The sequence below is a fragment of the Lupinus angustifolius genome, chromosome LG12 (assembly GCF_001865875.1).
Source record: "Lupinus angustifolius cultivar Tanjil chromosome LG12, LupAngTanjil_v1.0, whole genome shotgun sequence".
Taxonomy (NCBI): domain Eukaryota; kingdom Viridiplantae; phylum Streptophyta; class Magnoliopsida; order Fabales; family Fabaceae; genus Lupinus; species Lupinus angustifolius.
In genome coordinates, this window is record NC_032020.1 from 4,500,303 (window position 1) to 4,572,391 (window position 72,089).

The 72,089-nt window shown below is 32.1% G+C and overlaps 4 protein-coding genes and 2 non-coding genes across 10 annotated transcripts in view; 3 read left to right on the forward strand and 3 right to left on the reverse strand.

Annotated features, from left to right (window-relative positions):
• The window catches only part of LOC109362425 (beta-glucosidase 11-like), a 7,450-nt gene extending 552 nt beyond the window's left edge, over nucleotides 1–6,898 (forward strand). The window contains exons 2-13 of the mRNA XM_019608209.1: nucleotides 1–29; nucleotides 1,225–1,280; nucleotides 1,492–1,567; nucleotides 1,753–1,824; nucleotides 1,938–2,025; nucleotides 2,153–2,420; nucleotides 2,899–3,014; nucleotides 3,183–3,403; nucleotides 4,035–4,066; nucleotides 4,151–4,238; nucleotides 5,329–5,419; nucleotides 6,360–6,898. The exon at nucleotides 1–29 is cut by the window's left edge and continues 41 nt beyond it. Of these exons, the coding sequence (XP_019463754.1) occupies nucleotides 1–29; nucleotides 1,225–1,280; nucleotides 1,492–1,567; nucleotides 1,753–1,824; nucleotides 1,938–2,025; nucleotides 2,153–2,420; nucleotides 2,899–3,014; nucleotides 3,183–3,403; nucleotides 4,035–4,066; nucleotides 4,151–4,238; nucleotides 5,329–5,419; nucleotides 6,360–6,654 (1,432 nt within the window). The 3' untranslated portion in view covers nucleotides 6,655–6,898. The remainder of the gene's footprint in view (nucleotides 30–1,224; nucleotides 1,281–1,491; nucleotides 1,568–1,752; nucleotides 1,825–1,937; nucleotides 2,026–2,152; nucleotides 2,421–2,898; nucleotides 3,015–3,182; nucleotides 3,404–4,034; nucleotides 4,067–4,150; nucleotides 4,239–5,328; nucleotides 5,420–6,359) is intronic.
• Nucleotides 7,791–7,863, reverse strand: TRNAA-AGC. The gene has a single exon. It is a non-coding gene; the product is annotated as a tRNA-Ala (tRNA).
• LOC109362424 (beta-glucosidase 11-like) lies at nucleotides 33,360–39,052 on the forward strand. The gene is made up of 13 exons (XM_019608208.1): nucleotides 33,360–33,538; nucleotides 33,802–33,871; nucleotides 35,110–35,165; nucleotides 35,377–35,452; nucleotides 35,667–35,738; nucleotides 35,852–35,939; nucleotides 36,069–36,336; nucleotides 36,658–36,773; nucleotides 36,858–37,078; nucleotides 37,863–37,894; nucleotides 37,979–38,066; nucleotides 38,235–38,325; nucleotides 38,653–39,052. Exons 1-13 carry the CDS (start codon nucleotides 33,422–33,424, stop codon nucleotides 38,945–38,947), a joined length of 1,590 nt encoding a protein of 529 aa, XP_019463753.1. The 5' UTR covers nucleotides 33,360–33,421; the 3' UTR covers nucleotides 38,948–39,052.
• Nucleotides 40,434–40,506, reverse strand: TRNAA-AGC. Its single transcript has one exon. It is a non-coding gene; the product is annotated as a tRNA-Ala (tRNA).
• Nucleotides 41,761–44,192, reverse strand: LOC109362426 (selT-like protein). Its single transcript, XM_019608210.1, has 4 exons — nucleotides 43,841–44,192; nucleotides 43,640–43,713; nucleotides 42,300–42,615; nucleotides 41,761–42,056 (listed from the first exon to the last, which is right to left on the reverse strand). The coding sequence occupies exons 1-4, from the start codon at nucleotides 44,018–44,020 to the stop codon at nucleotides 41,937–41,939; spliced, it is 690 nt and encodes a 229-aa protein (XP_019463755.1). The 5' UTR covers nucleotides 44,021–44,192; the 3' UTR covers nucleotides 41,761–41,936.
• On the forward strand, nucleotides 53,093–56,163 carry LOC109361525 (omega-3 fatty acid desaturase, chloroplastic-like). 5 transcript variants are annotated; one of them, XR_002109303.1, is made up of 11 exons: nucleotides 53,093–53,199; nucleotides 53,246–53,759; nucleotides 54,139–54,228; nucleotides 54,340–54,406; nucleotides 54,679–54,771; nucleotides 54,873–55,058; nucleotides 55,161–55,241; nucleotides 55,432–55,569; nucleotides 55,663–55,877; nucleotides 55,912–55,945; nucleotides 55,995–56,163. XR_002109303.1 is itself a non-coding variant. In XM_019607001.1 (10 exons), exons 2-9 carry the CDS (start codon nucleotides 53,254–53,256, stop codon nucleotides 55,846–55,848), a joined length of 1,347 nt encoding a protein of 448 aa, XP_019462546.1. In that variant the 5' UTR covers nucleotides 53,093–53,199; nucleotides 53,246–53,253; the 3' UTR covers nucleotides 55,849–55,877; nucleotides 55,912–56,163. The 5 variants fall into 5 exon arrangements, 3 of the variants coding, with proteins under 3 accessions (XP_019462546.1, XP_019462544.1, XP_019462545.1); XR_002109302.1 differs by having other exon boundaries at nucleotides 55,663–55,947; XM_019607001.1 differs by having other exon boundaries at nucleotides 55,912–56,163.

The following is a 72,089-nucleotide window of genomic DNA, read 5'->3' on the forward strand; positions in this document are numbered from 1 at the left end:
ATGGGATACCTTCGCCCATGCTGGCAATGGTGCTCTTTCCTAATTTATTTACTCTCATCTATACCTTACTTCTTTCAATTGTGGCATTTTTAATTTTTGGTTTCCTTAATCTCAACTTAAGGATAATGGTTAAATAGTTTTATCAATCAGATTTTTTATTGGATGTTAATTTATATTAATTAATTCAATTAAAATTATTTGTTTCTTAGTTTATATTTCTCTTAAACAATAAAAGTCTATTTGCAAGTTAGGGTTTAGAGGAGAATAAAAAGGAAGATTATAAAATCATATTAGAAGTATATTTTAGACTTTTGAACATTTCTTATCCACAACTCAACTTGTAAACAAATTGTAGTGTTTGTGTATGATAGGAAAATTTTGTCTTCCAAGCATAATGTTGGAAGCATTATTGTTGGGGGGCCAGGAGAGGGTATTCCCACTAGTAGAATGAAATATCTATAAACATAAACAAATAACCATTACCTTTTTCCTGTAATATGTAAAAAATAATCTTTTTACTTTACCCAATAAAACAAATTAATTTATATTCAGCTTTCAGCTAATGTATCTAAACATAAACAGATTATAATCTCACAGTTTATAAACTAAAACTAAAAACTTAAACTATACTAAATGCACACTTAGTTATATTTTATATTTATATTATATCAATTTTTATAACTTAAATTATATGTAAAACCTGAATATAAAAAAAGCAATCTCGAAGGACGAAGGTCCCTGTTTATAGTTTTGTTTGTCTTGTGAAGATTAACTAACTATTACAGTTTTCAAAATATGACATTTCATTTCACCATAATCAAACTGAAATACTGCAAAGATAGCCAACAAATAAAAGGTTTCTAGAAAAGTTAAATACTCTTTCACTTTCATGATGAGAAAATAAATGCTTAGATCATACTTCCTATTATTGCAAAATATTATTTTCAGTAAAAACTGTGTGTTACAATGTTAAATTCTTGCTTTCTTACAGAAAGTTGTTTTATTTACCATAGAAATTTTAGAATAAGTGGTAGCAACATAGTCACACTATGATAGAGATGAGGCTCACATAGGACTAAGCAAATCCCCAATAACCAAGAATGTTTTGAAACAAGTATGTTGCTAAAATTCCTCTAGCTTATTACAAAGTAAAATGGGCATATTGAAAATTCCTCTTAATTACAACCCACTACTGAATTTCCCCATTTCAATTAAATTTTGCAGCAAACAGGTACACAGGCAATGCAGATATTGCATGCGATCAATATCACAAGTACAAGGTTAGTAGATGTGGTATATACATTCACAAGAAGAGTCTTTATATATGTATATACCATGACCCTGTGAATAGCAACTGTCTCATATTTAACATATTTATGAGAGTGGTTTTAACTGATCTGTACCTAAAAATCTTTCTAACATAAAGGTCTTCCTTGTATTTATTTGTATATTATTATTATATAAATATGTATATACATTCATTTCTTGCAGGAAGATGTCCAACTCATGGCCAAAATGGGATTAGATGCATACAGATTTTCCATATCATGGTCAAGACTCATTCCAGGTACAATGCACAAATTTTACAAATGATAAATTCTTCTATGTGAGCATGGACATATAGGGAAATGATTATTCTAGGATAAGAACTAGTCTCTAAAATAATGCCATCATACACTATCTAAAACTTTAGTTTCATGTATAAACTGTCATGTTATTTTGTAGTTGACTTTGATTTGAATGTGTTTACAGATGGTAAAGGGTCAATCAACCCAAAGGGATTACAATATTATAACAAACTTATCAATGAACTAATAAGCCAAGGTTCTTTTGCAAGCTACATTTACCTTTTAACGTTTAATTAACACCTAAGAGAAATTCTTGCAAGTTTCATGCTGATACATATTTATTCTTGTCTATTTTTCTGCACCTTGTAGGAATCCAAGCTCATGTTACATTAGTACACTGGGACCTACCACAAGCACTTGAGGATGAATATGAAGGATGGATGAGCCGAAGAATTGTGTATGGTTCCTAAACTTCAAGTATTTGATTGCATCACCTTATTATGCTAGATATGAGTTCAAACAAATTGCGTCTACCACAAAAGAGAAAAACATTATTTATGTGATTAACATATTACATATTACAGAAAAGACTTCATAGCATATGCAGATGTATGCTTCAGAGAGTTTGGTGATAGAGTTAAATATTGGACCACAGTTAACGAAGGAAATGTGTTTGCAATTGGGGGCTATGATGCTGGATTCGTACCACCTCAACGGTGTTCTCCTTTCTCTACACAATCCTTAATATATAACTGCTCTGGGGGCAATTCCTCAACTGAGCCCTATTTGGTAGCCCATCATATGTTGCTAGCACATGCATCAACAACAAAATTGTATAGAAAAAAGTACCATGTAACACCATTTTTAATTATTAACAATGGAGATTTACAAATAATGTATCAATCAACACGTATGAACCCAATAATGTCCATCCACAAAAAAATGATACTAATTGTTGGGATTAGAGTCCACTATAGGACTGTTGGAGATTTACACATAACAATCTAATAAGCAAGCTTACCATAATATCTTGACTCAAAACCTTAACTCGTTAGACCTAATGGGTCCATCTACCGATAAGGTCTTCAAATTATCCATTCTTAAACGATGTAACAAATTCACACTTTCACTCCAAAACTAGTAAGTCTATCAACATAATTATGAGAATATTATATATGGTGATAATTATGATATTGACCACTTTCACTCCAAAACTAGTAAGTCTATCAACATAATTATGAGAATATTATATATGGTGATAATTATGATATTGACGAGGATAATAATCATTTTATTATTTTGTTTTGAAAACAATCTCTGGTACATGCAGGACAGGCAACATGGATTTATTGGGTTTAATCTCCTTACTTATGGCTTTTTTCCACTAACAAATACTAGTGAAGATATAAGTGCTGCTAAAAGGGCCCAAGACTTCTATCTTGGATGGTAAGTGAGATTTTGGTAGTGATACATGTCTCTAATACATATGTTATGATTATCCTAGTGAAGTATAACTAAACATCCAACATTATATTTTTATTTAATCAACTAAAAACCATATCTCTTTAGGCATTAACTTCTAGACATGATTTCATCTATGCTTTGCTGTTGCAGGTTTCTGAATCCCTTTACTTTTGGAGAGTACCCTGACATAATGAAAAAGAATGTTGGTTCAAGGCTTCCTTTATTTAGCAAAAGTGAATCCAATTTGGTTAAGGACTCAATTGACTTCCTAGGAATAAATTATTACGTCTCATTTTATGTTAAGGACAACCCTGGCAGCCTGCAGATAAAGGATAGAGATTACATGGTAGATATGGGTGTGGAACTTCAACGTATGTGTATGTTATAAGCCAACCATTTTTATTACATAATCAATTCTATATTGAGGTTTAACAAGTAACTTATATGTTAGTATCTCTTTATTCCATGAGATCTCCTCCTAAACACTATGAACTTGGCTTTTTTCTACATGGAATAATTTTCTCTTCATTTTATATGCTGCCATAGTAAGTTTCAGGGTTTTAGTTACACTTCACAACCTCAATATATTTCACAATATTATGGTTTCAGGTATCTCTGTAATGGCATTGAGAGCACACTTGTGGTCATATCAGTTGCTTTTTCTCTCAATTTTCAACAATTGTTGTAAACACAAGATAACCACAATTTATAATAGTGGTTTACTGAAATTTATTTTACATGAAAACATGTATAGACCCTACCCTAGTATACAAATGCAATATGCTCTTAATATTCAAATCCAAGATTGAGTTTCCTAAATGAGACAATCATTTTCATTTTCTTTCTTACGTCTATCTATTACATCTGTCTTTCCTAACATTATCAGTAGCGCTATTTGTTGATAACTCAAGTCTATACTTCTATCTTGACTCTTTTACACACTTGTTTTATCTTCAAGTTTTGAGGAACTGAGACAACTATTTATGTTGTTTCCGGTTGTAGCTGTCTTTGAAAATGGTACAACTACAGATCAGGTAAGAATAGAGTAGGAATATGGTGTTGTTCTTATTATTCTTTAAGGCATAGGGATGTTTACACTAACTACCTTGTTAGTTTAGTTTCCAATTGTACCCTGGACATTGCATGGCTTGCTTGACTCATTAAGGAACACTTACGGAAATATGCCAATTTACATTCATGAAAATGGTATGCATTTCTATCTCTCGTCTCCCTCAAAACAATATAATTTTACTTTTTTTTTTATTGATAACATATATCTATCTATCTTTGGATTTGGATATTAATAGATGGATGGAAAGTTATCCATCAATTCATATAAACTATTTAAACTATATTTTAAGTTATCAAATTCATCCATATTCAAACTTAATTGATGAATTTCAATCCATTCAATTCATCTATGACTTCATTTATATGGATTTGGATAGATGAATATCTAATCCATTTGATTGTTTTTATTGGAATTAAAAACACTATTAAAAAAAATCATTATTATAAAAACTAATATCTTGATAGAACATTTTTTTAAAAATTATCTTTTAAAAAAACACTTTTTATGAAAGCACTTTTAAGAATAATTTTTTTAAAAGTGATTTTTTTCATAAAAGGAAACCGATTTTTTGAATTTTTAAATATTTTTTTTTGCCATATTCTACAAGCATGCAACATTTAAAGTTCTATGTGTACATTTTAAAAAAAATACTTATAGAATTATGTATTGTTAATATAAAAATTTATATATAATTGCTATATTATCTACCATTCATTTGGATTACTTTTTTGAAAAATCAATGTTACTTAAATATAAATAGTGGACGATGCAGTGACAGTGTATAAAACTCATACACGGTTAGTGCCTACATCTTTTCTCATACTTATATATGTTGTGTAATTAAGAATAAACTTTTAATATTAACTATATACACATATCCTATAATTGATAATAATTTAATAAAATATTAAAAGTGAGAGTGACAATGATAAATGAATTTGCTTGAATTTAATTTTCTTGAATATTAAATGAAATTGAAAATTAAAGAATGTCATTTTTGAATTTTTGTTTTTTGGATGGACCGATATCTATTCAAATGAATATTATCTATGAGTGTCCATTGGATATAATAGATGGAAATGAATCCATCCATTACTATAGTTATCCGTCGAAATCATTCATTTAAATCCATAGCTCTAGTAGATGAATTTGAATGAATTTAATTTTCTTAGATTTAGATGAATTATAGATTGTGTTGGATATGATAATCCTTTAACTTCACAGGTCAACAAACACATTGGAATTCATCATTGGAAGATTGGTCAAGGGTGAAGTGCTTGCATGATTACATTGGGAGCATACCTAATATACTGAGGTACTTTTATTTTTCACTCTCAAGCACATTACATTGCAGTCATGGTTACATTGCGTTTAATGGAATTGTAGAAAATTGTGAATATATGCTGTTGATGGATCTATTATTTCAGTTGCAATGCCATTTTGGGAACTCCTAAACCACAATATTGTAACTATAATTGTGATATTGGGTGTAATTTAAAACACTGTTGTCTTAAAATGAGAGGGTGACACTTTAGATAGTAACTATGAGTTTATAATCAATTATGAGAAAATGTTTTTAAAATTTCATTAGATGCATGCATTTCATAACAAAGTATACATGTGTTCTAATGAGGGGAGGAGGCAAGATTTTTAAGCAAGACTAAGAAACATATAAGCTAATAGAAAATTGTAACTATCACATGTACATTGTATATATAATAAATCTGATATGCAACTTGTACAATATAGTAAATCATTAGCATTGTCATGGAGTAGAAATTGATGGAGTAGAAATCTGATATGCAAGTTCTATGTTGTGCTAATAATTTTTTTTAATGGAGTAGAAATTATAAATTATGATATTCATGGTAAAAATTTTACCAAACCTCCACTCAATAAATAATCATGTAATCAACTAGAAAATTGTTGTTTTTGTTATTTAAGTAAACAAATAATTGGCTAGATGAAGAGAAAGTCATGAAAAAAACAAGGGATAGTTTTTATGGGTTTTCTAATAGATAAAAGTTGGGTATTAAAATATAACTAGGTTAAAGATAAGATGTGAGCATAAACATTCTATACTTGCTACTATCACTCAATTTTCTCATCAATGGTTGTGATCCTGTACTTACATCAAAGGTGTACTCTCACTTTATTGAAGCCAAATACAACTTAACAAGATCTTCATTTTAGTATTTCCTTCTTCATATTTTCTATGCTGACCATCTTTTCCATTATTCTTGTCACATTGAAAGGAATGGAGTAAATGTAAGAGGTTATTTTGTATGGTCATTCTTGGATGTGTTCGAATTACTAGCAGGATATGAATCAAGTTTTGGGTTACATTACATAGATCTGAATGATCCAACATTGAGGAGACAACCTAAGCTCTCTGCTGTTTGGTACTCTAATTTTCTGAATGGAAGGATTATGGACCCAATGATCACCATGGAAGTTCAGAAGAAGAACCCATCTGTGGTTCTTTCAACTTTTGTTTCCAACAATCCCATACTGCAGAAGGTGCAACTTAAAGCAAACAATTCTTGTTAAAATTGATGTCTCTTTCAATATCTTTTATATCACCATTTGCTATTTTTATGTGCCAATATATGTTGTTTTCTATAGTTCATTCTTATAATGATAAAACATGTACAAGAAGACGTGTTTGATGAAATCTAGTGAAGTTAATTTAGAGTGCTCATTATTGCTCATTCTGCATCACTTTTGGTCTTCCTTGGTATGGCTTAGGACTTAAGAGGATATTAAAATAGAATAAAGATTGACTTTGTCGTGATATAACTAGTAGAGAAAAAAATGTATACAGTGTAGTATGAGTTTGGGGAATGTGAATCTAAGTAGCCTTGTCCAATATATACAAACATTGTTTCTATATTTTTTTTGGTACTACTAAGATTATCTCTCACTTTTTAGTTAAGAGATTAATCCATTTTGGGATTGTAACTATCTCTCCCAACAAATATTACTCATAGGAATCAACCTCCTCTCAATCTTGAGGATCTAGTGAGATCTTACAATTGTTTAAGTTAAATTAGTTTGGAGCTCAATTTTGCATTTATATTACAATTTGAAGACTAATTTGTTAATAACCTAAAATGGACTGAAACAATGGTTTATCCAATAGGAATATAATTCATATTTAAAAATGATATAGCATGATCTTATCATTAACTTCAATGAGCCTTTCCATTCAAAAGGTTTCAAAGACATAACCATTGATTCAGTTGCATAAAAGACAAAATGCAAGTGTCATTCAAGTCGATAATGGTATAAGTGTAATATGCGTGCCATTAGCAATAATAATTAAGGAATAGTAGTATCCTTCATTGAACTAATTTTTTCGTTTGCTAGCAGTATTGGAAATGGAAAATATATGTATTTATCCTTTAATTTATCTTTTATATATAGACTATCATGTTTAAAATACTACAGCTAAAATCAAACTAGAAATAAATCACTGTGAAATATAAATTAATCAAATGACGAAGCAAGAATTTCGAAGAAGAAGTGATAAGAAAGAAGAGGAAGAGAAGATGGCATGGATTTAGATTAGATTTATTATAGATATAGGTATTCTCTCATCTAATGCATGCATTTTGCCAAAATTTCTCTGCCCACTGTTTGGTTTATAAGGATATCATCAGAAAATGAAACAAAACTAAAAACAGTGGAGATGCGGGGTATCGATCCCCGTACCTCTCGCATGCTAAGCGAGCGCTCTACCATCTGAGCTACATCCCCAATTGTTGTTAAACGTTTTCCTTTTAATAATATATATATTAATGTAATATCACGTCAGCCCTGTCTCCACTCCTCCAAATTCAATTCATTTAGTCTCTAAAAAATTTCAAGTAACATTTTCATCATCAATAAATTCAACATCAAATTACATTAGTCTTTCTGTTATCTTAACTCCGTTAATGTAACATATTTATCTACTTGGCATATTAAGTGTTGACATGATATTTTTTAAATAGTCCTACGTATACAAGTTGTCATGTAATCAAACCGTAGTTTTTTTTTTTTTAATTTTCCTCTCACAAATTGTTTTTCTATAATAATATTTGTAAATAAAAAATATTTTTTAATAAAAAGTTTTAATAAATTTTTTAAAAAACAAATTTTGTTATAAATTTTTTAATAAAATAAAATACTTTTTTTAATAAAATAAACTTTTTTATAAACTTTTTAAAAATAAAATAACTTTTTTTATAAACTTTTTAAAAATAAAATATTCTCTTTATCTTCTCCACCACATCTTCTCCACCACATCTTCTCCATAATCTCATCCAAATCTTCCATCTTATCAACATCTTCACCTCTTTCTTTCCACATTATATTTATTTATTATTCATTTTGCAATCAATAGAGAAAAGGGTACAAGGAAGTGAATTGGGATGATAAGGAAGTGTATGGTTCCTACATGGTTAGCTTTTGCCCTCAGGAATCAGGATCTATTCGTCAACACGCCTAGTGATCCAAGTCCGTTTCATTATGATTATAGTTGAATCATGGACAATAGAACATAATGCATAACACTGTAGTGGCTAAAATTTATCCAGGTTCTACTTACTTGGAACATACATTGAACAAAATGTATATTCCCAATAAAAATATCAACTTTCAATGGCCCCAATTTTCTATCCCCTCTCTCTCTCTCTCATCACCAACTATTCTTTCACTCTCATCCATGTAATAATATATACATATCCTGGATCTTCTTCTTCCTCCTCGTAGATCTCATATTCTTACTCTTTTTTTCTAGTCTCCAACTTGGTTTTTTGTGTGCAGTTTTTGCCTATAATTTTATCAAAAGTTGTTTTCCCTTAATTCACTACGCAGATATTGTAATAAGCAGCGGCCATTCAACAACAGAATTTTGAACGAAGCTGTTGAAAATGAGGTGGAAGAACATCAATAGTGCATAATAAAACAATCACTGTCAATTTGTGTTAACTTCAACGGCGCATAATAAAACAATCGCTGTCAATTTGTGTAACTTCAACAGCACATTCTTGACAATGCGCTGTTGAACATCAGTAACGTTAGTCCTGACTTGAATGATTTATTTTTAACAGCGTATTTGATATAAAGCGTTGTTGATGAGACTATTTAAGGAAGTGTGGTTGAAGATTACATAGTAACCGCACTTGCTTAATTATGCGCAGTTGATTTTTTACGACTTTTTAAGCGTCCGAGAAATTAATGGTGGAGTAGTAATGCGTTTCGTCGTTTATTGAAATATTAATGGTTGAGTGGTTATGCATTTCTTGGTTGTTGAAATATTAATGGTTGAGTGATTATACCTCTCTTCGTTTGTTGAAATATTAATGGTTGTTCATCTATAAATATTGTGGTTCACTCAATATTCTAATTCATCATTTAGCTGCTTAGAGCCTAAGAGTACGTGTTTCTATAAGAGTATGTGAAGATAGGAGGAAGAAAACACAAAGTAGTAAAAAAAAAAGCAATACTTCAAAGAGTGAAAAAGGGAATAAACACCCTGATTTGTATAGAGGAGTCGAGGAAAAAATTGTGCTTCTGTTTCAGAATCATATCAAAGAGGTTTTTAACTAAGTTTTGATTTCAGAAGGAAGCTGACTGTTATACAAGATTTGCGTGAGATGAAACAATTGAAAGCAAATAAAAGGAAAAAGGGAAATGAATTATTTAATTCATTGAGTTCTTTCAATTTTTATTTATCTCTTTCAATTATTTTCCTTCATCACCTACACCAATTCTTAAAGTTCATTGATTTCTCTCATTCGATTTTCATGGGAAAAAGACATAGATTTTAAAAGGAAATCAATGAACTGTTGTACAATATTTGTGTAGAGGAAAAAATTGTGGACAAAATTATTTTCTCATCTACCAAATTATTTAATTCAAAATATTCGTATGTAACAAATAATTTTGCCTCTCTGAATGAATAATAAAACAATTATTTTGGATGTTATTTTTTGTTAATTATTTGAATGATTATTCTCTTTAATATTTTTGCATTGTTCCATATTAATAAACACAATAAACAAATTATCAATACTTAATAAATACAAAAACAAATTAACAAAATGTAATGTTTAATATTTTATCTAGTTTCGTATTAATAAACACAATTATATAGTAATAATCTACTTCATCACAACTTCATGTTAATTTAAGTAAATTCATGTTCTATAAATATTTTCCAATTATGTAAAATGTTAATTTAATCGCGCATAAATACGAATACACTGTTAATTCAAAAAATGAGTTCAGTTTAACAGCGTATTAATTCAGACGCCAAAAAGGATGTCTATTACTTATGAGAGTTTGAAGTTTTTTGCTCTCAATTTTGCCAGTTTAGAAACACTTGCACTTCTCAGTTGTGATGTATTTAACACTGATTTTATTCTTATGATTATAAATTATATGGTGGTGATTTTAATTTCAGTTTCTATTAATCTGGTGATGTTACTGTTTGATATGAAATCAGTTTTTCTTTTAACTTTCGGATGATGTAATAACTTAATTGGTAATTTTAAGTGTTTAACTATTCAATAATTTTAACATGATTCTCTACTTTAAGTTACATGTTATAATCAAGTTCAGTAGTAGGCTATGGTATTAGAGCTATTTACTTCCGGTTTTGCTTGCCCTTTTTACGAGCTTTGCTCTGATACAAATTGCATATTGGTGTTATGTTAACGAAACAAGTTGGCAGTTGAAATGAGGGATTAATAGTTTGATGTTGGGTTTGTAAATGAGGGATGATGAGTTAGTGTGAGAATGAAAGAGGTGAAGATGATGATAAGGTGGATGATTTGGATGAGATTATGGAGAAGAAGATGTGGGGGAGAAGATGAAAAGAAGAAATAAGAAAATAACTATAATAAAAAATTTAATTTTTTAATTAATATTTTTATTTTTATTTAAATATATTACTTTTAAAAACGAGTCGTTTTTTATGGGAAAAATAAAAAAATTTCTACTTAATAACATGACAACTTGTACACATAGAACCATTTAGTAGATATCACGTCAACACTTAATATGCCACAAATCTGTTATAGCCAATGAAACCAAGATGACGGAAGGACAAACGTGACTCGACGCTAAATTTGTGGGGACAAAAAGATCACTTACATTTTTTAGGGACTAAATTGATACCCACAAAAAAGATAACGGACCAAAATGGATAACTACCCATCATTTATGTGTTCTTTTTTAGCTTCCATTCCAACATCGTCTTTGTTCCACAAACATCTTTGGCTATCACAATGTAGTGAATATTGGACTAACATGTGTCTTTCTTTTAGTATTTTTGTAGTTGATTATTTTGTATTTGGTTTCCAGCTTTAAGTATTTCCTTTAGTATTTGTATGCCAATTTTCTATTGTGCATTCGTCTTAGCCAATAAGATAAGATAAAATTTTATTGTCCACATTATTCATGAATTCATATCTTTTCTATTTCCCTAATAATCATAGAGGATCTCATACCTTAAATAATTTATCTTCCCTCATCAGATGTTGTTATTAACCTCTCGGTTATTTATAATTTCATGTTTAAGTGGAGGTAACTCTAATAATGTTAGATATAAATTTTTGTATAACTAACATTATCCTTAATTGATGGTGACTCTGATAATATTAGATATAAATTTTTGTATAACTAATTATATCTCCTTATCTTTTCGACAAGTATGGGTCACACAAAGTGAACATTCGATAGTTGACATAGACTAACACATTGTTGATATTGTTAGATAGAGTGAAATAGAATCAAGTGAAGATTTATCCTCAATTATAAACTAGAGAAATGTAACTTGTCATGTTTCCATTAAAAGATGGAGCCATCTTTGAGTAGTATATATTTTTAATCGACATGACAAAATTATTCATAATCCACAATCCATTCAAATTTAATAAAATTAAATTCATCTTAATTCATTCATTAAAGCTATTAGATTAAAATGGATAAAATCTAATAGATAGTTTTAACAATGGATGAGTTCAAATTCAATGAATATCTATAAATACAACAATGTTTCATTGAATGTAAATTTGAATTATGAAATGAGTTGTTGGCAAATTTACGGAATAAGTGTACTTTGACTTTGTAATTACCATAGTAGTGTAACTTTTTTGTTTATTACTAAAGTAGTGTAAAATTGTAGAAATCGTCAACATCCAAGGCGTTTTCCTTGTTTTTGTCTCACCCTCACCTAAATCGTCACCCACATAAGAGGTTTATTTTTTTATTCAATTTGTACAGAAATAGTCTACCATGTAGGCGTTTTTGGTTTTTATTTATTTATTTCCAGGAGCAAAATCGTTGGTGATGTAGGAGTTTTATTTTTTTAATCAGAAAGTACATAAATCGTCGTTGGTCACGTTGGAGTTTTTGGTATTTTTTTAAATTTCCATAGCAAAGTCGTTGATGCCATTGGAGTTTTTGATATTTATTTTTTTGTAATTTCCATGGCAAAGTTAAATTTTTGGTAATTTACTACAATTTCTTTTAATAAAGTCGGTATTGATAGTATTATAATAATAATAACATTAAATAAAGAAATATTAAAGAATGAATTTAATGTATAATTTAAATAAATAACCTTGGTATTAGTAGTATTTATAATAGAATCAATAACATTAAATAAATAATTTAATGTATAATTTGAAATAATAACATTAAATAAAGAATTTACCATATTTGATATTAGTTCATCCTAAATCAACTCTTATATACTAAACAGGAGACTCCAACAATCTCACAATATAACATTCTCTCATTCACTGTCAAGAAATGATTTCCTCTTTTTACGTTCCAATCAAATAAATTTTAAAATTTGTAAATCTACAATTTAAATTATAATAACTGTACTAAATTTAAATCATGCAAATGTAGCCTAACCATAAATCGTCAACAACATTGACGATGTGTAAACGATCTACTATTTTTTTAAACAACCTAAAAAGAAAGGAAAATCGTCATTGACAAAGACGATTCTTATGGCACCAACGATTTTGCCATGGAAATTAAAAAAAAATAATCAAAAACTCCAATGGCACCAACGACTTTGCCATGGAAATTAAAAAAAAAATACCAAAAACTCCAATGTGACCAACGATTTATGTACTTTCTGATTAAAAAAATAAAACTCCTACATCACCAACGATTTTGCTCCTGGAAATAAAAAAAAAAACCAAAAACACCTACATGGTAGACGATTTCTGTACAAAATGAATAAAAAAATAAACCTCCTATGTGGGTGACGATTTAGGTGAGGGTGAGACAAAAAAGTAAAGGGAAAACGCCTTGGCTGTTGACGATTTCTACAATTTTACACTACTTTGGTAATGAACAAAAAAGTTACACTACTATGGTAATTACAAAGTCAAAGTACACTATTCCATAAATTTGCCATGAGTTGTTTGTTGCTTTACTTAACATTTAATATGACGTGATCGTGGACTATGGTTTGGACATAGTCAATAATGTCTAGATTTTCAACTAATTTCCAGATTTAAAAAATATTAAAATTAATTATTTGTAAAAATGTTTTATTACAATAATAATCATTGAAATGATTATTATTTTAAATAATACTTTGTTAAACATGCTTTTATTTCAAATTAAAAAACAAATGGATTGGATATACATTCATCAAATCTATTGAAATGAATTCATGGATAGATTAGATGAATTGAAATATATCTATTTAGTTTGGATATCAATGGATTGATTAATTTAAAAATATGTTTTAATGGTTTTAAATGGATTGATTAATTTAAAAATATGTTTTAATGGATTTAAATGGATTGATGAATGACTTTTCATCCATTCATTAGGATCGAAATCTAAATTCATCCAAATTTATCCATTTGTCACTGCTAACCGACAAATAGGAGTAAAAATCCTACCCTGGTGTCACAAGCAAGTGTAGAGTTAAGGGTTGTCGTATTCACAAAGACTTGCTAAATCTAGCCTTTCAACAATTAAATTACTATTCTAAATTGGTTTTTAAATGGGTTTTCAAAGTTGATTTGATGACACAAAATAATTCAAATGTAATACAAGGATAAAGGGAGCTGGGATTGAGGTTTATTCTCGCTATCCATATACACATGATTTAGTATACAACTTCAATTCGTAATGATAACTCCATACAAATAACCTCAATAATACAAAAAGCTAATGCATTGGTCAACTTAGCAACTTATGCAATAAAGCTCCAAGTCTAACAACTTAATTCCATAAGATTATGAAATATGACTTGCAAAATCATACCTCTTTGTCTAGTAATCCATGCATAAAAATTGAGTTAAAAATGCAACACCTCAATTACATTAGTCACTAATGTCTTGAGTCTATGCTAATACTTTACTAAAGATAGTTTTATCTCTAGTAACTATAATAATAAAATTCTATTTTATGAACATTCAAACACACCTCTATATCTAGTAGTCTATACATTGTATGTCTAGTAATCTATGATAAAATATATCAATTGCTGAGTTACACAAGTTCAAAATTATGCATATATGATACTAATATTCTATTCTAAATTCATGCATTATGTTTGCGAAAACTAAAGCAAATATTATGCAGAACTCAAATATAACCAAAACTTCATGAACATTATATCAATAAATCAACAGTGCATATACATCAAGATTGTATTACATTCAATCCCTTAAAGAGAGTGCTTAGCTACTCATGTTCATATAATGCAAGCAAGATAAGGTCAATACACAACTCATAGGGTGGTAGAACCACTCACAAATGAGCATAGCGCTTACACTTAGTTCCCACAATCTAAGTTATCTAAACCCCCTAAAAAATCCAAAAATATGTATTAAAAATCAATATTATAAACCGTATATAATTTGGATCGAGTTGAAAGTCTTTAAATACTGTTTAGATGTTGTCTTTGGCGCTCAAAAAATCGGATGTGCGCTGGGCACACCTCCAACATGACGTTTCAGCACACCAACTTGCATTGGACGAACCTTTGTGCGCTCAACACACCACCCATTGCGCTGAGCGCAAGTAGGTGCACTAAGTGTAGACGAAACATTGGCAAAATGTTGATTTTCACTAGTATTTGCGCTCAGCACGAAAACCTACTCTAATGCATCGAGTTTTGCTTATTTCACTGATCCCACAGTTCATGTTAAAGATACATCAATTAGGAACAACATATCTAAAATTCAGCTGGATCCAACGGTTAGCGAATGAGTTAACGCGATGTTACTCTGACTAGTAATGGTTGAATTCTTATTTTGTCTGGAACTTATCTTTTTGCAATTCTTCTTCCAGATTAAGCCTACAAAACACTTCAAAGGTGAGACTTGATAATTTTAACAAGTTTTAATCATCTATTAGTATAATTTCATTCATTAGAGTTGGCTAAATAGTTAAAGTTTCGTAAAAAGAGTATATAAATTAAAATATGATCAATTTGGCATTTAACCACTATCCTCAACTTATAACCTTGTATGTGCTCAAACAATAGTCCAAGCTCGTATTTTTCGGAAATGTGCTTGGGTTTTGAAATAGGACTTACACATTAAGATTCATTGCATGCACTTAAGAACATGTTATTCACACAAGTAGACAAGTACACTAAGGAATTTAAAACTCAATCAAGGTATGATATCTAATTCGTGCAAGTCTTTCTTAGCTACATACTCATTTTGAAACTTCATTATTTTAAAAATTATTATGTCAATAAATCGGGAAGTATGAACTCTCAAGTGTTTACAGTGTTTGAAGTGTATATTTCTCACAAGCTTGCAATATTCAAGCAACAAAGTCAATTTTTAGTATTATCTTATGATTAATCAAGAATGATGGATGATATGAATCACTAAGGTCCTTCAAGGTTTCAATGTGGTTAGACTACAAAAGACATGTTTTTTTGGGTACAAAGATATTCTAATAGTCTAAGATAGCATATTCAAACTTTATGTATCACTTCTACTTATACTAAAAGCTATTTTTGTTTTCCCTTTTCTTTCATTTCTTCACCACTCATCTTTTTTTATTTTACTCTTTTGTAGAGTTTTTCTTTTTGACTCATAAGATGAGTGGTGGTTAAACCACTTATTTTTCCACTTTTTCCACTATCAACTTAGATTATTTAGAGATGCAAACAAAATCAACAATGCAAGATATTACACATTTTCAAAAGTTTCATATAAAGTGTATAGCTCAATACTCATAATCACTCAACTCACTCATACAACCTCCTAATTTAAGGCAACTTCATCTTATCATGTTGAAGTTCATAAGAGTTATAGTGACTAAGATGACTTAACACAATTAGTAGCATACATTTAATAAACATCGTATTCCTTAAGCACTCAACTCGTCAAGCAATATACAAGTTAATTCATGCAGACCAATCAATTAAGAAGCCAAATTTCAGAACATAAGGACAACCCACGCATGTTAATGAACAACAAATAAATTGAAAAAGATACTATATAAATTTGCTAAGCTTTCCATTTTAGGCCAAACTCACTTCCTCCATGGAGTTTGGACTGTCCTTAGTCCATGAAAAGTAAGCTCTGATATGCACAATAACACACAACAAACTACAAAATACAAAAAACAGAAGCAAAGTAAAATAGTAAACATTGGGTTGCCTCACAGGAAGCGATTCTTTAACATCACTAGCTTGACGTTAGTTCTTGATGTTAGTGATCACGAAGCTGAATCAACCATTGCAGTAGACATTAACATGTCAATATCATTGTTTTATAGTGTTAAATCATTTTCAGAAGGAGTCACTAGTCTTGATTGGTTTAATCATTATATTTATGCCCCTACGACTCATATATAGTTACCAACTCTTGTAAAAGATGGTGAATGGTAATGAAGTGATCATTGACATTAACTTTATGTTCTAAGTAACTATGAAAAAAACATGGACTAATCAACTTAGTAGTGTCAACTAACTTTATCTCCACACTTTTACCTTTTGAGTCTACAACCTTCGGGATGGGAGGTTGGTACTTAATATTAACTAGTGTTGTAAGCGGTTCCTCTAGTTGAGAAACTTGAGATTGACTCAAGTGCATGGTTATTACACCTACTTGAGTTATCAAGTTCCTCAACAAAACACCAGTTCTCCTTTGATTCTCCATGGTTAGCTCTATGAATTGTTGGAGGGTGTCTTCGAGTTTGTGTGTTCTGTCTAGGTAAGAATCCTCCATGTAATGCATCTCTCTCGTAAAGGATATTGGGAAATACATGGTTGAATGTTCACCATAGCAGACTTCACAAGTCACCCTCGGTTAGAATATGGTCATTTGTCAATTGAGTATTTTCAACTGCTTTGAGAGAGCCCATTTTTGGGTTAAAAGCTCAGCATGAGCTAATGAGTCTTGAACAAACATCTGATAATCCATGTTGAACCACAACTTTTAGACAAATAGAAAATATTTGCACAAACTAGTAACTGAAATAGCAGTAAAATAGAAAAAATGCAGAAATTAAAATTGCTTAAAACAATAATTTAATTATGCAATGCTACGATTTAAATGCAGGTCCCTAGCAGCAGCACTATTTTGCTAACCGTTAAATAAGATTAAAAATACTACCTCATTGTCATAAACAAGTATAGAGTTAAGAGGTTGTCATATTCATAAGGACTTACTAAATCTAGCCTTTCAACAATTAAATTACTATTCTAAGTTGGTTACTAAATGGGATTTTGAAGTTGATTTGATGTCACAAAATAATTCAAATGTAATACAAGGATAAAGGGAGTTTATATTGAGGTTCATATTTACTATCTATATACACATGATTTAGTACACAACTTCAATTTTTAATGATTACTCCATACAAATGATCTTAATATTACTAAAAGTTAATGTCTTAGTCAATTTAATAACTTATATAACAAAGCTCTATGTCTAGAAACTTAATTCCATAAAATTAAGAAATATGACTTGCAAAATCATGCCTCTATGTTTAGTAATTTGTGCATGCAAGTTGAGTTAAAAATGCAATACCTCAATTGTATTAGTTGCCAATGTCTTGAGTCAATACTAATACTTTACCAAAGGTAGCTCTATGTCTATGTCTAGTAACTATAACTATAAAATTCTATTTTATGACCCTTCAAGCATATCTTTATGTCTAGTAATCTATGTCGTTAAGTTTGAGAGTTATAAAATTACAAAATTAGTTCCATGTCTAGATGCTAATAAGTAACTCGCATCAGATGACAATTTGATACAAGTCTATGCCTAGAAAATGTATCAATTGTTGAGTTATACAAGTATGATGCTGACATACTATTTTAAATTCATGCAATAAGTTTGTCAAAATTATAGCAAGCATTATGCACATACAAGAACTCAAATATAATCAAAACTTCAAGAGCTTTATATAAATAAATCAATGTGTATACGTCAAGCTTGTATTACACTTAATCCCAACAAGGGAGTACTTATCTACTTATGTTCAAGATAGAGTTAATACACAACTCATAGGGTGGTAGAACCACTCACAATGAGCATAAATTAACTGCTATAGTGCTTACACTTAGTTCCCATGATCTAAGTGAACTAAACTCCCTAAAAACTTCTAAAATATGTGTTACAAATCAATATGACAAATTGTATTTCATTTGGGTTGAGTTGGAAATCCTTAAATAATGTTCAAATGTTGTCTTCGGTGCTCAATGCAACGCCTGTGCGCTGAACACACCTCCAACGTGATGTTTCAGAGCAACAACTTGTGTTGGGAACACCTTGGTATGCTTAGCGTACCACCCATTGCACTAAACACAAGTAGGTGTGCTGAGCGCAGACGAAACAGTGGCAAAATGCTTATTTTCGCTAGTATTTCTATTCAGTGTGGAAACATGCGCTCAGTGTATCAAGTTTTTATTATTTCGTCTATCTGACCGTTCACATGGAAGATCCATCAGTTAGGAATAACTTATCCAAAATTCAGCTTGATCCAACATTTAACGAATGCCTTATCGTGTTTTTACTAGGACTAGTGATGGTTGAGTTCTTGTTTTTGTTCAGATCTTATCTTTTCACAATTATTCCACTGTATCAAGCCTATGAAACACTTCAAATGTGAGACTTGATCAGTTAAACAAGTTTTAACCATATATTAGTATAATTTCATTTATTTGAGCATTAAGTATTTAAAGTGCTATAAAAGAGTGTATAAATTATGATAAATTTGGCATTTAACATCCACCCATAATTTTTAAGAGTGGTGATCATCACACAAATACTATCTTTCATAAAACTGTACAAGTGACTCCATCTCTCCACTCAAGTGGCTACATGAGCTTTTTCCTTTTAAACTCAGCTGGAACCATGAGTTCAGTTTGCTCCTCTTTGTGAATAAAGGAACAATGTAAGTATCATTAATCTTCTAATCAAGAACATGTTTAGGAATAATGATATGCATGCTAAGTGCTAACCTTTCCTTTAGAAACTTGAACAAGTTTTCGTAGCATTTCAACTTAAGCAACCTCACATGAACCTTTTCCTTTAAACTAAGTTGGAACCACATGCTTGATTTCTTCTTGTTTATCAATACAAGAATAGAGCATACATGTATTGTTATCATTCATTACTTATTTTCAAACTATTATGCATATGGTCCATATTTGATTTTAATCTTAGTACGTTTCCCTTTATTATATAGTGCTATTTGATTTTTATTTACTGCCTCTTCATAATAGTCATGGGGACTGAATTTAGAACTTTCCATCAACTGGAAGAATTGCTGAGTGCAGCTGGGAATAGCATTGGAGAAAAGAATCTTCAACAATAATAATAATCAATATAACATTCCTTTTATCCTTTATTTCCTTGACTGTTATAAATTTATAATCAGGCTTAAAAATTCATTGAAGTTTAAATTATCTCAAACTTGTATGTTTTTATTGTCATATCAGTTTTAGTCTTTAAAAGTAATGACACTTGACAAGTAGGGTTAAAACAAATATACTATAAAACATGGGAGCACATTTGAAATCTAAAAAATGTCATTTTTAACGTTGAAAAAAATATTTAAGTTAAATTTTAATAATTATGTCTTTTTTCTCCAATTTTAACAAATAACACAAACAATGGCTACTTCCTCAAACAAAAGATGTGCTCCCATAAAGCATGAGTTTAATGATTTTATTCATATAGGATAATGGTTCTATAATATAAATCTTGATATAGTATATCAACTTAGATAATTAAATATGATAGTTCATTCATATTATAATATTTAATCTACATGTATACCAAAAGATGGTCTATATTAGTGTACATTAGACTCTACATTAGAATAGTTTCTCTACTTCAGATAGTGTTGATTTTTACACCTTCAATATATGACGAGGAAATTACATTCATACCTCTTAAGTTTTAATGAAGTTACATAAATTAAGATCTTTTTTCTAAACCTATACAAATCACTTTTCCCCTTCTACAATTACACAAAACCCTAATATATATATATATACGTTACACTCATTATCCCTATAGGCGAGATAAATATAAATTTTTAAACAAAAAAAGTGATAAGTATAATTAATTTAAACAAAATATGATATATTATGGAGACATGTCTAAATAGTATACAAGTCTATATTTCTTCATTATTTTTGGTTCGTTACAATATAGTATAAAAATGATTTAAACAATATCTCGTTAGGATTATTGATACATTTTGTACCGTACCAAAAATAATGAAGTGACATTGACTCTTATACTATTTAGATTTGTCTTCACAATGTATCATATCTTCTTTAACTTAACTACACTCATCATCCATTTTTGTTGAAAATATCACTAAAAAATAGGGATGATTTGTTTAATTTAACTAAAACTCAGAACATGTCAGTGTGATATATCATTATCATTTACATATATGACTTTTATAAATCAATTAATAATCATTAATATATAAATAATGTATGGTATCTAAAAAAATTAGGAATGCAAAATCTATTTTATCATTTAACTAATGCAAGCATTTTTTTTAAAAACTTAACCTTCCACTTTATTTATGGGTAAGTGTGTATTTTCAACACTTTTCTTATATTACATTCCCCGATGAAAATGTAAATTTCATTAATCATCAAGAACAACACGAAATTAACATAAACATACTTCAAATCAAATAATCATTTAAAAAGGCATCTTCATTATGTTTTGTTGGGTGGAAAGAGGAAGAAAAATGGGTAAAAGAGGGGGAAATAAGTAAGGGTGGAAACAGGTCAGGCCAAGTCAGGCCAGGCCAAGTCAGGCCAGGCTTTGCCTTAAACAGGCCCAGCCTATATAGTATGTAGGAGTCTGGACCTGATCGGTTAGCCTGTTTAAAAAAAATTCCAAAGCCTAGGCCTGACCTGTTTAAAAGTCTGGTCTGACCTGTTAGTCTGTTTAAAAGCTTGTTTTACTCTATCATCTTGAAATAGGTCATCATATCTACATTTAGATAGGTTAATATTCATACTTTTAATTAGACTCTTCTAACCCTAACAATTAAATTATATTTTTTATATTAATATTACATATGTATAATAATATTACTTATATTAAAATTGTATAATATGAAAATATTACATAATATAATTAAATAGACCGGCCTGTTAGGCTTAATAGGCATTTTGGATGGCCTACAGCCTGACCTATTTAACTAAATAGGCTTTTCAAAAAGCCTGTGTCTGGCCTATTTACGAAGAAAGCCTGGCTTGGCCTGGCCTATTATAGGCCAGGTAATAGGCCCCTGGTAGGCGGCCTGGCCTGTTTCCACCCTTAGCTATACTCAAGAAATATGGGGTTGTTCATAGAGTTTCCACACCTTATCACCCCCAATGTAATGGTAAAGCTGAGATTTCAAACAGAGAGATAAAGAGGATTTTGGAGAAGATGGTGCAGCCTAACAGAAAGGATTGGAGCAACAGACTTGAGGGTGCTCTTTGGGCACATAGGACTGCTTACAAGGCACCCATAGGGATGTGTCTATGTCTAGTAACTATAACTATAAAATTCTATTTTATGACCCTTCAAGCATATCTTTATGTCTAGTAATCTATGTCGTTAAGTTTGAGAGTTATAAAATTACAAAATTAGTTCCATGTCTAGATGCTAATAAGTAACTCGCATCAGATGACAATTTGATACAAGTCTATGCCTAGAAAATGTATCAATTGTTGAGTTATACAAGTATGATGCTGACATACTATTTTAAATTCATGCAATAAGTTTGTCAAAATTATAGCAAGCATTATGCACATACAAGAACTCAAATATAATCAAAACTTCAAGAGCTTTATATAAATAAATCAATGTGTATACGTCAAGCTTGTATTACACTTAATCCCAACAAGGGAGTACTTATCTACTTATGTTCAAGATAGAGTTAATACACAACTCATAGGGTGGTAGAACCACTCACAATGAGCATAAATTAACTGCTATAGTGCTTACACTTAGTTCCCATGATCTAAGTGAACTAAACTCCCTAAAAACTTCTAAAATATGTGTTACAAATCAATATGACAAATTGTATTTCATTTGGGTTGAGTTGGAAATCCTTAAATAATGTTCAAATGTTGTCTTCGGTGCTCAATGCAACGCCTGTGCGCTGAACACACCTCCAACGTGATGTTTCAGAGCAACAACTTGTGTTGGGAACACCTTGGTATGCTTAGCGTACCACCCATTGCACTAAACACAAGTAGGTGTGCTGAGCGCAGACGAAACAGTGGCAAAATGCTTATTTTCGCTAGTATTTCTATTCAGTGTGGAAACATGCGCTCAGTGTATCAAGTTTTTATTATTTCGTCTATCTGACCGTTCACATGGAAGATCCATCAGTTAGGAATAACTTATCCAAAATTCAGCTTGATCCAACATTTAACGAATGCCTTATCGTGTTTTTACTAGGACTAGTGATGGTTGAGTTCTTGTTTTTGTTCAGATCTTATCTTTTCACAATTATTCCACTGTATCAAGCCTATGAAACACTTCAAATGTGAGACTTGATCAGTTAAACAAGTTTTAACCATATATTAGTATAATTTCATTTATTTGAGCATTAAGTATTTAAAGTGCTATAAAAGAGTGTATAAATTATGATAAATTTGGCATTTAACATCCACCCATAATTTTTAAGAGTGGTGATCATCACACAAATACTATCTTTCATAAAACTGTACAAGTGACTCCATCTCTCCACTCAAGTGGCTACATGAGCTTTTTCCTTTTAAACTCAGCTGGAACCATGAGTTCAGTTTGCTCCTCTTTGTGAATAAAGGAACAATGTAAGTATCATTAATCTTCTAATCAAGAACATGTTTAGGAATAATGATATGCATGCTAAGTGCTAACCTTTCCTTTAGAAACTTGAACAAGTTTTCGTAGCATTTCAACTTAAGCAACCTCACATGAACCTTTTCCTTTAAACTAAGTTGGAACCACATGCTTGATTTCTTCTTGTTTATCAATACAAGAATAGAGCATACATGTATTGTTATCATTCATTACTTATTTTCAAACTATTATGCATATGGTCCATATTTGATTTTAATCTTAGTACGTTTCCCTTTATTATATAGTGCTATTTGATTTTTATTTACTGCCTCTTCATAATAGTCATGGGGACTGAATTTAGAACTTTCCATCAACTGGAAGAATTGCTGAGTGCAGCTGGGAATAGCATTGGAGAAAAGAATCTTCAACAATAATAATAATCAATATAACATTCCTTTTATCCTTTATTTCCTTGACTGTTATAAATTTATAATCAGGCTTAAAAATTCATTGAAGTTTAAATTATCTCAAACTTGTATGTTTTTATTGTCATATCAGTTTTAGTCTTTAAAAGTAATGACACTTGACAAGTAGGGTTAAAACAAATATACTATAAAACATGGGAGCACATTTGAAATCTAAAAAATGTCATTTTTAACGTTGAAAAAAATATTTAAGTTAAATTTTAATAATTATGTCTTTTTTCTCCAATTTTAACAAATAACACAAACAATGGCTACTTCCTCAAACAAAAGATGTGCTCCCATAAAGCATGAGTTTAATGATTTTATTCATATAGGATAATGGTTCTATAATATAAATCTTGATATAGTATATCAACTTAGATAATTAAATATGATAGTTCATTCATATTATAATATTTAATCTACATGTATACCAAAAGATGGTCTATATTAGTGTACATTAGACTCTACATTAGAATAGTTTCTCTACTTCAGATAGTGTTGATTTTTACACCTTCAATATATGACGAGGAAATTACATTCATACCTCTTAAGTTTTAATGAAGTTACATAAATTAAGATCTTTTTTCTAAACCTATACAAATCACTTTTCCCCTTCTACAATTACACAAAACCCTAATATATATATATATACGTTACACTCATTATCCCTATAGGCGAGATAAATATAAATTTTTAAACAAAAAAAGTGATAAGTATAATTAATTTAAACAAAATATGATATATTATGGAGACATGTCTAAATAGTATACAAGTCTATATTTCTTCATTATTTTTGGTTCGTTACAATATAGTATAAAAATGATTTAAACAATATCTCGTTAGGATTATTGATACATTTTGTACCGTACCAAAAATAATGAAGTGACATTGACTCTTATACTATTTAGATTTGTCTTCACAATGTATCATATCTTCTTTAACTTAACTACACTCATCATCCATTTTTGTTGAAAATATCACTAAAAAATAGGGATGATTTGTTTAATTTAACTAAAACTCAGAACATGTCAGTGTGATATATCATTATCATTTACATATATGACTTTTATAAATCAATTAATAATCATTAATATATAAATAATGTATGGTATCTAAAAAAATTAGGAATGCAAAATCTATTTTATCATTTAACTAATGCAAGCATTTTTTTTAAAAACTTAACCTTCCACTTTATTTATGGGTAAGTGTGTATTTTCAACACTTTTCTTATATTACATTCCCCGATGAAAATGTAAATTTCATTAATCATCAAGAACAACACGAAATTAACATAAACATACTTCAAATCAAATAATCATTTAAAAAGGCATCTTCATTATGTTTTGTTGGGTGGAAAGAGGAAGAAAAATGGGTAAAAGAGGGGGAAATAAGTAAGGGTGGAAACAGGTCAGGCCAAGTCAGGCCAGGCCAAGTCAGGCCAGGCTTTGCCTTAAACAGGCCCAGCCTATATAGTATGTAGGAGTCTGGACCTGATCGGTTAGCCTGTTTAAAAAAAATTCCAAAGCCTAGGCCTGACCTGTTTAAAAGTCTGGTCTGACCTGTTAGTCTGTTTAAAAGCTTGTTTTACTCTATCATCTTGAAATAGGTCATCATATCTACATTTAGATAGGTTAATATTCATACTTTTAATTAGACTCTTCTAACCCTAACAATTAAATTATATTTTTTATATTAATATTACATATGTATAATAATATTACTTATATTAAAATTGTATAATATGAACATATTACATAATAACCGGCCTGTTAGGCTTAATAGGCATTTTGGATGGCCTACAGCCTGACCTATTTAACTAAATAGGCTTTTCAAAAAGCCTGTGTCTGGCCTGTTTACGAAGAAAGCCTGGCCTGACCTGTTATAGGCCAGGTAATAGGCCCCTGGTAGGCAACCTGGACTGTTTCTACCCTTAAAAATAAGGTGATGGGACACACCTTAAGCTTTCTTTCTATTGGGCCTTTTGGAACGATAAGAACTAGGAGTGATGATTGGAAACTAAATAGGTTTTAAAAAATAACTACACACAACATTATATGAGGATGGGTATTTAGATGGATAAATATCCACAAAACCAATGGGCTAGGGTATTATAGTATCCAACCTTGTGTTGATACTCTCATATCTTAATCGATTCTAGTAACACATTATCTGGACTCACTTTATTCATTGATTTTTTGGATTGAATCCTTAGGTATTTAAAAATTTATAAAATATTAAAATATAATTATGAGCAACTTCTGCATCTAATTCCTATAATCTTATATTAGACAATCAAAAGAAGAACAAAAATAAAACATTATTTAAATGCAATTTAATTTGTCAACTAAACAAAATTTATTTTAATCAAAAAACATAAAAAATAAAACTATTGCTTTAACATTATGATGAAAATTTATTTATGACATGACATTACATCACAGTTATGGATTTATAAAGCATCATAATTATGATTGAAAATTCAGATGTTTAGGATAGTATAAGCAATCAAGGGGTAGTAACTCATATGACAAGAGTAAATTTTGCACAGAGTTCCGTTACCATTAATGGGTAATATTTCATCACAATTATGAATTAAAAATATAATATCACATTTATGATTAACATGATATTATAGTTATGTTACTATATATACTAGCATGTTGACATGCACTGTCGTGCCTGTCAACCCGCTTTCCTATCGTTTGTAATGTATAGTTTGTATTTTATAAATTCAAATATAATTTTTTGCGCTAAATTTACGGTTGAATTTATTCAATTGGTCTAATATTCAATTTTTTAAATACACTTTTAAAATAAGAAGATAATAAGGATAAAATAAGAAAATAATATTATATGGTGTTTTGGTAGAAATAAAAAGATATTGAGGACAAAATAGGAAAACACAAATTACACCATGGTGGATGGTTATTTTGTGTTTTCCCTTTATTAATAGTATAGATATGTATATATATATATATATGTGTATATATATATATATATATATATATATATAGATTTAGGGATTGAAGCTTTAAAATTTCTGTAAACTTGACCAAATTAGGATATGACCCATGAGTACCCGCGAATCTAAGTACCCATGTCCCGAGTTACATGATATATCAATGCTTATGTCAACATGCCGTCCTATATAAGTCACCTCTAACATTATCTGACAAGCTTATAACTCCTTAAATTGCCCAGCAAACCCTTTTAGGTGCCTCCTTTATTTCTATAGCTTTTGTTTTATTTCATTTTCATTTTTGCTAGTTTGAAATAAAAAGGTTTGTGACAATAATATGTATTTTATAATATTACTATAAGTTCTTTTTAGTTTTATTCTTCATGCTCTTTATCATAATTATAATAATATGTATAATAAATAAATATATAATAAGATAAAATAATTTCTCTTTTTAAGAAATTAAATATTTAAATTGTTGGTTTAAATATATAATCTTTAGGGTTGATTGTATGGTAGGGGATTGAAGTTGGCACTAAAAAATAGAAGAAGCATGTGATTTTTTTGCTAAGTTTTTAGAAAATAATTATTTTATTAAGTTTCACAAACAATTATATATGAACAAGATTAGAAGTAAATTGAAAGATTAACTAACCCCATCTTCAATTCCCCACAATTAATATAATAAAAAACACTAAATATATAAGATATAGAAAAACATACAATGATTATCCTAATTCACTCCAAGAGCTATTGTTTTTCAAATATTTTTTCTCTATCAAACCTTTTTAGGCTCTATCACTCTCTCAGTATTCTTTTAATTAACAATTATCTCCAAGTGCTAAATTGAACTAAGTATTCTTTTAATATAAAGCCTCTATATGCTCTAAGTCTCAAACAAAGTTTCTAGTGGTCTTTTATAACTCACAGTGAGTGAAGATATGAAAGTTTGAGATAAATTGAGTACTAAACTCATTTAGAAAATATCATTAGATTTACAACAGAAGCTCTCGAGTATTTTTTTTTTCTATTTGCTTAGATGACTTCTATACAAGATATATGAAATCATATACTTAAACTTTTTGTTTTCCAAATTGTACAAGATCTTTCAAGATGGATAGTTTCAAACTCCAAAACACTCTTCATTTAAATATGATCTTCTATGTCTTCATAGAAGCTTCAATGATCTGTAATCACTATGCTAGATATCACAATAAACTATGGTCATTCAGTCGCGCTTGCTAGAACGATGTTGTTAAAAACAAGGTGGAAGAACATTGATATTGCACATTCAAGCAAACGCTGTCAATTTGGATACACAAATATAAGTTTAATAACGCATGCTTGAAAGAGCGATGTTGAACATCAGTGATGTTAGCGCTGACTTGAATGAGTTATGCTTAACAATGCACCTTTAAGTTAGTGCTGCTAATTTACATATATTCAACATTGTAGGTTAAAGGAGCACTATTGAAGATGACCTAGTAACAACACTTTTGTAAGTATTAGATGAATACTAAGAGGGGATATCAAAGTGTTTGTGCAGCGGAATGTTGATACAAAAATCAACCAAGTAAAACAATAATAAATACACAAAGAGAGTAGAAGAAGAGTACACAAAGAATTTTATACTAGTTCTCTTTTTTGTCAACGGAAGATTACATCCAGTATTCTTGTCACACAAGAGACTTTTCCACTAGATAATTTGAGTTAAAATTACAAATTCTCTCCCCGAGACCCTTGTAACTTACACACTCACAACTATCTACCCGTGGAAAACAATGTTTCTAAGTAAACTTTTCCCCCTTCTCAATAAACCCTTGTGATGAAAAGTTTACAACAAGATGTAGAATATATCAATGGCAGGATTGTCTTTACAAGTTTTGGCAATGTTATAACTTGTAATCATTTTTCTCACAGTGTATACTTAGTAAACAATGTTCTTATATCTTTGTAAGTTTAGAACATAAGCACTAAAGCAACTTCATAAAATCTGAAAGTTTGGGAACAAAGTTGCAAAATATCGCAGAAAATTGTTTCACTAAGTTAAGAAAGATTTTGTGTATTGATTGTATGTTGAATTTGTGTATTGATTGTGTGTGAATTGATGTCTCAATGCCTTTAAATAGACTTACAATCAGGCAAAGTAATCTTCCATGAAGAGGATACACGGTTGGAATGAACCCCATTCACTTTGGATGAAAATTGTTCATTCAAATTTGAAAATCTAGTTTCCAACATCTATGGGTAACCGATTGTCACGACGGTGTAATTCATTGCCAAAAGTTTCTATCTAAAGTGGTAATCGATTAATACATAGTAATAATCGGTTACTCAGTGTCAATTATGCTTTGTAACTATTTTCTTAGTCAGGTAACATGTTATGTAGTTCTAGTAACCTGTTACCAACTGCCACACAGTTTAGGTAACCTATTACCTAGATCTAGTAACTTATTACTCAGGTTAAGTAACTCATTACTTAGCATTATTGACATTGTTTCAAGACTTATTCAATTCTTTTGAAAATAGTTTTGATTCCTTTGAATTTCTTTGAGCATTGAAACTAATACATAAATTGAGTGCAAGGATAAAAAATACCAATTGAATACTTAAACTCTAATACTCTTGAAGCTTGGATCTTCTATATCTTCATACTCTTCTTCTTTTTTCTTCTTTTTGTGATCTTGGTGTCTTCATCAATACCGTGTCAAGGTCAGGAGCAGGATCTTCTTCACAACTTTCTTATATGAACACTATTGCTTGGATACAATATTTACATATCAGAAAAGTTAATGGTGGAATACGTTATGCGTCTCTTAATTTCTATGCAAATTAATGATTACACATCTGCCAAGGACGACAATAGTCATTCTCTTTCCATTTGAATCTATATATGTTTTGGTTCACACTAATGTCTCATTCATTGTATCTTTTTATAGTTAGTCATGGCACCCAAAGAGAAGAAGATAGGAGAAAGAAAAAACAAAAAAAACCAAAAGGAGAGCAATACAAGGTTCTGTTTGTAAAAGAAATAAGTATATTATTTTTATTTATGTTTCTATATTTTTTATATCATTTTTTATATCATTTTACATCATATACGACATGTATATTAACTATTTTATTAACATTTCTACCAATTTGAGTGGATGTCATATTACCAATTGTCTTTCCTACCAAACCACTCGGAGATAAGCCGATCACGTGTACCACTAATTTGTTTCGCAATAGTGGAATGACATATTATTGATTGGGTTATGAGGCAATTTGGTTTTGATCAACCAATTCCACAAGATCTAGTGAATTGTGAAATATGATTTTGAGTATATGCAGTTGTAGTTGAAAAGGACTAGAAGATACATATCTCGAGATAGAGCACACTCAGATGGAATTGTAACATTTTTAATAAATTAAACTTTGAATTTAATTATATTATTTACTCCTAATTTTCTCTAATTCTTTTTCAGTATACATTTGCAAAAAGAATTTGTGATCAGATCGTCATTCAGCTTCTTTAGTAAATCTCACACAATATTTATGTGATATCTTCTCGTCTGGCCATGAAATGATTGGAGCATTGGCTGAGTTATACCTCTATTCATATTCTACCCACATTGATGAAGCTCATCCTACTCATCATTATCATATGCCGAAAACTGAGTCTCCTCAACGAACTCAGTCGGATACTCAATCTCAAGCACATACTTCATCATTTACTCCTCAACAACAATAATCGTATGGGTTTGGAAATTTTAATTATTCATCCACCTATTTTTCATCAAGTTCTCAAATCTCATTATCATCAATATTTGCTACTACTTCAAGTACACTATTGTCGGCATACGATTCTCAACAGTATTATCGTCCTACTATATCGTCTGCAAACATTTCTAGTATACAACATATTGATGATGAAGTTGTGGTTGAGGATGTTGATGAAGATGATGAGGATAAGGCGGAGCCACAATTGAAGACACATGGTAGAGGAAGAATCTCACAGCGGAATGAACAACAATTAAGAGTTCAACCGGTAAGAAAGAAAAAACCACTTGCATATGGCACTTCATCACATAGACGTCATTAAAGTTTTCTAGGATTTAATAAATTAAAATTTTAATATTGTAATGTTTTTGTTTTTTAATAACATTTGTGTTGAAAAAAAATATATATTCATGAGGGTGTGCTGTCAGGGTTTAGTAAAAGGGGCAAAGGAAAAAAAATAGAACTCCTTCTGCAGTCGATTAACCTATGCCATAAATAAACTAACACTCACATAAGCATAGGTAAAACTCATATGTAAAAAAAAAAAAAAAACTCTCCCCCTCCCATAGCCGATTCAGGGGGGAGAGAGGAAAAAAAACTCCCCCCATAGCTAATTTAGGGGGAGAGAAAAAAAACAAAAAAAACATTTCCCCATATTGCCGATTTAGGGGGGAGAGAGAAAAATAATTTTATGAAATACTCCCTCTACATTGCCGATCTTGGGCGAGTAAGAATTAAAAAATAAAACTCCTTATTGGCAGCCGGTTTATGTATGGAGGAAAAGAAAAAAAGTAAATCGGCAATTGCATAAATGATTATAAAAAACTCCCTCCATAGCCAATTTAGGGGGAGAGGGAAAAAACATACTCCCCTCCCCCTATTGTCGATTTAGGTGGGAGAGAGAAAAATAATTTTATGAAATACTCCCTACAGATTGTCGATTTTGGGGGTAAGAATTAAAAAATAAAACTCCTCATTGATAGCCAATTTATGTATTGAGGAAAAGAAAAAAATTAAATCGACAATTGCATAAACGACTATAAAAAAAATACACCACTCTAGTAATTTTTAAAAAAAATACATCAAGACTGCAATTTTTCGATCAATGTGCACCATTCCAATGAAAAGGACCTCCATTTGGATAGGTGAGGGGCTTCACACCATCCAAGAAATCAAAGTCAAGAAAGTAATGCATCGGCTCTTCTAGAAATTTTAAGTGCTTCAATTCAAAGCCGACGTTTTGATGGTATATTCATGTTATTCTCATATATACAACAAAATTAAAATATAACGTGGAAAACAAACAAATATAAATCATATAACTTTAAAAAATATATTATATAATGTTCATACTATCACTCTTGGAATCAATAAAACATTTTGTATTCAATTCTATGCTATTATATATGTTAATGGGTTAATTATATTTTTTTTGTACCACCAATAGTATTCATTCATCTTGTGTGTAAGAAACTAATCTATTTTGAGCATGTGACTGCCTCTAATAAGTTTCATTTCTAGGAATCGAACCATTCATCATAGGATCTAACATAGTCTTATACCACTAGACAAGGTGTAATTTATTTTTCATAAACCTATTAAGATATGAAAATTTGAAATAATTATAAAAATGATTTTATTAGAAGAACAAGTGTAATATCTACATATTGTCAATGTAAATATATTCACACATATTTTTCCATATCTAAAAAACAATGATAATATAAAAAACTCTTATGATATCAATGTATACATATTTTTCTCTAAAAATGTTCTTATTACTGTAAAGTATCTTAAATATCTTTTACCAACAAGACATTGTTATAATCGTGTGAGATTCAATGAATTCTCATATAAACTAAAGGGTTAAAAAATTGATTCAAGTAAACGATATAATCGCAATCCAAAATAAATTAATTTCTCACAATACCTTTTGTTATAAAAAAAGGTGTAGTGTTAAATAAATATTACTTCTATAAATTAAACCTCCCCACTTAAGTATTTACGATTACACTTTTTTAAGTTTTGAATTTTGATTCTTGTATCTGTGTCTTATTCAATTAGTGTTTCTCTTTTCCTGAATCATGTCGACAGACATGAACCACTACTTGTCCATTTCCATGACTCTTATTCATGATTGTGACACTCTCCCCATTTAGTCTAAACTAGAAAGCATTTACACAATTAAGTTAGTGTCACTTTTGTAAGAAACAAACATAAATTATTACATCATTTGGGGTAATCTGGAGGAAATAAAGTCTTACACGTAAACCCAAAAAGAATCTCATTTGAGAAAAATATTTCACATCCATTTTAAAATAAAGAAAAGATTAAAATTCATAAAAAGTCATTGTTTCCTATATTATCATTTAAAATTATCTCTTATCTTTTGCAATCTAATCTCTTTAAAAAACATCGTTGATATTATATGACTAATATAAATAATGAATAATATAATGACAATATAAAAATTATAATAATAAATATTTTTCTCATATTTAAAAACAATTTTGTAACGTTTTACTGAATCTAAATTGTTAAAATTTGATTCTTTAGAACATACTTACTAGAGGTGGTCATACACGATAAGTTTATTAACAATAATAATACATTGGTTTACAAAAAGATGTACTTCTTAATTACTTTAAATATTGATTCTGTTTAGACCAATAGAATAGAGAAGGCGGAATTTGAAGAGGCTCTGGTTCCTCCTTTTTCTTTGTGTGGTTAATAAGGTCATATATATAATGTATGTATAGTACACACATATGTGATTAAATATTCTAACACGTACCTCCTTCTATGCATAATTGTCAAGAAGAATAATAATAATGTCAATGAAGGTCTTTGTTCTCCTAGTATTGGTTTTAGTCCCTTTTGGTGATGCTTTGAGTAGAGATGATTTCCCACCTCACTTCGTGTTTGGTGCATCAACATCAGCTTATCAGGTTCTCCTCCTCTTCTACATCTCTAGTTTTATATATGAACAATATATTTATAGTTTCATGTGTGTGTTACTATATACTTGTTGTGTAACCAATAGTATTTCTTACCCTATGAATAAGGAACTAATATGGTTCTCCTCCTCTTCTACATCTCTAGTTCTAACGAATGTCGTTCTCAGGAATCGAACCCTCTCTTTGGTCAATCTAGGGATATTTTTATTCTTTTACTAATACTATTAAATCATGTAATTGAAATTATGTGAAAGGTTGAAGGAGCAGCAATTGAAGATGGCAGGAAGCCAAGCATATGGGATACCTTCGCACATGCTGGCAATGGTGCTCTTTCCTAATTTATTTACTCTCATCTATCCTTTATTTCTTTCAATAGTGGCATTTTTAGTTTTTGGTTTTCTTAATCTCAACTTAGGTTAATGATTAAATAGTTTGTCCCTTTTTATCAGTTATCAATCAGATTTTTTTATTAAGTGTTCATTTATATTAATTTATTCAATTACAATGATTTGTTTTTAGTTCATATTTTTATTGTATTTTTACTTTGTTGGATTTGGAAAAGAAGAAAGGGAAATGAAAGATTTTAGTATTTTAAAATATGTATTTTAAAACATATTTTTATTATATTTAGAGTCTTTCTCTTATCTTTATTACCTTCCAACAACCAAATTGGAAATAAACCCAAGTGTGTTTGTGAGACCACTAGGATTGAAATAAGACATAATCCTTGTCTGATATCTGTTACCTAGCGTGTACTAGGTCATGTTATGGGGAATATATATATGTTGTCCCATTTTTTGTACCACTTTATGTATTATCATATGTGATTGGTTAAAAAAAATTATTTAAGTTAAAATTGCAACTGTTAAATATTTTTCTGGTCAACTTTCTGACACATGGAGGTGAGATAAAAAGTGGGACAGTATATTATAGGTTTCTAGAAAAACTAAGTACTCTTTCATGATGAAATAAATGCTTAGATCTTACTTCCTGTTATTGCCAAATATTCTTGCTGTCCTACTTTAAGTTGTTTTAGTTACCATAAAAAACAGTGCAAGAGGTTTTTCTTACAAAATATCTTATCTGATTTTCTGTCCATACATAAATTGAAAGTTAATTTGTACAAAAGAATAGGAACTACAACATTGGATTTTGATTGTAGTAAAGGAAAAATACTTATACCCTGAAAAGATAAGCATTGAATCTCTTGTCATATGTAATAACATACTGATAAAAGAAAAAAATGACAATGAACTTGAGAATTCCATGTACTCAATGGGTTTCTGTTGATAAAATATATTGATGATCAAAGATTTGTATCTGCATTAAGATAAAATTTTAGAATAAATTCATGCTATTGATAAGTGGTTGCAACACAGTAACACTATGATCGGGATGGGGCTCATATGTGACTAAGCGGATCACCTATAACCAAGAATGCTTTGAAACAATCATGTTGCTAAAATTCCTCTAGCTTTGTTACAAAGTAAAATGAGACATGTTGAAAATTCCTCTTAATTACAACCACTAATGAATTTCCCCATTTCAATTAAATTTTGCAGCAAACATGTACCCAGGTAATGCAGATACTGCATGCGATCAATATCACAAGTACAAGGTTAGTAGATGTGGTATATACATTCACAAGAAGAGTCTTTATATATGTATATACCATGACCCTGTGAATAGCAACTGTCTCATATTTAACATATTTATGAGAGTGGTTTTAACTGATCTGTACCTAAAAATCTTTCTAACATAAAGGTCTTCCTTGTATTTATTTGTATATTATTATTATATAAATATGTATATACATTCATTTCTTGCAGGAAGATGTCCAACTCATGGCCAAAATGGGATTAGATGCATACAGATTTTCCATATCATGGTCAAGACTCATTCCAGGTACAATCACACATATGTTACAAATGAGAGATTCTTCTATGTGACCAGGGACATATAGGTAGCTGATAATTCTAGGATAAGAACTAGTGTGTAAAATAATGTCACCATCCACTTTGTTTGATTCTGGTGCATTGCGCATAGCATCTAAAACTTTAGTTTCATGCAAGTTGTTATGTTATTTTGTAGCTTGACTTTGATTTTAATGTGTTTGCAGATGGTAGAGGGACAGTCAATCCTAAGGGATTACAATATTATAACAACCTTATCAATGAACTAATAAGCCAAGGTTCTTTTGCAAGCTACATTTACCTTTTAACGTTTAATTAACACCTAAGAGAAATTCTTGCAAGTTTCATGCTGATACATATTTATTCTTGTCTATTTTTCTGCACCTTGTAGGAATCCAAGCTCATGTTACATTAGTACACTGGGACCTACCACAAGCACTTGAAGATGAATATGAAGGATGGATTAGCCGAAGAATTGTGTATGGTTCCTAAACTTCAAGTATCTGACTCTGTATCACCTTATTATTTCAAATATGAGTTCAAACAAATTGCATCTAGCACAAAAGAGGAAAACATTCTTTCTGTAGTTAACATATTACATATTACAGAAAAGACTTCACAGCATATGCAGATGTATGCTTCAGAGAGTTTGGTGATAGAGTTAAATATTGGACCACAGTCAACGAAGGAAATGTGTTTGCAATTGGGGGCTATGATGTTGGATTCCTACCACCTCAACGTTGTTCTCCTTCCTCTGCACAATCCTTAATATATAACTGCTCTGGGGGCAATTCATCATCTGAGCCATATTTGGTAGCCCATCATATGTTGCTAGCACATGCATCAGCATCAAACTTGTATAGGAAAAAGTATCAGGTAACACCATTCTTATTTGTTTACAATGGAGATTTACACATAAGCATCCAATAAGCAGACCTCACACAACATCTTGACCCAAAACCTTAAACCATTAGGTCTATAGGTCCATATACTTATAAAGTCTTAAATTATCCATTCTTAACCAATCATGCTCCAACAAATTCACACTTTTACTCCAAAACTAACAAGTCTATCAAACACTAGTAACATAATTATGGAAGATATTATATAAGGTGATAATTATGATATGATATTAAAGAGGATAATAATCATTACATTATTTTGTTTTGAAAACAATCTCCGGTACATGCAATGCAGGACAGACAGCATGGATTTATTGGGTTTAATATCCTTACTTTTGGCTTTTTTCCTCTCACAAATAGTAGTGAAGATATAAGTGCTGCTAAAAGGGCCCAAGATTTCTATCTTGGATGGTAAGCGAGACTTTGGTAGTGATATCTCTTTATAGTTGGGCATTAGTTTCTAGACTTGTTTTCATCTATGCTTTGTTATTGCAGGTATCTGAGTCCTTTTACTTTTGGAGAATACCCTGATACAATGAAAAAGAATGTTGGTTCAAGGCTTCCTTTATTCAGCAAAAGTGAATCCAATCTGGTTAAGAGCTCAATTGACTACCTAGGAATAAATTATTACTTCTCATTTTATGTGAAGGACAGCCCTGACAGCCTGCAGATAAATGATAGAGATTACACAGCAGATGTGGGTGTGGAACTTCAACGTAAGTATATTTTCTAAGCCAACCATTTTTTGTCACAACCAATTCTATATGGAGGTTTAAAAAGTAACTTACATATTAATATCTCTTTATTCTATGAGATCTCATCCTAAACACTATGAACTTGCATTTTTTTTTATTTGGAATAATTTTCTCTAATTTATTTGCTGCCATAGTAAGTTCTTGATTTTAATTTCACTTCGTAACTGCAATTGCAATAACAATAATATGGTTTTGGGAATCTCCAAAAGACATCATGAGCACAATTGTTGTCGCATTAATTGTTTTTTCTCGCAATATTTAACAATTGCGATGAACACAACATAACCACAATTTAAAATGTTGATTTAGTGAGATTACATGTCAACATTTGTGATTTTAATTTCCACTAAGAACTTTACGATTTTTCCAATGTTGGTACTTGTTAATTTTATAGTTCTAATTCTTAGATCATCTTTGGCAATCCATGGACTCACTCACCCTGATGGAAATTTCTTTTACATGTAAACATGTCTCATATCTCATACACACATAGACCCTACCCTTGTATAAAAATGCAATATGCTTTTAATATTCAAATCCAAGATTGAGTTTCCTAAATGAGACAACCATTTTCTTTCTTTCATCTATCATATTACATCCATCTTTCCTAACATAATCATTAGCACTATTTGTTGATAACTCAAGGCTATACTTCTATGTTTACTCTTATAATCTTATATACACTTGTTTTATCTTCAAGTTTTGAGGAACTGAGACAACTATTATTTGTTGTTTCGGGTTGTAGCTGTCTTTGGAAATAGTACATCTACAGACGAGGTAAGAATAGAGTAGGAATATGTTGTTGCTCTTATTATTCTTTAAAGCATGGGGATGTTTACACTAACTACCTTGTTAGTTTAGTTTCCAATTGTACCCTGGGCATTGCATGGCTTGCTTGACTCATTGAGGAACACTTATGGAAATATTCCAATTTACATTCATGAAAATGGTATGCATCTCTATCTCTTGTCTCCCTCAAAACAATGTAATTTTAATTTTTTATTGATAACATATATCTATCACCTTGTGCCCTGAATCAACATTTCAAAGGTTTCCCTCCTATCCCTATTATAAAAACAATCGTCCAAGTGGTATGATAGATCTTTTAACTTCACAGGTCAACAAACACATCGGAATTCATCATTGGAAGATTGGTCAAGGGTGAAGTCCATGCATGATTACATTGGGAGCATACCTGATACACTGAGGTACTTTTATTTTCACTTCCAATTAGGGATGTTTCGAAGATACAATGTTTTAAATTGCAGTTAGATCGCAATTACGTTGCGTTTACCGCAATTGCATAAAATCGCAAAAATATGTTGTTGATGCGGCTTTAATTTCAGCCGCGATGTTATTTTGGAGGACTACTAAGCTGCAAAACAACTTAACAAGATGTACTCTCACTTTACATCAAATATGTACTCTCACTTTATAAAAGCCAAATACAGCTTAACAAGATCTTCATTTTAGAATTTCCTTTAGCATATTTTCTTTGCTGACCATCTTTTCCATTATTCTTGTCACATTGAAAGGAATGGAGTAAATGTAAGAGGTTATTTTGTATGGTCATTCTTGGATGTGTTCGAGTTACTAGGAGGATATGAATCAAGTTATGGTCTACATTACATAGATCTGAATGATCCAACCTTCAGGAGACAACCTAAGCTCTCTGCTGTTTGGTACTCTAATTTTCTAAATGGAAGGACTATGGACCCAATGATCACCATGGAAATTCAGAAGAAGAACCCATCTGTGGTTCTTTCAACTGCTGTTTCCAATAATCCCTTATTGCAGAAGGTGCAATTTAAAGCAACCAGTTCTAGTTAAAATTGAAGTCTCTCTCAATGTCTTCTATGGTCACCATTTGCTACTTTTATGTGCCCATATTGTTGTTTTCCATAGTTCCTTCTTATATGAATAATAAAAACATGTATAAGAAGACGTGTTATTGAAGTTGATTTTCAGAGTGCTCATTATTGCTCATTCTGCATCACTTTTGGTCTTCCTTGCTATGGCTTAGAACTTAGCATGATTTCAAATTCGAATAAAGATGGACTTTGTCTTGATATAACTAGTATATACATTTGACTAATGAACGATTGAAAGGACATTAATCCTTGCCAATCCTACCATGTGAGAAAAGGGATGGTTATTGTTGTAGTACTACTATATATCGAAATCTCGACATTACAATTGAAATAAGTTCAAGTGTCAGTATTCTGTTCCATTCAAAGAACACATCAAAATCAGTATTCTGCATTTGTCTATATCTTGGATTCATCCCTCATCAAAGACTGGATGAGATGTTTGTTGCATTGACCAAACAAAGGGAAGATCTCCAAACAGTGCTTCATAATGTGAACATTGCAAGATAACAATATAAATGGTAAAATATCATTTTAATCACTGAAATTGTGAAAGCAAGAGACAGTTAGTATAAGTGCAGGAAATTATGCTATTAATCCTTCAAATGGTAAGTATTAGTCATGTTAGTCCTTGATGATAACTTGAAGGGACTGCCAAAATGCTCAAAGCTTCTACCTATCGTGTCCACATATACATATGTTGTTTCCATGATTTAAATCTATGAACTCTTACTTCATCACCTAAAATCACGGACTAATACAATTTGCACTTAAACTTCATGGACGGAAACTATGGTTTATCCAATTTGAATATAATTCATATTAAAAAATAACAGAGCATAAGAGTACATGACTCATTAAAGTGGGTAATGGTAGAAGTGTAATATTCGTGCAAACATTAGCAATAATGATTAAGGAACATTATTCTATTACTATCCTTATTGAATTTACTGATGAAGAGAAATGTGACGCATTTATCTTTTAGTTTACACAATTAAAATTAGATCCAATGTTAATTATTCTTATTTTCTCATGATAACCTTCATTTCTCACGTCAGTTACTTTCTATGTATATACATTACTATGTTTAGAATATTAGATCCTAAAATCAAACTAGAAATGAATCCATGTGAAATTGAAATTAGGACGACATAATAAAACCAAGTAAAGAAGCAGAAAAAAACGCAGGAAAAGAAAATCAAATGAACTAAGAAGACCTAGAATCAAAGAAAAAAGGATTGTCAAGATTGGAGAGAGAGAGAAAGTGACAAGAGAAGGGATAAGAAAAAAGAGTAAGAGAAGGTGACATGGATTTAGATTAGATTTATTATAGAAATGTATTGACATGGATATAGGTATTCTCTCATTCATGCATTTTGCCAAAATTTCTCTGCCCACTGTTTGGTTTATAAGGATATCATCAGAAAATGAAACAAAACTAAAAACAGTGGAGATGCGGGGTATCGATCCCCGTACCTCTCGCATGCTAAGCGAGCGCTCTACCATCTGAGCTACATCCCCATTTTTTGTTATGTTATTGTAGTTTAGATATCTATAATATAGTATATATCAATAGATCAAAAAGCTCAAGTAAATACTGTCTCCTCCAACATTATTTTATTTCTTTATGCTCATTTTGGGCTTCCATTCCAACATGGTCTTTTTCCAAAATCATCATTGGCTTTCATAGTGTAGTGAACATTGGACTACATATGTTTCTTTTTCTATTTTTTTATTTTGTATTTGGCTTTCAGCTTTTAGTTTTTATTTTTGTAGTATTTTCTTGATAGTCTAGTATTTAATATTTATAGTGGTGAGACTCAAATTCTCAACCTTCTTATTACTCCATTTTTTAAATCTCCACCCTAAGCATCTCATGTTAGTATTTTTTGTAGTATGCCAAATTTCTATTGCACATTGTTCTTAGCCAATCAAATAAGATAAGACTTTATTGTCCATTATTCATGATTCTATACTTTCTTTTTTTCCTTAATAACTCGAGAGAATCTCAAACCTTAAATTATTTATCTTCTTTCATCCGATATTGGCGTTATCCTCTCTATTATTCATAGATTCACTTAACTGAATGCGTGACTACTCCTCTTAATAAATGTTCTCTCATAAATTAAACATTTGGTTTACTATAAAACCTAATGATCCAATAAGACCTTACACCATTAGACCTTCATCTCGTTGGTAATGTTAGATAGAATGAAATAAAATCAAGTGGAAAATTGTCCTCAATTATAAACAGGAGAAATGTAATCTGTCTTGTTTCATGAAAGTATGTAGCCATCTTTGTGTAGTACATATTGTTAAGAGTGATGATAATTACACAAATCCTACCCTTCATAAAACTGTACAAATGACTCCATCTCCACTCAAGTGGCTACATGAGCTTTTCCCTTTTAAACTCAGTTGGAACCACCAATTTAGTTTGTTCCCCTTTGTGAATAAAGGAACAATACAAGTATCACTAATCTTCTAATCAAGAACATGTTTAGGAATAATGATATGTACTGAAACCTTTCCTTTAGAAACTTGAACAAGTTTTCCTAGCATTTCAACTTAAGCAACCTCACATGAGCCTTTTCCTCTTAAACCAAGTTGGAACCAATGTTTAGTTTCTTGTTTATCAATACAAGAAAAGAGCATACATATATTGTTACCATTCATTACTTTATCTCAAACTATTATGTAATCTTGATATTTTCTTCTTCTTCTAAATGAAAAGCAAGTGGCTTCAAAAGTGAGAACTGCAGAGAAAAGGACAACGTAAAACCAATGCTTGCTCAATCACTTACTATCTAACAGTGTGTATAACATATTAAGCAAGTAGTAAATATTTATCTGAATTCTATATCATCCCAAATTGTGTCTTGCATTATCGTCAGAATCTAATCTCCGATTAGCATTCGGTATCTCTGGCAATAAACTATTGTTGGACGAATCTAGGGCCAGACAACACCTTCAATACCATTGCCATATCTAGTATTACCTAATCTTCTGCTAACAAGTTCCTTCAACTCAATTTCACCAGGGAATCTGTTCTCCTTCAGCTTGGAAAATATCTACAATGTCCAAAGAAGCAATATGATATAAGAGTTATGAAAATATCAAATGTTAAAGGATCACACATGTGAACTGGATGGTATAGAAAATTCACACATATGCTTCAAATTGTTAGTTCATATCTGCAATATGCTTCCATATAACTTAACAAATTTCAGAGTTTCCTCCTAGCAGTTAAGGACATACACCCCATCGTCGGCATAAGACACTCAATTAAATGCCTGCACTAACCAGGGACTTACCAAGTCACCATTGCAATATACTTCGAAAGCACCCGAACTTTGTAGGAAGGATTGAAGGAAATTTCCAAGAAGCCAAGTGCTTGCGATGCTTCTAAACCTATTGGCACGCAAGGAATAGTAGAATGCCGGTGGTGTCATTCCCAGTCTAGGGAAGATCTGTTCACCTGCTGCTATAATTGCAACAATTCCAAATTGCGCCACTGGTACTACTTTGCTAAGAATGCGCTTTGGAAGTGGAGGTGGATAGTTAGCCAAAATAACAGTAATCCCTGGAAACACAGATTCCAGCATGTTTTTAACCGTTACTGCAGTTCCCCTGCAACAAAAGTCATGGAAATTACGCAAGATAGATTGAGAATTGTTCTTCTCGAAAATATATGGATTCTACAAATTAAACAAATTAAGGATGAATTTAGCAACTTTTTTGGAAATTAGCTATTTACAGCTCTAGTTTAACTCTCATACTTCTGTTGAAAGATAAATATTATTACCAATATAAATATCTAGCATTATAATTTCGATATAAAAACTTTTGAACAGGATCAATGGAGGAATTGACAAATTCTCAGTTTTGTATCAAGCACAAACACAATGCCACTAAAATGAAACGTAAGAATTTAAATATACTTCAAACATATTAATAAGAAAACATGTTCTCCATATATCAGTATAATAATCATTGAACAAATAGATCTAACTGAGAGAGATACCAAGAGATAATTAAATGGTAATAGATGGTGTGCTTTAAACAACAATAACACAAGATAGTATTTATACATGAATCATGAGTTTGCTTAGTTTAGCAGCCACACACACACAAATAATTTATTAAATTATCCGATTTTGCATTTGTTTACATTCATTTCTTCATCATCTCCTTTTCAGTATCAAGAATTGGCCAAAAATAAATAAATCAGTGCATTATCTTTTTCGATGAACCAATATATATTACTAAAAAACTTGGTATAACAATGAATATACATCTTATCTTTTTATTGAATATTTAATATACATGTTAAGTTCATGTTGAAAATGGCAATCTGAAGTAGATAAAGAAATGCTTCTAAATTTTGTCATATATGTTATATAGAACCCAATAACTGCGAGCCTCGTGCCCTAGGCCACTAATTTTATATCATTTTGGTAATATCAAGGGTATCATTCACCTATGGCAAATGAACTAATCCCTTTCGGGATGTGTGACTATTCATCTCAACAAGTGTAGCTAACTCTTGACCTTTTAGTCTTCCTGAGCATTTAGCTATATCTTATATTAAATGAGAACCACTCAACGTAATAAAACAATTAGATCAAAGTTAAACATAAGAAATTAAACAAACTTATAAGAACATGAAGTGCAGAAGTCAATGTTGACAGTGACGCCAACTCCATTCAGGCCAATGCCACTTTGTTTCTGCAATGAAACAAAACATATTAGAAATTCTATAAAGAATATAACAAAATGAGAAAAATAAAAACATAATTTTGAATAGAAAAATTAAGGGATCTAAAAATAAAAAATAAAAAATAAAAAAATAAACCTGTAATGGGAATTCAAGGGGTTGTTGAAAATGTGATCGAGACTGAGGCTGAGGTATGGGGTGGATTGAAGGGTGATGGGTTGGTTTGGGAGGTGGTGATGGAATAGTGAAAAGGTTAAAAATGTCAGAACAGAAAAGGAAGATTGGTAACCCAATAAGAAGTATTTGAGTTCGATCCATTGGAAGAAGAAGATGGAAAGAGGGAGCTTTGGATTAATCTGATGTATTATATTTTTGGCTTTTGGGGAGATTATGGGAAATTTGATATCAAAGGTAAAATGTTGTTTTGGAATTTTATGTTGTCCATGAATTTGGAGCCGTGTTTCAATGCTTTGTGATGATGCTATTCCAAAAATAGAGAAGTAGAAGACTTTTTGGTTCATATTTTTTTTAATAAATTAAAGTTGTCACAGTTAATTTATTAGAAACAACATTATAATCTCACATACATATTTACAAAATTATTCATAATACATAATCTATCCAAATCAATTCATTAGAGTTAATAAATTTAAATGAATATAATCCAATGTATAATATTAATAATGTATTAATTTAAATTCATTCATTATATCCAATGAATATTTTGTTGGGAATTCTTCCTAATTGATGTGAAAGCAAGACCAATGAATCTTAATAGATGAACCATCCATTGAATCATTCAATGATGGCTATTCCAAAGTCTTTGAATTATTCATTGACTCTTGAGAAATATGAAGTCCAACTTAGAAAGTTGGAGTAGCACTTTTCAAAGTGTCTTGAAAAGTATGACAACAATTAATCATCCACTATGTCTTTATGATGAAGCATTCTCCCCTTCACAATATATAAGGACTTGTGAGGAAGAGATACAATAAGCAAGTGAGAAACAACATCAGAGAGAAAGTGAGAGAGTTTATCCACATAGTGTGAGATTTGTATTCATAGTGAAATACTAGAGAGAGTTTGTATTTTCATCCTTTTGAGTGAGATTGAGTGTTATCCTTTTTGTAAGAGAGAATCAAATATTGTAATCCTACTTTCTATAGTGGAGATATTTTCTAGACTATGTCCCATGGTTGTTTCCTTATCACATTGAGGGGGTTTTCCATGTTAAAATTTTTGGTGTTACTCTTCTCTATTTTCTTTATCCGCTTGCCGCTTCCGCAAGTGCTCATTTTGCATCACACAGAGGAGGGAAATTGGTTCTGAATTTCCCAACAGTGGTATCAGAGCTCCCAGGTTCATTTGGGGAGCTTAGCCAGTGTAGTCCAAGATGGAATGAGCCGCTAATATCTCATTTGATGGAGATATGTTCAAGTTGACAGCTGACAACTATTCCTATTGGAAGCCCATGATGGAGGATCATTTATACTGTAAGAATATGCATGAGCCTATTTCTTGCAAATATAAGCTAGATGATAAGGGTGACAGAGATTGGGAGGTTTCGAATCGAAAAGTTGTTGCAATGATTTGGAAGTATATTGATAAAACTTTGTTTGAGCATGTTTCCACATATACAAATGCTTATGAGTTGTGGTTGAAACTTGAATCTATGATTCAAAAGAAAACTCCTAGAAATAAAGCATCTCTTGTTAGAAGACTGGTGAAACTCGACTACAGAGATGGTCAGAGCATGATAGAGCACTTGAATTCATTAAAGGGTCTTGTTAATCAATTGACAAAGATAGACATGAAGATAGATGATGAGCTACAAGCACTTTTGCTACTGAGTTTGTTGCCTGAAAGCTGGGATACACTGGTGGTCACGCTCAGCAACTCAGTCCCCGATGAGAAGGTCTCAATGGACACTGTGTCAGACAGTCTATTGAATTAAGAATCCAGAAGGAAAAAACGAAGTACATCATTCCATTCTGAAGCAAATGTTGTGGAGAGACGTGGAAGAAGTGAAAATCATAGGTGGAATGGATCTCGTGGAAGAAGCAAAAGCAAATTCAGAGGTCGCTCTCAATCTCGCATGAGGTCAATAACATGCTATTATTGTAGTAAAGAAGGACATAAAAGATCTGAATGCAGGTCCCTGAAGAGAGACCATAAAGCTGAAAATGTCCATGAAGATTTAGTTGTTCCAAGGAAAAATGGTCATAAATCTACCACAGCCGTCGCTGCAGATGATGATGTTCTCCTCATTGGAGAAGACAATTACCTAAATGTTGCATACGGTGATTGTGCTTGGATCGTTGACTCTAGTGCTTCTTTCCATGTAAGTCTACATGAATGTTTCTTCTCAAACTACAAGAAAGGTGATTATGGTAATTTGAAAATGGGAAACCATGTTACTAGCAAGATTGCAGGAATTGGTGATATTGTGTTGCTAACAGACACAGGAGAAAAGCTTATAATGAAGGAGGTGAGACATGTCTCAGATATGCGTCTCAACCTTATCTCAATGGGTAAGTTGGATGATGCTGGTTTTGTAAGCCACTTTGGTGCTGGAAAGTGGAAACTAGCAAAAGGCAACCTAGTCATTGCTAGAGGCTCAAAAGAAAGATCTTGTACATTATGCAAGGAGGAATTTATTCTAGAGAAGCAAATGTTGCTACTGACTCCAAAGATCTTTGGCATAGGCGATTGGAGCAAATGAGTGAGAAGGCACTTCAGGTGCTTGCCAAAGACCATCTTCTATGTCAGATTTTAGATTCTTGTACTGATTGTCTTTATGGTAAACAACATAGAGTCAATTTTCAAAGAACAAACAATCCTTCATGGAGAGATGAAGTATTTGAATTGGTGCATTTAGATGTTTGTGCACCATCTGAAAGATCTCTTGGAGGAGCCTACTACTTTGTTACATTCATAGACGATCACTCGAGAAGAGTATGGGTGTACTTGTTGAAAAGCAAATATCAAGTACTATCAGCATTCAAAGAGTTCCATGCACTAGTAGAACGTGAGACTGGGAAAAAGTTGAAGTGTCTGAAAGCAGACAATGGTGGAGAGTATTGTGGTCCATTTGAAGCCTACTATAAGGCTTTTGGTATCAAACTGGAGAAGACACCACCAAAGACTCCTCAGTTGAATGGAGTAGTTGAGAGGATGAACCGCACAATTGAAGAGAAGATCAGATGCATGTTTCAAGATGTCAATCTCCCCAAGTCTTTCTAGGGTGAAGCAGTGAAGATTGCAGTGGATCTCATAAATCGAACACCTTCAAGACCGCTGAACGAAGAAATTCCAGAAGAAGTATGGTACAAGAAGAAGGCATCCTTCAACCATCTGAGAGTATTCAGATGTAGAGCCTTCGTTCACATTCCAAAAGATGAGAGAAAGAAGTTGGATGTTAAGACCAAGGAGTGCATTTACCTTGGGTCTCCAAAAGATGATTTTGGGTACAAACTATGGGATCCAATAAACAAGAAAATTGTGAGAAGCATAGATGTTGTGTTCTTTGAGCATCAAATGATCAAAGATGTTCAGAAGAAAAGCTAGTGCAAGTCCAAAGTTCGCATTGATTCAGGGGGAGAGATTCCTCAACAGACAGATCTTGATCATCAGATAAATCTAGAACAGATAGACCAACAGTCAGATCTTGCTCACACAGAACTTGACCAAATTAATGAAGAGTCAGATCATGATGAAGTGGTGGTAGACACACAAATGCATCAAGAACCCAAGCTAGTAGAGCATCATATGCGAGTTGAACTGAGGCGCTCCGGAAGAGGCAGAATACCTTATTCAAAGTATCCTGAAGAAGATTATATCATTCTGACAGATAATGGTGAACTTGAAGACTTCTCAGAAGCTATGCAGACATCTGATAAAGAAGAGTGGATTAAAGCCATGGAAGATGAGATGAACTCGTTACATGAGAACCACACTTATGATCCGGTGGAGTTTCCCAAAGGAAGAAAAGCCTTGGAAAAAAATGGGTTTATAGGCTTAAAGTTGAAGAAGGAAGCTCAAAACCAAGGTACAAAGCTCAGATTGTTGTGAAAGGATGCAATTAGAAGAAATGAGTTGATTTTGATGAGATATTCTCACCAGTGGTGAAGTATTCCTTCATAAGAGTAGCATTGGGTCTAGCAGTTAGCCTAGACTTAGAAGTTGAACAACTTGATGTCAAAACAACTTTCTTACATTGAGACATCAAAGAAGAAATCTATATGGAGCAACCAGAAGGTTATGAAGAATCAGGCAAGCAACACTTAGTGTGTCGTCTGAATAAGAGTTTATATGGTCTAAAGCAAGCCCCGAGACAATGGTACAAGAAGTTTGAATCATTCATGACCAAATAAAGTTTCAAGAAGACAACTGGTGATCATTGTGTATTCATTAAAAGGTATGAAGATGGAAACTTAATTATTCTCCTCTTATATGTTGATGATATGTTAATCATTGGGCATGACAAGACTATGATTGATGGTTTGAAGAATGCTTTAAGCAAGTCTTTTGCTATGAAAGACTTGGGTCCTACAAAGCAGATCCTTGGAATAAGGATAATCAGAGATTGTTCCAAGAAGTTGTTATGTCTATCACAAGAGAAGTGCATTGAGAAAGTTCTCAAGAGATTCAACATGGATAAGGCAAAGCCTGTCAGTGTTCCACTTGCTGAATATTTCAAGTTAACAGCAATGCAATGTCCAACTAGTGATGAAGAAAGGAAAGAAATAAGCAGAATGCCTTATTCCTCTGTGGTAGGAAGCCTAATGTATGCTATGATTTGTACAAGACCAAATATTGCCCACACAGTTGGAGTTGTGAGTCGGTTCTTGTCCAATCCCGGCAAAGAGCATCAGAATGCAGTAAAGTGGATATTGAGATATCTGAGGGGAACTACCAAAAGATGTTTATGTTTTGGTAATGAAGATCCTATATTAGTAGGATAAACAAATGCTAACATGGCTAGAGACGTAGATTCCAGAAAATCAACATCAGCTTATCTAACTACCTTTGCAGGGGAGCTGTATCTTGGCAATCCAAGTTACAAAGATGTGTTGCATTATCAACAACTGAAGGGAAATATATTGCAGCATCTGAAGCTGGCAAGAAGATAAAATATATGAAAAACATCTTGCATGAGTTGGGTCATGTCCAAGATAGATATGTTTTGCACTGTGACAACCAAAGTGGAATCATACGTTTCATTCTCGAACAAAGCACATTGATTATCGTTACCATTGGACACGAAATGCTTTGGAGGATGGTGAGTTGCACCTAGAGAAAATTCATACAGATGACAACTGGTCCGACATGATGACCAAGACAGTTTCACTCAAGAAGCTAACAGACTGTTGCAGAGGTGCAGGACTGGTGATACCCATCAATTAATTCAGGAAGGGGGAGATTTATTGGGAATCCTTCCTAATTGATGTGGAAGCAAAACCAATGAATCTTGGTAGATGAACCATTGAATCATTCAATGATGGCTATTCCAAAGTCTTGGAATTATTCCTTGACTCTTGAGAATTATGAAGTCCAACTTAGAAAGTTGGAATAGCACTTTTCAAAGTGTCTTGAAAAGTATGACAACAATTAATCATCCATTATGTCTTAACGATGAAGCCCTCCTCCCCTTCACAATATATAGGAGACTTGTGAGGAAGATATACAACAAGCAGGTGAGAAACAACATCATAGAGAGAAAGTAAGAGAGTTTATCCACATAGTGTGAGATTTGTATTCCTAGTGAGATACTAGAGAGAGTTTGTATTTTCATCCTTTTGGGTGAGATTGAGTGTTATCCTTTTTGTAAGAGATAATCAAATATTGTAATCTTACTTTCTATGGTGGAGATATTTTCTGGACTAGGTCCCGTGGTTGTTTCCTTCTCACATTGAGGGGGTTTTTCCACGTTAAAATTCTTGGTGTTATTCTTCTACTCTTCTCTATTTTCTTTATCCACTTGTCGTTTTCGTAAGTGCCCATTTTGCATCACACAGATGAGGGAAATTGGTTCCCAACATATCTATGAGTATATCCACTACTTGTTAAAAATGTATCTTGTAGACCATGTTTTAGATGTATAAAAAATACAGTAGTTATGTGGTTGATCATCCATATCAATATTTTGGTAAAAAAAAATATTTCATTAAAAAAATAATTTTAAATGAAACTAGTGGATATGACCAGTACGGTTGAATTGAAAACTAGTCGGTGTGACTGGTTTTTACTGGTATAATTACATGACCGATATAAATGTTGTAATAGCGGTATTAAGACTGGTTCACCGGTTAGACTGGTCGACACGAACCAGTTTTGATACCAGTGACATAAAATACTCTCTTTCTAACAAAAAGATTCCTTGAACAATATTATCCTTTTTATAAAGCATTCTTTAATAAAGTTTCAATAAGGATTCTATAATTTTCTTGTGTCATGATTGAGCACAAGAAAAACGCATGATTGCACAATACATTAAAATGTTTTTAAATTCAAATTTTAAATGTTTTCAATAAGGATTGATATAATTTTCTTGTGTCATGATTGAGCACAAGAAAAATGCATGATTATCCAATACATTATCTCTGACCTCACCTATACTGTTGCATTTTATAGCTTTCACAAGTAAATTTAAACATTGAGATTTTTTTGATTTTAAAAAAAAAAAACTTTATTAAATAATAATTTTTAAAAAGATTTTTCTTTAAAAAATGCTTTAGTGCAAAAAAAAAAATGATTGGATATTTATCTATCCAATCCATTAAAATGGATATATGAGTGGAATGGATGGATTAAATATGGATGGATTGGATAGTTTAAAAATGTGATTTCATGGATTCATGTGGATTAGCGAATAGCTTTCTTTCTATCCATTATGATTCAAATCCATCCAATTGTTACCCTTACTCACATCTTATAATTATGGATAAATATAAATATAATGGAAAAGCCTCATTCTATACCAATTAAATGATGAAAATTGAAGGGAAGGAAACGTAGAAGCTTGAACCAAAGGGTTATGGAAGATACAAGGAAGTGTTAAAGATATATGGGAGAAGATGTTCAAACGAGTTAGGAAGATAGCAAAGGACATGGTCGTGGGACAAATATTGAAACTTGAAAAAATAGAATGTTATAATTCATGGTCGTGGGACAAATATAGAATGTTATAATTCATGGTCATTGTTTAAAAATATTGAAAGTTGAAAAATATAAGGTGTCTAAGAAAGAGAGCAATAAAACAGTAAGTGAAACTAAAGATAAAACATATGATGAGTTATACAAATCTCTAGTTGCAAGGGAGAGGAAAGAAATGTCTACATAGTTGCAAAGGATATGAAAAGAAAGACAAGAGACTTAAACCAAGTGAAATGCATTAAAGACGAAATAGAAAAAAGTTGGGGAATGACAAAGATGTAGAAGAAAGATAAACACGATTCATTGCTTTCTGATATAGCACATAAGAAAGAGGAGTATCAAAATTATATTTTATCGTAGAATTAAAGAGTTGGAAGCAATGTTGTGTGGACCAGGCGGTCCGATAGTTGGCCGTACTTGAATACGATTTGCAATCTTAACCGAATGACGACTTGAACCGCTTTGAATTGGGGAAATTCTAGTTCGATCATGTTAAATCTGGTTAAACTGTAATAACCCGAAAAGTGAATCAGACAGTTCACTTAAAATTTTAAAAAAAGGAACACTACACTAATATTTTATTTTACTTTAGTACAAAAAGAATGGAGAGGTGTTACTTTAATATAAATATTAATTATATAAAACTTTATATTTATATACTATTATATATTTATAGATAATTATTAATTATATATAAAATCATCTAGTCCAACCAGACGATTTAATCGTTTAAATTGATTAAATCTAGTCCAATTTTGGTTTAATGTTCAGCTCGAGTTTCACAATATTGGTTGGAAGTGAAAGAAGCTTTGGAAATGATAGAGAATGACAAAGTGGTTGGACCATATAATATACATATTGAGGCCTATAAGATTCTAGGAGTGCAAAACATAAGATGTCTCACATAGTTGTTTAATGAGATCATGGTATCTTAGAAAATGGTAGGCGAGTGAAGGAGAAGCATCTTCATCCCTATTTATAAGACTAAAGGCGACATACAAAATTGTGTAAACTAGAGAGGATTAAATTAATGAATATTAATAAATATCATTAAAAATCATTTTGGTTTTATGCTTGGGAGGTCACCATGGAGGCTATATACTTGCTAAAATAATTGATGGAAAAATATTAATTGGAGGAAAATGACTTGAACATGATCTTCATTGATTTGGAGAAGACGTATAATAAGGTGCCTAGAGAGGTTTTGTGGAATGCTCTAGAGAAGAAAAATGTTCAAATTTCCTATATTCGAGCCATCAAGGATATGTATGATGAGGTAAAGACTAACTAGAGAACACAAGATATGGTCTTAGATAATTTTTATCAACATTAGACCCCTACTTATTTACATTAGTTTTGGATGTACTCACTCAATATATCTAAGAACCAATACCATAATACATGCTCTTTGCAAATAATATTGTATGTTTACAAAATATTAGTAATATTTATTTATTAACACATGACCTAACTACGTAAATGTGTGGAAAAAGTTCCAATATACAAGAGTTAAAAAACATTTAAAATATAAATAACTTTTTAATGCTATCGAGAGTATACAACTCCGCATGAGGAATTTGGGTTTCAATTTAACATTCATAAATTGTAACAAGATTTTTTTTTAGCCCAAACCAATTTTATAGCACACTTGTATCCTTGTATTAGGAGTGAGTTTGGGTGGGAGATGATTTGTCTTTATCTGACTCTAAATGTTGATTAAGCTATTTTTTGAATCTAAACTCAACGCTAAATCTAAAGGCTGATCCGACCCCAACATTTGACCATATTAAATATAATGCATAATCGTTTTAAATATAGTCTTTTCAACTTATTATTATGAATATGTAATTTAACATATAAAATGATATATATATATATATTGATAATCATTTATATATATATATATATATATGATAAAAAAAATTAAAGAATAAATGATAATTTGGTGTAGAGATATGTTATTAGTTTGTATATCATTGAATAACACATACAAATATGATGAATAAGTAGACACTACATTTGTTGAAATCCAACCATTTTCCAGTCCAATCATGATCTAGTGGGTATCGGGTCAGCCAGACCTTGTATATTTAAAGATAATCTTCAAGGCCTCCAGTAGAACGAGTGATCCTTTATTTCCCCGAGCCCCATATTATTATATTGTTTGAGCGAAGAACACAAACGTGCGGCTCTGGTTGAAACACAAGTACATGCACACACCCAGTCTGTTATTATACCTTAAACATACCAATCTATTTTATCTTTTGCATCTTTCTAATTTGGTTCACATATCTCTCTCTCACGCGTTGTGCGATTTTACCTTTTTGGTAGGAACTAATCAAGTAATCCAACCTGGCTACTTTCCTAGCCTAAGAGCTTCATCTGAGTCTTCTTCAATGGCAACTTGGCTTTTATCAGAATGTGGCTTAAAGCCTCTTCAACCATTGTTTCCTAGACCCAGAACAGGAGCCATTTCATGCAACAACCCATCAAAGATTAGATTTTCAAACACAAACAGTGGGTTGGGAGATCTAAACTCTAAAAAAAGAAGCTTTTTACAATGTTGTGGTGTTAAAGATAGAAGTTGGGAATTGAGAGTGGGTGCCCCTTTAAGGGTTGGTACCATTGAAGGAGAGATAATAAATGGAGTTGAAGAGAAATTACCTGAATTTGACCCAGGTGCACCACCTCCTTTCAAATTGGCTGATATTAGAGCAGCCATTCCTAATCATTGTTGGGTGAAGGATCCATGGAAGTCCATGAGCTATGTAGTGAGGGATGTGGCTGTGGTTCTTGGATTGGCTGCTGCTGCTGCTTATCTCAACCACTGGTTGGTTTGGCCTCTATATTGGGCTGCTCAAGGGACCATGTTCTGGGGTCTCTTTGTTCTTGGTCATGATTGGTAATGCACAATTTCATCTTTCTAATTATTATTGAGAAAAAAATGTATGACCAATTTATGGTTTATACATTGTCACTGCATCATCCATTTGATTAGTGCCTAGATATTACACTTATTGTTATTTGTTTCTAACTCAGATCGATGCAAGTAAAATATGTCCATATCATAGTTTGTTGCAAATCTTTACGTACTCAGTCGATTCCAAGTCCGGAAAAAACAATATCATTGTGTTATGCGGTCGACAACTAACTTATCATTTGTCTAATCTCAAATGGCATTGACAAAATCTAGATGCAATGATTAGTTTTTTAGTTGGTAAAATTTGATTCCAAATGTTTGTCTTCATAACTATAGTTGCTGCTTCTTTTGGTTCTTTCAGTGGCCATGGAAGCTTTTCAAACAACCCCAAGCTGAACAGTGTTGTTGGGCATTTGCTGCATTCTTCAATTCTAGTACCATATCATGGATGGTATGCTTCTGAAGTTCTTTTAGTTCTTTTTTACCTTCTCTACTTTACTTATCCTAATTTGTAATGTTTTAACTCTAAGCTTTGGAACTTATAGTATCCTGAATTTTACAGGAGAATTAGTCATAGAACTCATCATCAAAACCATGGCCATGTTGAAAATGATGAATCTTGGCACCCGGTGAGCCGATAATCTTTGTTATGGCTTTTAGGAGAATCTTTTTGTCTCTATTTTCTCTATATCATAAAGTAATTTTTGATCGATGTGTCAAAACATAAGATTAGTTTTTTATTAGTTGTTATATGTATGATATGCTTTATAAATAGAACAAAATAGTACAGGACATGAGATTCAAAAGTAGAATTTTGGTTCCACTGAAATGGGCGAATAAGGAGAACATCAAACACTACCAAAAATTTACTAATCTATGAAGTTTAATATGAATCTTGCAGTTGCCTGAGAAAATCTACAAGAGCTTGGAAACTGCGACAAGTATTTTAAGATTTACAGTTCCTTTTCCAATGCTTGCATATCCTTTCTACCTTGTAAGTTGTTATCCCTAACAGTTTTTACCATAACATGGACAAATATTGTGATTAGTTCTAGTCGAAGAATTGACATCGATTATCATTTTCTTCGAATTTAGTGGAATAGGAGTCCTGGAAAGACTGGTTCTCACTTTCACCCAGACAGTGACTTGTTTGTCCCCAACGAAAGAAAATATGTCATAACGTCAACAATTTGTTGGACAGCAATGGCTGCTTTGCTCGTGGGTTTAGGATTTGTAATGGGTCCGATTCAATTGCTTAAGCTTTACGTCGTTCCTTACTGGGTAAATTCCAACTCTTTTTCTAATGCCATTAGACACTTAACTTGACCTGCTCTTCTTTTTAATCAAAATAGACCCCTAATTTAATTTTGCTTGGAATTGAAGATTTTTGTTATGTGGTTGGATTTGGTTACATACTTGCATCACCATGGCCATGAAGACAAACTACCTTGGTATCGTGGACAGGTACCCCTTCTTACATTATTTTGTTTTCGTCGAAACAGTTTTCTCCTAAACATGGTATTCCCACCTTTTGAATTAATTTAAGAAGAGGAAGTTTAATTTTCTTTAACTAGTTGCTTTCTTGATTATGGAAACTGTCAATTTTTCAGAACATAATCTTCCTTCACGATTTTATTTTCGTTATGTTGTGCAGGAATGGAGCTACCTTCGAGGTGGTCTTACAACACTTGATCGCGACTATGGTTGGATTAATAATATCCACCATGATATTGGAACCCATGTTATTCATCACCTCTTTCCTCAAATCCCTCACTATCATTTAATTGAAGCTGTTAGTTCTCCTCTACTCCACTCTTTATGAATAAAAAGATAGTAATTTTCATGAGTTACATAATTTGAATTTATGTTTTTGTTGCATCTATAGACTGAGGCAGCTAAGCCAGTACTCGGAAAATATTACCGGGAGCCGAAGAAGTCTAGCCCTATACCATTTCACCTCATTGGAGATTTGATAAGAAGCATGAAGAAAGACCATTTTGTTAGTGACATTGGAGATGTTGTATACTATCAAACAGACCCTAACATTAGTGGCTCTTCTACATCAAAGTAGAGCTTAAATTTTTTTATAAGACAAATGGCAGAGAGGTATATGGCATATTACAAAAATCCTTAATTGCCTGCTATTGAAGCATGAGCAGGGTATATGTATTTTTTTGGTGCTAGCATGTTGAGAGTATTGTGTTCTTTGAAGAGCAAGCATTGAGTTTGTAAATTGTTTATTCTTGATGAAGTGATATCTATTATCTTCATCAAATTAATTCCCTCTTCACACAAACTCAAACACCAAACTTGAATGATGATTGGATTGAATTGAAGCAACTGATGTCATTTTATTCTGTTTGTCAAATATTTCTGGATTCATTTGAAATGGTGATTTGATGTTCGTAAGATCTTGGGTCACTTATAGGCTTCTCAGTCATGTGCTCTAATGAAGATTGAAATTATAGTGCTTTCACTTCCTTGCCTTTTTAAGAGTATGGTCAGTAGGCCCACTTATGCATATTGTTTCCAAAATCTAACTTATCAATAGTCTTTTTTATATAGGTATACAGATATCAACTAATGTTTAATTTTGAAATCATTTGGAGATCACTCAAATCAAGTTGAATTTGGCTCACCTTCTCTTGTTAAGAATTGAGTTGAGTTTAGGTTCAAGTTGTGTTCAATGTTAAACTATTTTTCAGCTCAAACTCAACTCAATTAAAGTTTGCAAAATTTTTAGTGGGTTTATGAGCTCAAATTCATGATGCTTATCAACATAAATGTAAAGACCTACAAAGTATTGGTGGATTATACATGTATTAGAAAGTTTGTGCATTTTAAATTAAAGTTTATGTAGTAAAGATCATTTACATGTATATGTATGAATAGAAAGTGACTCAAATGAGAACAATTGTTAATGTGAGAAATGAGAACTTAATGTTACAATTGTAACTTATTTGCATTGTCAAGATTAAAAAGATAAGTGAATGTGATTTTTTAAGTGATCATTGTTAATAAAATTTTAATCTTAACAATTCATTAATATTTGTATGACATTTAATTTATTGTTATAAAATTTTTATATGAGAATTGTTATATATAATCGAGTCAACTCATGACCCTAATAAGTTGAACTATATTTAGCTGAAGTTCGATTTGTTTATATGACAAGCTTAATTTTTAACTCAAGTTCAATTTGTTTGGTTCACAAACCAATTTATTGAGATTGTTCCATCCTGGTCATCCGCTAATCTCATCTGCTAGGATCGAGGAGGCAGAACTTGAGCTCCAACGTCTGAGGGCCAAGCTGGAGAAGTCGGAGGAGAGGGGGCAGGTCGCCCAAGGAGAAGTTGACCGCCTTTTAGGCTCGGGCGGAGGTGCTTGAGGGGAAATGGCTACTCTGGCTCAATAGAAGGCCGAATAGGCTACTGAACTGGAAGAGATGGTCGACTTGACAAGGGAAGCCGCCCATCTGGTCTAGGACAACGCCATGAGCTAGGTCTGCTTGGTCCACCCTGACAAGGACTTCTCTTGGATGGATATCCAGACCCTCATTGTTGAGGGGGAGCTGGTATTAGAGGGGCTAGATGGCACTGTTAAGCTACTGGTCCTGGGTAAGAGTGGTAGTAAAGGGTAGTTTTATTTACTACAAAGTACTTGTATCCGATTACCATTTAAATGAAGCTTTTATTTAATTACTTGTCTCCCTTTAATATTTCTACCAAGTATTTTTCTTCATGTTATCTGTTTGGTCATAGTAATTGTGATGACTGAATCTTGAATTTTGACAAGGTAACCTTTGTCGGAAATAACCCAAGGATTTTGAATATAAACATGACGCTCTTAATGGGGATACCAATAAGTCGGATTTTTCAACTCGGATATGAGCAAGTTGAGTCCCTTTGCTAGAAATAACTTTGATAACTGAAGATGATTTAACCAGTATTAACCCTCCAATCTTAAGTTGTCTCGAGCTTAATACTGACTGAACTTGGCCTTTGTGTGATATGCCATTTTAACACTAATCAAAACTGGAATCTGAATAAGATAAGCCTAGTCGGAAGTAACTCAGAGTGGTTTGCACTTGAACTTGAACAAGCGTAACTTGGTCGGTGTTCAAACCGTAGTAGCCAGGATAATTGAGATTAGATAACTGACATTGACCAAACAATCCTAGTCATGTATTATATAACGAAAACAATTGAATCCTGAACTTGCCCCAAGGTTGCCTTAGTTGGGAATAACTGCAACTGGACATGGTCATTTAGACATTTAACTTGAGCTTGGACGAGTTGAGCTACATATACGACCGTCATCAAAGGGGGTCATGGGTCACACCTTTGAGGGGTATTGATATTGGACCACCAGTCAAGGGGGCTTGGCCCATGCCTTGGGTGATTTATTTGACCACCATCTAAGGGGGGCATGGACTGCTCCTTTGAGGGGTATTGATTATTGGACCACCGATCAAGGGGGCTTGGCCCATGCCCTGGGTGATTTATTTGACCGCAATCAAAGGGGACCATGGGTCACGCCTTTGAGGGGTATAAGTTATTGGACCATCGATCAAGGGGGCTTGGCCCATGCCTTGAGTGATTTATTTGACTGCCATCAAAGGGGATCATGGGTCACGCTATTGAGGGGTATTGATTATTAGACCACCGGTCAAGGGGGCTTAGCCCATGCCTTGGGTGATTTATTTGACCACCATCAAAGGGGCCATGGGTCGCGCCTTTGAGGGGTATTGAGTATTGGACCACCGGTCAAGAGGGGCTTGAACCACGCCTTGGGTGATTTTTTTGACCGCCATAAAGGGGGTCATGGGCCGTGCCTTTGAGGGTATTGATTATTGGACTAGTAGTCAAGGAGGCTTGGCCCACGCCTTGGGTGATTTATTTGACCGCCATCAAAGGGGGTCATGGACCACACCTTTGAGAGGTATTTATTATTGGACCACCCTTCAAGGGGGCTTAGCCCACGCCTAGGGTGATTTACTTATCTGCCATCGAAAGGGGCCATGAGTCGCTCCTTTGAGGGGTATTGACTATGTTAGGTATAAGTGACATAATACCTAGAAGGAGGTCGCGGTTCCCACTTACCGTTATTTGCATCAAAGTCCTATTCTGGAAAATCACCCAGTTAATCAATTAAAACTATGACTTAATCAATTAAGTCGTAGAGAATTAACAGTTGCTGAATGGCTCAATTACATAGCCAATTACATATTATACAGAAATGATATAGTAGATATATTTGAATATAAATTATCTTTATTTGGTAGTAATACTATATTCAAAATATCAGCTACAATAGGCAATTAAAAGCTGCTAAAACAGTAAAGAGATAAGGGAAAGAAACAGTCTGCAACAAGGTTTTTATATTGGTTCGTATTACGGTCCACTGCAAAACTACATCTAGTCCTCCCCTATGATCTGGGAGATTTTCTTCACTAAAATTGAAGTCAATGTATCTTACATACACACTTCCAATTACAAGATCTTGAATACCTTCTTGAATTCCCAGAACCTCTACCTTAGTTTGACCTTACCCAATCGCCTAAGAAAACCTTTCGTACGATCTAGCCCCAACCAAGAGTATGTTCTAAACTCAAGACCTCCAAGTCTTGGTGAAGACTCTCTGATCTCGTTGGTGGTACGATATCAAGAGACAACTTCTAATTACTCATAAGGAGGAGAATCATAAGATGAAGTAGTCCTCATTATACAAGTCCGCATTATACCTCGCTATTTACCTCTTTTGAATTAGAGCAACAAGCATCATTTGTTCTCGTCATTAAGCATAGCTTTGATGTCTCCTCTTCATCTGAGGTGCTAGATGTCGTGTCCTCCTTTGGACATCCCATACTATATAAGCTTTCTTCGATTTGAAGTCCCGAGGAGTGCTCTTATCTGAGTCAACCTTCTTGAGGTAAGTAGGACATTGGAACCTCATATGTCCTGGCTTACCACATTCATGGCAAGTGACGCACTCTTTACTCTTGCCTTTTTTGGTCGACTCCCGCGCTTCTTTTTTCTGGAAACGTTTGAAGCCTAATTTCTTTAAAAATGTCCCGAATTTGTGTACGAGAAGGCTCAAAGTTTCTTCGTCTACATCTGAATCAGATTCATCTTCTTCTCTCTCTTTTGTGGATTCAGATGTTGTTGCCTTGAGAAATATACTTTACTTTTTGCAATCTGATTCTTCGTGCATAATTAAGCGTCCAAGCTCCATTTCGCGCTCTTGAAGTTTTCCGAACAATGTCACCAAAGGCATGGAGTCAAGATCCTTTGATTCCATAATAGCTATTACTTTTGGTTGCCATCTCCTGTCAAGACAGCGTAAAACTTTGTTAGTAAGCTCTCCTTTGTTAAACAATTTATCCAAAGCAACTAAATGGTTAACTATATGAGTAAAATGTTTTTGCATATCACCAATAGATTCATTTGGTAACATACGAAATAACTCATATTCATTTGTTATGGCATTCAGCATGGCACGCTTGACTTTGCTAGTGCCTTCGTGAGTCACTTGTAAAGTGTCACACATTTCTTTAGCACTTTGGCACTGCGAAACCCGAAAGAAATCATCATAGGATATGGCCAATGTGATGATATTTTGGCATGCAGGTTATACTGAATCATTTTGCATTCATCATCGGTCCATAGACTTTTCGGTTTATCTTTCAGTTCATCATCCATTAAATATTGTGGAATGAAGGACACGTTGACTACAGATTCACAAATATCCGAGCCGATGGCCTCTATAAAGATTTTCATGCGAAATTTCCAGTAGGCATATCCTTTGCCACTGAAAACGGGAGGGCAGTTAATCGATGCGCCATCACCTCCAAAAGGGTTGGTGGAACCCATTTAATTTCCCTAATGGATCATGCTGATATGGTTGAGCTAGCACGACGTACTAGCTCTGATACCACTTGTAAGATATCAGTGATATAATACACCTAGAACGAGGGGGGGGTTGAATAGGTGTCGCGGTTCCCACTTACCGCTATTTGCACCAAAGCCCTATTCTGGATAAACACCAAGTTAATCGATTAAAGCTATGATTTAATCGATTAAGTCGCACAAAATTAACAGTTGCTGAAGGGCTCAATTACATAGCCAATTAAAGATTATAATCAATTAACTTGTTATGCAAATAATCGACTAACTAAAGAACCTAATTGATTATTCAGTTCTTTTTCTTTGAAAAATAATTTTCTTTGATCTCCAAGATTATCAAGATTCAACGAAACTTATATGCACTCTTACAAATGGTTAAGAACAATAATTGCACAAAACAAAATATGCAAATAACTCAGAATAATATACACGTCAAGTTAAGTAAATCAAGTAATATGAAAATGTAAAGAGTTAAGAAGAATGAGAGACAAATTTTATCCTAGTTCGTTTGCTTGTCCACATGCAAACTACATCCAGGTCTCCCCTTATAATCTTGGGATATTTTTCGTCATTATGAAATTGAAACCAATATATATACAAACACACTTTCCAATTCTACACTTCTACAAGCGTTCATTTATTGAACTCTAAGCCAAGGAATGCAACTTAACATCTCTCGCCTCTTTTGGATACCTCACCTACTCACGATTTTCTCAAACCAATCCTCTATCAATGGTGATACTAAAAACACCAAAAGAATATGTTTATTCCAATGTCTAAAATTTACAAGTTGTTGCACCTAGATATGCTGAATGTACACTCTTCCAGAATCTAAGAACCCTCATATAAGTCTCACAAACTTAGAATATTGAAATGTAAGATGCAAGGTTTCTTTGCAATATTTGACAATTATGCTTCTTTGAAAATCTTTCTAAAGATTCGTAAAGATTATCCTTTTTTTTTCTCTTTTTCAAAAAAACACTTTTAAAATCTATCTTTTGTTATGAAAATGTAAGAACAATGTGATTTTTGGAATTATGTGTAATAAATGTATTCTTCGTTGTGTATCGTTACGAAGCAAAACGAAAAAACTTGGGTTAATATACAATTCTGTTTTCTGATGTAGATATCGATTATCACTCAATCTAATTGATTATCACTTAATCTAATCGATTCTTTAAAATTCAAGAAACCATAAATTTTAAATATCCTTAATCAATTAAACCCATACTTAATCAATTAACGGGTTCCCAAATTTTTATTGCTTAATCGATTCAAATAATTCTTAATTAATTAACGAGTTTTCTGATGTAGTCTGGCTATGCAACCTTCATACTCGGCCTGGTTATTGGAAGTTACGAAGGTGAAAGTTAGAGAATGCTTGATGGTCATCCCGTGGTTATTTTCAACAAAATCTCGGCTCTAGTTCCCTTAGGGTTGGAGGATCCGTTGACAAAAAACGTTCAGGTCCGCCCTAGATTGTCCGGTTGTGTTGTCAATTTGACGACAAAGTCTAAAAAGACTTGGTTTCTATAGCTGTTTGGGGTTCATGTCGAATATCAAAATGCGAGAGTTCAATGGACCACAATATCATTTGATCGACCAACTATGAATTGTGTAAGATTTGTCGGATAAACTGGTTGGTTCTCACCACCATAGGGTGAGATTGAAAGTACTATCATAGCCTAGACCTATAAAAATGGGTCGGGTATACCAGGATAACCCGCCAAAGCCCTAAAAGGCATAGGGCTTGGGTACTAAATTTTTAACATTTTGCTTAAACCGGGCGAAAATAAATTGGGTCCGGGCCGAGCTCACGCGTCCGGGTCCATGCCAACATATAACTTTGGTCTAATGGAGTTTTGGATTAGAGGATATCCTATTAGGCTATTATGATTGGCCACTCATATTTTTTCGCATATCTTTTGGCTTTCCAGTTTCTAATTCCTCATCCTATTCTAATTCTAAAATTTTGAACGTTACACTACCACAACTCAACCTCTGAGGCTCTCAACCACACAACATCTGAACATCTCAGCCACTCAACACTACCCACTCAACATATCTGCCACACTAGTCACCACTCAACGTCTCGACCGTCCTTCCTCACTACCCATTTACATAGCAATGTTTCAGGCACTATATTGTGTGAATTTTTACAGCTTTTGGATACTATTCCATTTCTTAGTTGTATACAATGTTTCATTCCCATTTTTACAGCTTTCATACTCAAACACCAACTCATTCTTTATTTCTAGCAATAACATTTCCCCAAAAGAACAATAAAAATGGAATTGTGGCATAATCGACTATTTATTGACGTTATTCCATTTTTTCCTTTCCATGGTTTGGTGTCCAAAAGATATTAATGGGGTTTAGATGTGATTCAATGATATTTCAATAGGGTTTATAGTTATAATTTAGTGTAGGGGGTTCTTTTTTTTTTAACCTTTCTATTATTCATGTTCCATTTTCTTTCCCTCGTTATTTGATTTGTTGTTATTACTTAGTGCCTTATTCATTTTGGTATTAATTATTTTATTTTCCATTTTATTAATACTTATTTTATTTTTCATGTTTTGTTGCCCTGGATGAATGTTGTTGTTGTTTTACTATTTTTAATTTTTTTACATATGCATATGCACTTTGTATAATACTACAAAATGGAACAATATCCAATTTCCACGTCAAAAGATTTAAAATTGTTACATATACACTTTGTTGTTGTAGTTACATATTTTATATTTTCATTTTGTATTAAAAATTGACTTCCATTGTTGTTTGTTTATTTCTTCATCTTTACAAGTTTGCATATTATGGATTCTAATGTTGGTGACTGTGAGATATTTGAAACCTCTATCAAAGTTACACAAAATACCAGTGGAAATATACAAGAGAAAGAAAGTACAAATGATTCCCAATCAGAACAAAAAAGGTGTATACCTCTAACCTCTCAACTAGAACCAAAAAGTGGTAAGACCTTAACCTCATATGCATGGAGGTACTTTGAAAGAGCTGGTATTGTAGATGGAAAAGAAAAGGCTAGGTGTTTAGGGTGTAAAAAATTATTGAATTGTTCAACTAAGAATGGAAATTCACATTTAATCTGTCATATTGACAATTGCAATAAGACCGCTAAAAATAATGATATAGGTGTTATGCTACTCGATCATGGTGGAGGGGGTTGAAAAAGAGAAAATTTGATCCTAAAGTTAATCGTGAGATGATATTTGAATTGATTATTCACATGGTCTCCCATTTAATATTGTTGAGTGGAGGGTTTTTAGAAAATACCATTTTTTAATGGTGATTGTAGATTTATTACTAGAAATACTGCTAAAAGTGACGTAATGAAGATGTATGATATTGAGAAATTAAAGTTAAAATCACAATTACTTGAAATTCTTGATAGAGTATGTTTGACTTCTGATTGTTGGACTGCATGAACGAATGATGACTTCATTTTTTTGATTGCTCATTATGTTTATACTGAATGGAAATTAAATAGTAATAATCTTGCATTTCTTCACAAGAAACCTCCACATACCGGAAAGAATTAGCATTGGAAGTGATGGAATTTTTAAGAGACTGGGGAATCGAAAAAAAGGTTTTTTCCCTCACTTTGGATAACATTACCTCAAATGACAATATGCAAAACCATTAGAAAGAACATTTAGGATTGTAAAACAATTTGTTGCTTTATGGAGAATTCTTTCATGTAAGATGTTGTACTCATATCGTGAACCTCATTGTTCAAGATGGTTTGAAGGTTGCTAGCAATGTATTGCAAAAAATTAGACAAAGTGTGAAATATATTAAGGTTAGTGAAAGTAGAACAAGACACTTTTTTGCTTTTGTTGCATTGATTGGTGGGATAGATACATCAATTTGATTGAGATCTGCTTGTGTCACTAGATGGAACTCTACTTTTATAATGCTTGAGAGTATTATTAATTATCGACATGCCTTTACTAGTTTTAGTTTGCATGATACATATTATATTTGGTGCCCATCAAAAGATGAATAGAGTAGAGCTGAAATAATATGTGACTTTTTTTAGACCATTTAACAATATTATAAAGTTGATATCTGGTTCTTCTTACCCCACATCAAATTTGTATTTTGGGGAAATATGGACTATAGAGTGTCTTTTGGATTCTATATTGAAAAATGAAGATTTGGTGATTCAACAAATGGCTCGCAATTTGAAAGCCAAATTTGAAAATTATCTATAGTATTGACATTTGATGTTATTCTTGATCCATCTAAAAAACTTGATTTTGTGCAATGTTTATATGAAGAAGTAGATCCATTTCATGTGGAGAAGATGAAACAAATAAAAATGAATTTGTATAGATTTTATGATGAGTATGTCAACAAGGATTGTCAATTTAATGAGAGTCTTTCACAAGTGCAAGCTTCATCTTCATTAGGAAGAGGAAAATGAATGGATTTTCAAGTACCCTTATACCAAGCCCATGTTAGTTATTTTTATAAATTTTGTATAACTATTTCATTTTCCATTCTTTATAGGCATGTATAATTTAATAAATTTAGCTATTTATTTTGTAGTTTGAACAACATAAGAACACGAAGAGAACGACCTCTCGTGGGAAAAGTGAACTTGATATTTATTTAGAAGCAGATCTTGAAAAATTCCACAAAATGTATGTTTTGATATTTTATCGTATTGGAAGGATCGAAGTCGTGCATGTCATACTCTTTCAAAGATGGCTTGTGATATATTAAGTATTCCAATAATTATAGTTGCATCAGAATCTACTGTTAGCATTGGCGCTCAAGTTTTGAACAAGTATAGAATTTCTTTAAATGATGAAACATTTCAATCTCTCTTGTGCATGCGTAGTTGGTTACATGGTTTTTTCGGTAAGTTATTTTTTAAGTTCAAGTTTTCCTATTCACTTGAAACTAATCATTCAATTTTATTAACATACTTAATTTTTATTGTAGAATATGATAATGAAGAAGATCATGATGAGCGAGATGCCATTGATATTAAAGACATAAAACTTTCTCATGGAGTTTTAGAATCAATTGTTCAATCTAATGAATAAGAGAAGAATGTTGATTTTGTTGAATCTGTATGTTTTCTATTTTCTAGTACTTTGTCATTACTATGAATTTAATATTTTGACTAGAGTATAAGGATTTAATATTTAACAATAATATTATTATGATTTAGTAATTCAAGACCTTTAAAGCATTTTAGTAGAAAATGCAATAAAAAAGTTACAATTGTTTACTTTATTATATTGTTTTTGTATAAATACTAAATTGGTTGTAAAATTTAAGTTATTTAACATTTTAAATATAAAATAATCTGGGTCGGCCCACCGCAACCCGCTTTGGGCGGGTTTGGGCCTCAACTTAAGAAACATAAAATGTAACTGGGCTTTTTAGCCCGACCTATTTTAGCCCGAATCAAAAGTGGGCTAGCCCGCTTTTTTGCTTTTGTTGCATTGATTGGTGGGATAGATACATCAATTTGATTGAGATCTGCTTGTGTCACTAGATGGAACTCTACTTTTATAATGCTTGAGAGTATTATTAATTATCGACATGCCTTTACTAGTTTTAGTTTGCATGATACATATTATATTTGGTGCCCATCAAAAGATGAATAGAGTAGAGCTGAAATAATATGTGACTTTTTTTAGACCATTTAACAATATTATAAAGTTGATATCTGGTTCTTCTTACCCCACATCAAATTTGTATTTTGGGGAAATATGGACTATAGAGTGTCTTTTGGATTCTATATTGAAAAATGAAGATTTGGTGATTCAACAAATGGCTCGCAATTTGAAAGCCAAATTTGAAAATTATCTATAGTATTGACATTTGATGTTATTCTTGATCCATCTAAAAAACTTGATTTTGTGCAATGTTTATATGAAGAAGTAGATCCATTTCATGTGGAGAAGATGAAACAAATAAAAATGAATTTGTATAGATTTTATGATGAGTATGTCAACAAGGATTGTCAATTTAATGAGAGTCTTTCACAAGTGCAAGCTTCATCTTCATTAGGAAGAGGAAAATGAATGGATTTTCAAGTACCCTTATACCAAGCCCATGTTAGTTATTTTTATAAATTTTGTATAACTATTTCATTTTCCATTCTTTATAGGCATGTATAATTTAATAAATTTAGCTATTTATTTTGTAGTTTGAACAACATAAGAACACGAAGAGAACGACCTCTCGTGGGAAAAGTGAACTTGATATTTATTTAGAAGCAGATCTTGAAAAATTCCACAAAATGTATGTTTTGATATTTTATCGTATTGGAAGGATCGAAGTCGTGCATGTCATACTCTTTCAAAGATGGCTTGTGATATATTAAGTATTCCAATAATTATAGTTGCATCAGAATCTACTGTTAGCATTGGCGCTCAAGTTTTGAACAAGTATAGAATTTCTTTAAATGATGAAACATTTCAATCTCTCTTGTGCATGCGTAGTTGGTTACATGGTTTTTTCGGTAAGTTATTTTTTAAGTTCAAGTTTTCCTATTCACTTGAAACTAATCATTCAATTTTATTAACATACTTAATTTTTATTGTAGAATATGATAATGAAGAAGATCATGATGAGCGAGATGCCATTGATATTAAAGACATAAAACTTTCTCATGGAGTTTTAGAATCAATTGTTCAATCTAATGAATAAGAGAAGAATGTTGATTTTGTTGAATCTGTATGTTTTCTATTTTCTAGTACTTTGTCATTACTATGAATTTAATATTTTGACTAGAGTATAAGGATTTAATATTTAACAATAATATTATTATGATTTAGTAATTCAAGACCTTTAAAGCATTTTAGTAGAAAATGCAATAAAAAAGTTACAATTGTTTACTTTATTATATTGTTTTTGTATAAATACTAAATTGGTTGTAAAATTTAAGTTATTTAACATTTTAAATATAAAATAATCTGGGTCGGCCCACCGCAACCCGCTTTGGGCGGGTTTGGGCCTCAACTTAAGAAACATAAAATGTAACTGGGCTTTTTAGCCCGACCTATTTTAGCCCGAATCAAAAGTGGGCTAGCCCGAACTGGTCCTGGTAGCTTGTTTTGACAGGTCCATCGTAGTCGCCTAGTCGCGACCAGAGGGCATATGCTACCTTCTCCAAGAGTTGATTTCTGATTTATGGACCTTGTAATGCCTTGCTTGTGAACTATATCGAGCTTTGTCCTTCTTCAGTTTCATGGATCAGAGTGACGGTCATGACTTCCTTGGCCACTACAAGGTAGACATATAACACCTCACTAGGTGTTGGCCTAGTTACTACTCACGGGATGGTCAGGTATTGTTTGAAGGTTTGAAAAATCTTATCGCAATCAACAAACCATTCAAATCTTTTACTCTTCTTTAGCAACTGGAATAATGGGAGAAAATGTTTGGCGGCTGATGGGAGAAATCTGGACAGAGCGGCCAACCGACCGTTTAGCTGTTGGACCTCTTTTAGTGAACAAGGGCTTCTCATGCCAACAACTGCCTGCCATTTAGTGGGATTGGCCTATATTCCCCAATTGGTTAGCAAAAAGTTGAGGAATTTCTGGCTTCAACGCCGAATGTACATTTATCTAGATTAAGTCTCATATTATACTTGCAGAGTTGTTCGCAAATATTCCACATGAAGAAGACATTATCTTCTTATGGAAGGCTTTTGGCGATCATGTCATCCATGTGCCGACCAATCTTCCCCCTAAATACCTTGTTCATCATTCTTTGATATGTTGCCCCTCCATTCTTCAGACTGAATGATATAGTAGTGTAACAATAGGTTGCTCGGTCAGTAATGAAGGTTGTCTTCTCCTGATCTGGTGGATACATTGGGATCTGGTTTTTGAAAGTGCAAATTGTCAAGTAGAGCACTATTGGATTTTGCCTATGTTTTGAAGAAGACAAGGACATAGTGAAAGCTTGAAGATGATTCAACAAATCAACATGTCGTGGACTCAAGGGTTTCATATCTAGACTAGGTTCTTTAATATAGTTATTTTTAGAAGTCTAAGATGAGTGCCTTAGATATTGAATCAGGGTTAGGTAAACCTAGATGCAATTGTCACAAGCTTTAAAAGTAACCATTTCATTTACATGAGACATTCCATCTAGATCATTACGTGTTCATGCATTAAACATACATGTTACTTGTACATCTTAGGCATAATATATTGGTAAAACATGTATAGTTGATAATCATAACATATATGTTATTTACCATTTAATCAATAAGCTGAAAATGCACCAGTTAATCGATTAAGAGATACGTTAATCGATTAAGGAGATTACAAATCCAACAGAAAACTGAAAACCAAAAAAATATTATTTCCAACAATCTGTTAATCGATTAAATGGGTACTTAATCGATTAACTGGGACTCATAATGGTTTTCTTTAAAGACCGTGAATTCAGAACGTGTACTAAATCATATCATTCATTTTTAGAAATTGCTAGGTGCATATTTTCATGCTTAATTGTGTCATATAGGTTGAGTGAAATGCATTGTGAGATAGAGAGAGATAATACTATGCTTAGGTTTTGATTGTCATCATATTTCATATGGTTTTATGTTAAACATTTCTATCTTTTCTTGCATTTCTTTAAGAGAATTTTTAGGGTAGAAATTCTGTGTTTCTGCATTTTCATAAACTCTGACATTTTCATATTATCTTGTGAGTTTTGTATATGGGTTTTTGTTGAGTTTTTCATTGTAATATTTTGAGCAAAAGTGTGCTTAATAAAACTCAGTTTTGTGTACTGTTTTGCATTAAGGGAATTTGTCTGTTGGTGTCTTATCACCTAAGAGATTCGGTGTGTGTTCACCAAGACTTAGAGGTCTTAAGTTTAGAACGCGTTCTTGGCTGGGGCTAGATAGCAAGAAAGGTTTTCTTTGGTGATTGAAAGAGAGTCAAACCAAGAGAGTGGGTTCTTGGATTTAATAAGGGAGCGTCTAAGTGTTGTATTAGAAGTTTGCATGTAACTATATATTCTGTTCAATACTAGTGAAGAAAAATCCCCCTAGATCAGAAGGGGAGGCCTGGATGTAGTTTATAAGTGGACCCGCAAACGAACCAGGATAAAATTTCCTTGTTGCAAACTTTTTCTATCCCTAATCTCTTTACATTTCAAGTCTTATTATTGCATGATATTGGCTGATATTTTGCATATTGTTAGGTTGTTGTATCTAGTTTAATTTTGTATAAAAATATATGCATTATCTGTTCTTGAACATCGGTGACTTGCTGTGCAAGAAGCCTGTCTACATCTTGCTGTATTTGTATGTGTTAATTGATTAAGGTTTGGAGTTAATCGATTAACTAGGGCTTTTTCCAGAATAGGGCTTTGGTGCAAAAAACAGTAATTGATAACCACTACACCTATTCAACCCCCTTCTAGGTGTATTTTGTCCACTGATACCTAACAATTGTAGCCAGAGTAAGAATCCACGAAGGATAAGCATTGATAGCTCGAGGGGTTATCTGCCAGATGATCAATGTTGGGAAGAGGATACAGGTCTTTTGGGCACCTTGTTCAGATAAGTGTAATTTATACACATCCATCATTTCTCTAAGGGCTTCTTGACCAACCCCACATTTGCCAACCAAGTGGTGTAGGTGATTTCTTGGATGAATCTAACCTCCATAAGCTCGACTGTTTTGTGAGAAATCCCAGTTTTTCTCTCAGCCCCCATTTTCCTGCACTTCTAAGCAACCAGTTTCGCCCCATTTTCCTGCATGTCGTCTGCATACCAGACAAAGAGGTTCTTATTGGCCTTCAAACATTTGACAACCTTCCTTCTTTGAGTTTCCGGGATGGTGTTGCCCATATACAGTAGGTTGGTTCCCAGGGGCCCAAGCTGTAGAGAGGTTTTTCCCCTTTCTAGCTGTGGGAAGAATTATCCTCTGTCATCTCGTGCATCAATTTCTACCATGTGCATGCCCTTATCTTTTTTACCGGGGGTGGCCTCTATTTTGCTGGATGGCTAGGGCGGAGGTTGATTTGGTAGTAAATTTGGGTGCTATGCAGGTCCCCCCAAATCGTGCATACTCGGAGATAAGAAGAAATAAATTTCATGCATAAATGTGATAAAATTGGGAAAAGGAATATTTTTGAAAAGAAATAAATCGATGCAAAAACTGTGATAAAATTTTTGAAAATGAATATTTTTACGCGTTTTGGCACACCAAGAGTATTAATAAGTGATGGGAGATCTCATTTTATAAATTCTCAATTGAAAAGAACCCTTGAATTGTATAATTTTAAACACAAGGTAGCATCACCATATCCCCCACAAACCAATGGCCAAGCAGAAGTATCAAACAGACAATTAAAAAGAATTTTAGAAAAAACAGTCTCTGCTTCAAGAAAAGACTAGTCACAAAAACTAGATGATACTCTCTGGACCTATAGAACTGTATTTAAATCACCAATAGGCAAAACTCCATATCAACTTGTTTATGGCAAAGCTTGTCATCTATTAGTTTAAGTTAAAAAAAAAATTTAAATAGCATCAAGTAAAGCCAAAAAATTTTAAGGCTTGAGGACAAGCCTTCATTTAAAAAGGGGGGACACGACTTGATGTAATTTAATAAATTTCTTTTTTTACTAGATTGTGTAAATATGTAAAAAGTAAATTTGTTTGTTCAAAAAACTCAAAAAATTTCAAAACCGAAAACAACATGGCTGAAACAAATTTTTTGAGCCATGATCACATGATTAGAAATGTTAAGCATACTTTAAATTAAGCTTTGATTGAGAAAAATGAGATGTATGCTAAAACTTTTGTGAAAAAATCTCATAATGTCATAACTTGAAAATATTTTACAAATTGAAAATCAATTTTATGTAACAAGATCTTTGCAAATATTTTTGTATTAAAAAGTGTGAATCCCAACCTTGTGAGGGAGTGTAAGCCAAACACAATAATTTTGTGAGCCTAGTGAGAAACTTTTTGATTTTGTACAATTGATGTTGTTTGAATCTTTCTTTACTTGGTTGCACACAATTTGATAGGATATGATCAAGGCAAGTTCTTTCAATTAGAATGAGCCACTTGACCAAAAATGACCAACCAAAAATAGGAATATCCTTTGTTAGCCCCTTTGAGCCTTAAAATAAAATTTATTTTCAAAATCAACCCTTGAGCCTAATAAGTAAAAAGAGAGCAATTTTCAAAAAGAAGGTTGATGGAAGAAATTAAGTTTGGGAGAATGGTTGGCCAAGTAACAAAGTGTTCAAGGAAAAATTCTCAATCTATTTACAATTCAAAAAGTAAAGAAAAATCCAAAAAAAAAAAAGTGAAAAGAGATTAACAATATTAAAGAGAAGTACACGAAAGGTCAAGAAAAAGAATGAGGGAAGGGAAAATGGAAAA

Excerpts from the sequence above, each read along its gene's own strand:
- LOC109362424 (XM_019608208.1), top strand. The coding sequence starts at position 33,422 with ATGTCAATGAAGGTCTTTGTTCTCCTAGTATTGGTTTTAGTCCCTTTT. Across the intron at positions 33,872-35,109 it reads CTTCGCACATGCTGGCAATG|CAAACATGTACCCAGGTAAT; the intron begins GTGCTCTTTCCT and ends TAAATTTTGCAG. Across the intron at positions 36,337-36,657 it reads TGTATAGGAAAAAGTATCAG|GACAGACAGCATGGATTTAT; the intron begins GTAACACCATTC and ends CATGCAATGCAG.
- LOC109362426 (XM_019608210.1), bottom strand. The coding sequence starts at position 44,020 with ATGGATCGAACTCAAATACTTCTTATTGGGTTACCAATCTTCCTTTTC. Across the intron at positions 43,714-43,840 it reads CCCTTGAATTCCCATTACAG|AAACAAAGTGGCATTGGCCT; the intron begins GTTTATTTTTTT and ends GTTTCATTGCAG. Across the intron at positions 42,057-42,299 it reads TATATTGCAATGGTGACTTG|ATATTTTCCAAGCTGAAGGA; the intron begins GTAAGTCCCTGG and ends TGGACATTGTAG.
- LOC109361525 (XM_019606999.1), top strand. The coding sequence starts at position 53,254 with ATGGCAACTTGGCTTTTATCAGAATGTGGCTTAAAGCCTCTTCAACCA. Across the intron at positions 54,229-54,339 it reads CTAGTACCATATCATGGATG|GAGAATTAGTCATAGAACTC; the intron begins GTATGCTTCTGA and ends TGAATTTTACAG. Across the intron at positions 55,059-55,160 it reads TTTACGTCGTTCCTTACTGG|ATTTTTGTTATGTGGTTGGA; the intron begins GTAAATTCCAAC and ends TTGGAATTGAAG.